Genomic DNA, 72089 nt, shown 5'->3' with positions numbered 1-72089 from the left:
TGTGTGCGCTGGTTGAGTAGAGATTGCCCCCGAGGGTCAGGCCTGAGTCCCGTGCTTGCGCTGCTGGGAAGCCGTGGTTAGTTCCTCCGCTCCCAGTCCAAAGCCTGGCGCCAAGGTACCCGGCTGGAACGCCGCACTCCGGGCTCCAGAATCAGTCGCTGCCTCCCGGTGACTTCTCCTGTTAGCCGTGTTGCTGCACTGCCTGCGTGCACTGGCTGGGCTTCCCCCGAGGCCACTTCTGGGGGCTAGGGCTGTGTCCCATGTTTGCACCATCTCAGGATGCCCTGCTCAGCTCCCCTGCGCCCAGTCCAGTGCCTGGCGCCAAGGTTTTCTAACTGGGATGCTGGCTTCAGGCTCCGGAAACAGTCGCTGCTTCTCCGTGGTTGTTCGTTCTCTCGTTAGCCCCGACAGTGTGCAGCCTGCTTGCGCTGGCTGAGTCTCTACGGAGGTTACCCCAGGGGGCTAGGGGTTAGGGCTGTGTCCCGTGCCAGCCCCACCTCAGCAAGCCGCAATCAGCCGCGCCACTGGGCACCAGGGAACCGCAGGGGCTCAAGGCTGTGGGGTGGGTCACGGGTTCCAGAAGCGGTCGCTGGTTCAGGATGCAGCTTTTCGCTCACCTGTCACTCAGGTCAACTCTTTAGATCTGTGTTTGATGGTCAGGGTTCGTAGACTGTCATGTATATGATCGATTCACTTGTTTTCTGAGTCTTTGTTGCAAGAGGGATCCGAGGTAGCGTCTGCCTATGCAGCTATCTTGGCCCCCTCCCTGTGTCAGAGATCTTCATGGAAAGACATTCTCCGTTTGCCCGTTTTTAATTGGATTTTTTGTAGTTTCATGTAGATTTTAGAGATCAGATGCTGATCGGAAATGTCATAGCTAAAAACTTTTCCCTAGTCTGTAGGTAATCTTTTTACTCTTTTGGTGAAGTCTTTGGATGAGCATAGGTGTTTGATTTTTAGAAGCTCCCAGTTATCTAGTTTCTCTTCTGGTGTTTGTGCGTTGTTAGTCATGTTTTGTATACTGTTTATGCCATGTATTAGGGCTGCTAGTGTTTTTCATATTTTTTCTTCCATGATCTTTATTGTTTTAAATTTTTTATTTAGGTCTTTGATCCATTTTGAGTTTCTTTTTGTGCATGGTATGAGGTATTGGGTCTTGTTTCATTTTTTTTGCAGATGGATATCCAGTTTTGTCAGCAGCATTTGTTAAAGAGACTATCTTTTCCCCCATGTAATTGACTTTGGGCCTTTGTCAAATATCAGCTGCTCATATGTGGATGGACTTATGTCTGGATTCTCAATTCTGTTCCATTTGTCTGTGTGTCTGTTGTTCCAGTTACAGGTTTTTTTTGACTACTGGGGTGGCATAATAGGTTCTAAAATCAGGTAGAGTGAGGCCTCCCACTTTGTTCTTCTTTTCAGTAATGCTTTACTTATTGGGGCCACTTTCCCTTTCATATGAAGTTGGTGATTTGTTTCTCCATCTCATTAAAAATGTCATTGGAAATTGGATTGGAATTGTATCTATAAATCGCTTTGAGTGGAATAGATATTTTTACAATGTTAAGTCTTCCTATCCATGAGCAAGTTATGTTTTTCCACTTATGTAGGTCTCTTTTGGTTTCTTGCAGTAGTTGCTTATAGTTTTCTTTGTGTAGGTCTTTTATGTCTCTGGTTAGATTTATTCCCAAGTATTTTATCTTCTTAGGGGCTATTGTAACTGGCATTAATTTGGTGATTTCCTCTTCGATGTTCTCTCTGTTGGTGTAGGGGAATCCAAGTGATTTTTGTACGTTTATCTTGTAACCTGAGACTCTGCCGAACTCTTCTATTAGTTTCAGTAGTTTTCTGGAGGATTCCTTAGGGTTTTCTGTGTATAAGATCATGTCATCTGCAAACAGAGTTACCTTTACTTCTTCACCAATTTGGATGCCCTTTATTTCTTTATCTAGCCTAATTGCTCTGGCTAGGTCCTCCAGCACAATGTTGAATAAGAATGATGATAAAGGGAATCCTTGACTGGTTCCCATTCTCAAGGGGAATGCTTTCAGTCTCTTTCCATTTAGGATGGTATTGGCTGTTGGCTTTGTATACATGCCCTTTATTATGTTGAGGAATTTCCCTTCTGTTCCTATTTTGCTTAGAATTTTTTTTTTCAAATACACTGATTTATTTCAAAGTTTCTTAGAACAAGAAGAAATAGTTCTCAAAAAAAGTATTGAGATTCTTAGAACAGTTTTATGAAAACACAGTATTCATGACTTGCAACTTGATAACAAAATAGAAACCGTGTTCAAGACTGAAGCAAGCTTTTAGAACAAAATGAAGCAGAAAAACTACATATTTTCATTTGTCTGTGAGGCTCTGTAAAAAAATTAAGCTTACACAATATTACATAACATAACCTATTTCTTAAAATGTATACAACAATATTTGGATGTTGTTGTTAGGTGCCATCAAGTCAGTTCTGACTCATAGCAACCCTATGTATAACAGAATGAAACACCGCCTGGTCCTCCGACATCCTCGCAATTGTTCCAATGTTTGAGCCCGTTGTTGCAGCCACTACGTTAATCCATCTAGATGAGGGTCTTCTTCTTTTTAGCAGACCCTCTACTTTACCAAGCATGATGTCCTTCTCTAGTGTCTGGTGTCTCCTGATAAAATGTCCAAGGTACATAAGACAGTCTTGCCATTTTCACTTCTAAGGAGCATTCTGGCTGTACTTTTCCAAGACAGATTTGTTTGTTCTTTTGGCAGTCCATGGTATATTCAGTATTCTTCACCAACATGATACTTCAAAGGTATGAATTCTTCTTTGGTCTTCCTTATTTATTGTACAGTTTTCACACACACATGAGGCAATTGAAAATACCATGGCTTGGGTTGGGAGCATGTTAGTCCTCAAAGTGACATCTTAGCCTTTTAACACTTTGAAGAGATCTTTTGCAGCAAATTTGCCCACCGCAATACCTTGTTTTATTTCTTGACTGCTGCTTCCATAGGCATTGATTGTGGATTCAAATAAATTAAATTCTTGACAGTGTCAATATTTTCTCCATTTATCAAGATGTTGCTTATTGGTCCATTAGTGAGGATTTTTGTTTTCTTTGTGTTGCAGTGTAATCCATACTGAAGCCTGTAATCTTTGATCTTCATCAGTTCTTCAAGTCCTCTCTGCTTTCCACAAGCAAAGTTGAGTCATCTGCATATTGCAGGTTCTTAAAGAGTCTCCAATCCAAATGTCATGTTCTTCTTTATATAGTTCAGTTTCTCAAATTATTTGCTCAGCATACAGATTGAATAAGTATGGTGAAAGGATGCAGCCATGATGCACACCTTTTCTTATTTTAAACCATGCAGTACCCCCTTGTTCTATTTGAACATCTGCCTCTTGGTCTATGTACAGTTTCCTCATGAGAACAATTCAGTGTTCAGGAATTCCCATTCTTCACAGTGTTATCCATAATTTGTTACGATTCACAGAGTTGAATGCCTCTGCATAGTCAATAAAACACAGGTAAACATCTTTCTGATATTCTTTGCTTTTAGCCAGAATCTATCTGATGTCAGCAATGATATCCCTCGTTCCACATCCTCTCCTCAATCTGGCTTCAATTTCTGGCAGTTCCCAGTCGATGTATGGCTGCAACCATTTTTGGATTATCTTCACCAAAATTTTACTTCATGTGATATTAATGATATTATTTGATAATTTCCACATTCTGTTGGATCATCTTTCTTTGACATTGGCACAAATATGGATCTCTTCCAGTCCATTGGCCAAGTAGCTGTCTTCCAAATTTCTTGGCATATTTCTGGGACGGCTCCTGGGAACCTGGAGAGACAGTGAGCCCAAGTGGATCTGCTAGCACCAGGAGACTGAATCCACGACGTCTCAGGGGCTGCTGAAGATGATTGAAGATAACGTACCTTCAAATCTTACATATGTGACATCAAGAAATGTACTAGAGTGAAAAAGTGTACTCAAGGATTAGAAATGAGATTTGCACTGGACTAGTCATATGTGTGCTTGGCTTTCCCATCCTGTGCTGACATATATCCAACACACATGCTCTCTGTCGTGTGGCTCCACAGAAATTCCACTGCTCAACAGATACTCCACTAGAGTGCAGGAAAATAGTGTCATGCAGTGAAGCAAGTTCTCTTCGCCAGATGCTCTTTCTTCCACACACATCTGCTTTATACTTCAAAAATCTTCAGGTCCAGAGCAAGTCTAGCATACTCCCAATCGCTCAACAGGGCAAAGGCCCTCAAGTCTAACTGAATTTCCCTAGCAAGAGTAGTCGCAATGCAATTACATTCACATGTAAAGTTGAGACATTTCTAAAGTTATGGCTTCTCCTTATGCCCCAACTTTTTTTTTTTTAACTTTTATTGAGCTTCAAGTGAACGTTTACAAATCAAGTCAGACTGTCACATATAAGTTTATATACACCTTACTCCATACCCCCACTTGCTCTCCCCCTAAGGAGTCAGCCCTTCCAGTCTCTCCTTTCGTGACAATTTTGCCAGCTTCCAACTCCCTCTATCCTCCGATCCCCCTCCAGACAGGAGATGGAACACTCTCTCAAGTGTCCACCCGATACAAATAGCTCACTCTTCATCATATCTCTCTCCTACCCATTGTCCAGTCCCATCCATGTCTGATGAGTTGTCTTCGGGAATGGTTCCTGTCCTGGGCCAACAGAAGGTTTGGGGACCATGACTGCCAGGATTCCTCTAGTCTCAGTCAGACCATTAAGTATGGTCTTTTTGTGAGAATTTGGGGTCTGCATCCCACTGATCTCCTGCTCCCTCAGGGGTTCTCTGTTGTGCTCCCTCTCAGGGCACTCATCAGTTGTAGCCAGGCACCAACTAGTTCTTCTGGGCTCAGGATGATGTAAGTCTCTGGTTCATGTGGCCCTTTATGTCTCTTGGGCTCACAGTTATCGTGTGACCTTGGTGTTCTTCATTCTCCTTTGATCCAGATGGGTTGAGACCAATTGATGCATCTTAGATGGCTCCTTGTTAGCATTTAAGACCCCAGATGCCACATTTCAAAGTGGGATGCAGAATGTTTTCATAATAGATTTATTTTGCCAATTGACTTAGAGGTCCCCTTAAACCATGGTCCCCAAACCACCGCCCTTGCTCCGCTGACCTTTGAAAAAAAAAAAGCATTCAGTTTATCCTGGAAACTTCTTTGCTTTTGGTCCAGTCCAGTTGAGCTGACCTTCCGTGTATTGAGTATTGTCCTTCCCTTCACCTAAAGTAGTTCTTATCTACTAACTAATCAGTAAATAACCCTCTCCCACCCTCCCTCCCCCGGCCCCCCCCCGTAACCACAAAAGTATGTGTTCTTCTCAGTTTATACTATTTCTCAAGATCTTACAATAGTGGTCTTATACAATATTTGTCCTTTTGCCTCTGACTAATTTCGCTCAGCATAATGCCTTCCAGGTTCCTCCAAGTTATGAAATGTTTCACAGATGCGTCACTGTTCCATTGTGTGAATATACCATGATTTATTTAACCATTCATCCATTGATGGACACCTTGGTTGCTTCCAGCTTTTTGCTATTGTAAACAGAGCTGCAATAAACATCGGTGTGCATATATCTGTTTGTGTGAAGGCTCTTATTTCTCTAGGGTATATTCCGAGGAGTGGGATTTCTGGGTTGTATGGTAGTTCAATTTCTAACTGTTTAAGATAACACCAGAAAGATTTCCATAGTGGTTGTACCATTTTACATTCCCACCAGCAGTGTATAAGAATTCCAATCTCTCCGCAGCCTCTCCAACATTTATTATTTTGTGTTTTTTGGTTAATGCCAGCCTTGCTGGAGTGAGATGGAATCTCATCGTAGTTTTAATTTGCATTTCTCTAATGGCTAGTGATGGAGAGCATTTTCTCATGTATCTGTTAGCTGCCTGAATATCTTCTTTAGCGAAGTGCGTGTTCATATCCTTTGCCCACTTCTTGATTGGGTTGTTAGTTTTTTGTGGTTGAGTTTTGACAGAATCATATAGATTTTAGAGATCAGGCGCTGGTCGGAGATGTCATAGCTGAAAATTCTTTACCAGTCTGTAGGTGGTCTTTTTCCTCTTTTGGTGAAGTCTTTAGACGAGCATAGGTGTTTGATTTTTAGGAGCTCCCAGTTATCTGGTTTCTCTTCGTCCTTTTTGGTAATGTTTTGTATTCTGTTTATGCCTTGTATTAGGGCCCTAAGGTTGTCCCTATTTTTTTTTCCATGATGTTTATCGTTTTAGTCTTTATGTTTAGGTCTTTGATCCACTTGGAGTTAGTTTTTGTGCATGGTGTGAGGTATGGGTCCTGTTTCATTTTTTTGCAAATGGATATCCAGTTATGCCAGCACCATTTGTTAAAAAGACTGTCTTTTCCCCAATTGACTGACACTGGGCCTTTGTCAAATATCAGCTGCTCATATGTGGATGGATTTATATCTGGGTTCTTAATTCTGTTGTTGTACCAGTACCAGGCTGTTTTGACTACTGTGGCTGTATAATAGGTTCTGAAATCAGGTAGAGTGAGGCCTCCCACTTTCTTCTTCTTTTTCAGTAATGCTTTACTTCTCCAAGGCTTCTTTCCCTTCCATATGAAGTTGGTGATTTGTTTCTCCATCACATTAAAAAATAACATTGGAATTTGGATCAGAAGTGCATTGTATGTATAGATGGCTTTTGGTAGAATAGACATTTTTACTATGTTAAGTCTTCCTATCCATGAGCAAGGTATGTTTTTCCACTTAAGTAGGTCCTTTTTAGTTTCTTGTAGTAGTACTTTGTAGTTTTCTTTGTATAGGTCTTTTACATCTTTGGTAAGATTTATTCCTAAGTATTTTATCTTCTTGGGGGCTACTGTGAATGGTATTGATTTGGTGATTTCCTCTTCGATGTTCTTTTTGTTGATGTAGAGGAATCCAAGTGATTTTTGTATGTTTATCTTATAACCTGAGACTCTGCCAAACTCTTCTATTAGTTTCAGTAGTTTTCTGGAGGATTCCTTAGGGTTTTCTGTGTATAAGATCATGTCATCTGCAAATAGAGATAATTTTACTTCCTCCTTGCCAATCTGGAAGCCCTTTATTTCTTTGTCTAGCCTAATTGCTCTGGCTAGGACCTCTAGCACAATGTTGAATAAGAGCGGTGATAAAGGGCATCCTTGTCTGGTTCCCGTTCTCAAGGGAAATGCTTTCAGGCTCTCTCCATTCAGAATGATGTTGGCTGTTGGCTGTGTATAAAAAAAATAGATGCCCTTTATTATGTTGAGGAATTTTCCTTCAATTCCTATTTTGCTGAGAGTTTTTATCATGAATGGGTGTTGGACTTTGTCAAATGCCTTTTCTGCATCAATTGATGAGATCATGTGGTTTTTGTCTTTTGTTTTATTTATATGGTGGATTACATGAATGGTTTTTCTAATATTAAACCAGCCTTGCATACCTGGTATAAATCCCACTTGGTCATGATGGATTATTTTTTTGATATGTTCTTGAGTTCTATTGGCTAGAATTTTGTTGAGGATTTTTGCATCTATGTTCATGAGGGATATAGGTCTGTAATTTTCTTTTTTTGTGGTGTCTTTTTTTTTTTTTTTTTTTTACCTGGTTTTGGTATCAGGGAAATGGTGGCTTCATAGATTGAGTTAGGTAGTATTGCGTCATTTTCTATGCTTTGAAATACCTTTAGTAGCAGTGGTGTTAACTCTTCTCTGAAAGTTTGGTAGAACTCTGCAGTAAAGCCATCCGGGCCAGGGCTTTTTTTTGTTGGGAGTTTTTGGATTACCGTTTCAATCTCTTTTTTTGTTATGGGTCTATTTAGTTATTCTACTTCTGATTGTGTTAGTTTAGGTAGGTAGTGTTTTTCCAGGAATTCATCCATTTCTTCAAGGTTTGCAAATTTGTTAGAGTACAATTTTTCGTAATAATCTGATATGATTCTTTTAATTTCAGTTGGGTCTGTTGTGATGTGGCCCATCTCGTTTCTTATTTGGGTTATTTGTTTCCTTTCCTGTATTTCTTTAGTCAGTCTGGCCAATGGTTTATCAATTTTGTTAATTTTTTCTAAGAACCAGCTTTTGGCTTTGTTAATTCTTTCAATTGTTTTTCTGTTCTCTAATTCATTTAGTTCAGCTCTAATTTTTATTATTTGTTTTCTTCTGGTGCCTGATGGATTCTTTTGTTGCTCACTTTCTATTTGTTCAAGTTGTAGGGACAGTTCTCTGATTTTGGCTCTTCTTTTTGTATGTGTGCATTTATCGATATAAATTGGCCTCTGAGCACTGCTTTTGCTGTGTCCCAGAGGTTTTGATAGGAGGTATTTTTATTCTCATTGCATTCTATGAATTTCCTTACTCCCTCCTTAATGTCTTCTATAACCCAGTCTTTTTTCAGCAGGGTATTGTTCAGTTTCCAAGTATTTGATTTCTTTTCCCTAATTTTTCTGTTATTGATTACCACTTTTATGGCCTTATGGTCTGAGAAGATGCTTTGTAATATTTCGATGTTTTGGATTCTGCAAAGGTTTGTTTTATGACCTAATATGTGGTCTATTCTAGAGAATGTTCCATGTACGCTAGAAAAAAAGTATACTTTGCAGCAGTTGGGTGGAGAGTTCTGTATAAGTAAATGAGGTCAAGTTGGTTGATTGTAGTAATTAGGTCTTCCTTGTCTCTATTGAGCTTCTTACTGGATATCCTGTCCTTCTCCGAAAGTGGTGTGTTGAAGTCTCCTACTATAATTGTGGAGGTGTCTATCTCACTTTTCAGTTCTGTTAAAATTTGTTTTATGTATCTTGCAGCCCTGTCATTGGGTGCATAAATATTTAATATGGTTATATCTTCCTGGCCAATTGTCCCTTGTATCATTATGTAGTGTCCTTCTTTCTCCTTTGTGGTGGATTTAACTTTGAAGTCTATTTTGTCAGAAATTAGTATTGCTACTCCTGCTCTTTTTGCTTCTTGTTTGCTTGATATATTTTTTTCCATCCTTTGAGTTTTAGTTTGTTTGTGTCTCTAAGTCTAAGGTGTGTCTCTTGTAGGCAGCGTATAGACGGATCGTGTTTCTTTATCCACTCTGAGACTCTGTCTCTTTATTGGTGCAATTAATCCATTTACATTCAGCGTAATTATAGATAAGTATGTGTTTGTTTTTTTTTTATGTGTTTAGATTTGTCATTTTGTGCCTTTTTATGTGTGTTGTTGACAATTTCATTTTTCCACTTACTTTATTGTGCTGAGATGTTTTTCTTTGTAAATTGTGTGTTCCTCATTTTCATAGTATTTGACTTTATGTTTGCTGAGTCGTTAACGTTTTTCTTGGTTTTTATTTTGAGTTATGGAGTTGTTATATCTCTTTGTGGTTACCTTAATATTTACCCCTTTTTTTCTAAGTAAAAACCTAACTTGTTGTCCTATATCGCCTTGTCTCCCTCTCCATATGGCAGTTCTATCCCACCTGTATTTAGTCCCTCTTTTTGATTATTGTGATCTTTTACATAATGACCTCAATGATTCCCTGTTTTGAGCATTTTTTTTTTTTTAGTTAATCTTAATTTGTTTTTGTGATTTCCCTATTTGAGTTGATATCAGGATGTTCTGTTCTGTGACCTTTGTTGTGCTGGTATCTGATATTATTGGTTTTCTGACCAAACAATTTCCTTTAGTATTTCTTGTAGCTTTGGTTTGGTTTTTGCAAATTCTCTAAGTTTGTGTTTATCTGTAAATATCTTAATTTCGCCTTCATATTTCAGAAAGAGTTTTGCTGGATATATGATACTTGGCTGGCAGTTTTTCTCCTTCAGTGCTCTGTATATGTCATCCCATTACCTTCTTGCCTGCATGGTTTCTGCTGAGTAGTCTGAGCTTATTCTTATTGATTCTCCCTTGTTGGAGACCTTTCTTTTATCCCTGGCTGCTTTTAAAATTTTTTCTTTATCTTTGGTTTTGGCAAGTTTAATGATAATATGTCTTGGTGTTTTTCTTTTTGGATCAGTCTTAAATGGGGTTCGATGAGCATCTTGGATAGATATCCTTTCGTCTTTCATGATGTCGGGAAGTTTTCTGTCAGTAGATCTTCAACTATTCTTTCTGTGTTTTCCGTTGTCCCTCCGTGTTCTGGGACTCCAATCACATGCAAGTTATCCTTCTTGATAGAGTCCCACATGATTCTTAGGGTTTCTTCATTTTTTTTTAATTCTTTTATCTGATTTTTTTCAGCTATATTGGTGTTAATTCCCTGGTCCTCCAGATTTCCCACTCTGCATTTTAATTGCTCGAGTCTGCTCCTCTGACTTCCTGTTGCGTTGTCTAATTCTGCAATTTTATCCTTAATCTTTTGGATTTCTGAATGCTGTCTCTCTATGGATTCTTGCAACTTATTAATTTTTCCACTTTGTTCTTGAATAATCTTTTTGAGTTCTTCAACTGCTTTATCAGTGTGTTCATTGGCGTTTTCTGCAGATTCCCTTATTTCATTTCTGAGGTCATGCCTTATGTCTTGAAGCATTCTGTAAATTAGTTTTTTATATTCTGTATCTGATAATTCCAGGATTGTATCTTCATTTGGGAAAGATTTTGATTCTTTAGTTTGGGGGGTTGTAGAAGCAGTCATGGTCTGCTTCTTTATGTGGTTTGATATCAACTGCTGTCTCTTAGCCATCACTAAGATATTATAGTGATTTTTTTCTATATTAGCTCCCTGAGTCTTATCTTGTTTTGTTTTCTTTCAATATACATGGATGGGCTACGAGATTGTGCTGTCTTGATTGTTGTAGCCCTTGACTTACTTATGACCTATTACCAGCTGGTTTGGGCTGTTACCAGATATATATGCCTGAGTCCATTCACTATTCTTGAGTAGAATCTGATTTTGGGTCATCAAGCGTGTGATGCACACTGTCACCTATTCACCTTGAGAAGTAGTGGTGATAGTTGTGTGCACCAGAATCTAGTAGCAGCTGGGGTTCACATTCCAGGGGTGCAGGATGCTGAAGGGCTTCCCCCAAGTGTCAGTGAGGTAGGTGTGTCTCTATTCCTAAAGCACCTTGGTGGGTGGGCTCTGCAGCTGTACCTTAGGCCCCCAATGCAAGTACCTCTAGAGATGGGTAGGTGTCACCCTCCTTAGAACCCTAAGGCAGGAGGCTAGGTGGTCTTGGGTGAGCCTCAGCCCTCAGTTCCCTGTTGTGGGTCAGTGAGGGCCCTGTTGAATACGCAGAGATATCAGACCTGGGAAACTTGTCTTTCCAGTAAATCCGCTAAAACAAATGCAGTCAGATCCCTATCAGAAATGCCTTTGCATTATAATAGCTACCTTGTTCCCTGTAGGGATGAAAGCCCGAGACTGTGGATCACATATGCTTGGCTGGAGCTGGTTCTGTGTTTTTAGTCCAATTAGGGAAGGATTTTTGGTCCCTGGGTTTTTTGTGGTTGCTTCTCTCAGGCCAGAAGAATGGGTTAGGAAAAGACCAAAAAAGAAAAAAAAAGAAAAGAAAAACCACGAAGCAGTTCTCCCTCTGGCTCAGGAAATTCCAATGTTAATGAAGCTGCCTGAGAAGGGTAGGGGAGGGTTCAGAAAAACAGGAGAGAGTAGCACCCCAGAATATAGACAAAGGTACTTATCTTGCTTGGGATGACTGTTCTATCTGAGATTCCCGAGGGGCGCGTCGCCTGTGTGCGCTGGCTGTGTAGAGATTGCCCCCGAGGGTCAGGCCCACGTCCCCTGCTTGCGCTGTCTCAGAAGCCGGGGTCAGTTCCTCCACTGCCAGTCCAAAGCCCAGCGTCAAGGTTCCCCGGCTGGGACGCTGCACTCCAGGCTCCAAAAACAGTCGCTGCCTCCCGGTGACTTCTCCTCCTGCCAGCCGCGTCGCCGCGCCATCCCCGCGGATCGCCTCGGCCCCCCCAGGTCAGTTCAGGGGGCTGGGGCTGCGCCCTGTGTCTGCACCGTCACAGGATGTCGAGCTCAGCTCCCCTGCTCCCAGTCCAAAGCCCGGCGCCAAGGTTCCCCGGCTGGGACGCTGCACTCCCGGCACCAATACCAGTCGCTGCCTCCCGGTGACTTCTCCTCCTGCCAGCCGCGTCGCCGCGCCACCCGCGCATACTAGCTGGGCCCCCTCCCGAGTTCAGTTCAGGGGGGTAGGGCTGTACCCCGTGTTTGTGCCGTCACAGGATGCAGTGCTCAGCTCCCCTGCACCCAGTCCAAAGCCCCGCGCCAAGGTTCCTCGGCTGGGACCCTGGCTCCAGGCTCTGAAAACAGTCGCTGCTTCCCCGTAGTTGTTCCTTCTCGGTCTCTGTCACTCAGGTCAACTCTTTAAATCTGTGTTTGTTGGTCAGGGTTCGTAGATTGTTGTGTATGTGGTCGATTCACTTGTTTTTCCGAGTCTTTGTAGCAAGAGGGATCCGAGGTAGCGTCTACCTTGTCAGCCATCTTGGCCCCCCTCCTCTAGAATTTTTATTATGAATGGGTGTTGGACTTTGTCAAATGCCTTTTCTGGATCAATTGATAAGATCATGTGGTTCTTGTCTTTTGTTTTATTTATATGATGGATTACATTAATTGTTTTTCTAATGTTGATCCATCCCTGCATACCTGGTATGAATCCCACTTGGTCATGGTGAATTATTTTTTGATATGTTGTTGAATTCTGTTGGCTAGAATTTTGTTGAGGATTTTTCCGTCTAAGTCCATGAGGGATATAGGCTTGTAATTTTCTTTTTTGTGTGTGTGTGGTTTCTTTACCTGGTTTTGGTATCAGGGTTATGCTGGCTTCATAGAATGAGTTTGCGAGTATTCCATCCTTTTCTGTGCTCTGAAATATCTTTAGTAGCAGTGGTGTTAACTCCTCTCTAAAAGTTTGGTAGAATTCTTCGTGAAGCTGTCAGGGCCAGGGCTTCCCTTTGTTGGGAGATTTTTTTATTACTTTTTCAATCTCTTCTTTTGTTATGGGTTTATTTCACTGTTCTGTATCTATTTGTTTGTGTTTGTTTAGGTAGGTAATGTGTTTCTACAAATTTGTTCATTTCCTCTAGGTTTTCAAATTTATTTGAGTACAGTTTTTCATAGTATTCTGTTATGATTCTTTTAATTTCTGTTGAGTCTGTTGTGACATCACCCATCTGATTTCTTGTTTGGGCTTTTTCCTTCCTCTCGTGTTTCTCTTTTGTCAGTCTGGCCAATGGTTTATTGATTTTGTTAATCTTTTCAATAACCAGCTTTTGGTATTGTTAACTCTTTCAGTTGTTTTTCTGTTCTCCATTTCATTTAATTCTGCTCTAATTTTTACTATTTGCTTTCTTCTGGTGCCTGAGGGTTTCTTTTGTTGCTCTCTTTCTATTTGTTCAAGCTGTAGTGATAATTCTTGGATTTGGCCCTTTCTTATTTTTGTATGTGTGCATTTATTTATACATAAATTGACCTCTGAGCACTGCTTTAGCTGTGTCCCAAAGTTTCTGACAGGAAGTGTTTTCATTCTCATTGGATTCCTTATTCCATCCTTAATTTTGTTCTATAATCCATTTGTTTTTGAGCAAAGTGTTGTTCAGTTTCCATGTGTTTGATTTCTTTTCCCTGATTTTTCTGCTATTGACGACTAGTTTTATGACTTTCTGGCCACAGAAGATGCTTTGTAATATTTCAATGTTTTGGATTCTGTTATGTCTTGCTTTATGGCCTAATATGTGGTCTATTCTAGAGAATGTTCCATGTGTGTTGGAAAAGAAAGTATACTTGGATGCTGTTGGGTGGAGTGTTTTGTATATGTCTATGAGGTCATCAAGTTGGTTGATTGTGGCATTTAGATCTTCCATGTCTTTATTGAGCTTATTTCTGGTTATTCTATCCTTCACTGAAAGTCCTGTGTTGAAGTCTCCTACTATTATTGTGGAGTTGTCTGCCTTGCTTTTCAATGCTGTTAGAGTTTGTTTTATGTATATTGAAGCCCTGTCGTTGGGAGCATAAATATTTAATATGGTAATACCCTCCTGGTGTACTGTCCCTTTGTGGTAGATTTAAGTTTGAAGTCTGTTTTGTCAGAAGTTAGTATAGCCACTCCTGCTCTTTTTTGATTGTTGTTTGCTTGATATATTTTTTCCATCCTTTGAGCTTTAGTTTGTTTGTGCCTTTAAGTCTAAGGTGTGTCTCTTGTAGGCAGCATATAGACGGATCTTTTTTTTAATCCATTCTGCAACTCTCTATTAGTGCATGTAGTCCATTTACATTCAGCGTGATTATAGATAGGCATAGGTGCAGTGCTGTCATTTTGATGTCTTTTTTGTGTGTTGCTGACAGTTTCGTTTTTCCACTTAGTTTTTTGTGCTGAGTAGTTTTTCTTTGTAAATTGGGTGTTGCTCTTTTTCATTGTTGTTGATTTTGTTTTTGCTGAGTCTTTATGTTTTTCTTATATTTTATTTTGATGTGTAAGACTGTTCGTCTCCTTTGTGGTTACATTAATATTTACCCTTATTTTTGTAAATTTAAACCTAACTTGTATCTCCCTATATCACCCTGAGTTCCTCTACATATGGAAGATCTATAACTAGTTCATGTAGTCCCTCTTGATTGATTTAATGTTATCATATTTTACATAATGACATCACTGATTCTCTGAGCGCTTTTCTATCTTGATTTATTTTTGTGATTTCCCTATCTGGGTTGATATCTGGTTGCTCTGTCCTGTGTTCCAGTGTTGGGTTGATATCTGATATTATTGACTTTCTTACCAGAGAGTTCCCTTTAGTATTTTTTTTTTTTTTTGATCTGGTGTTTTGTAAATTCCCTAACTTTCTGTTTATCTGGAAATATCCCAATTTCACTTTCATATTTGAGAGACAGTTTTGCTGGATATATGACTCTTGGCTGGCAGTTTGTCTCCCTCAGTGCTTTATATATGTCATCCCATTGCCTTCTTGCCTGTGGTTTTTCTGCTGCATAGTCTGAGCTTATTCTTATTGATTCGCCTTTGTAGGTAACTTTTTGTGTATCCCTGGCCTCTCTTAAAATTTTCTCTTTAACTGTGGTTTTGGCAAGTTTGATTATAATATGTCTTGGTGACTTTCTTTTGGGATCTACCGTATATGGGGTTCGATGAGGATCTTGGATAGATATCCTTTCATCTTTCACGATGTCAGGAAAGTTTTCTGCCAGCAAATATTCAAGAATTCTCTCTGTATTTTCTGTTATCCCTCCCTGTTCTGGTAGTCCAATCACTCGTAGGTTATTCTTCTTGATAGAGTACCACATGATTCCTGGGTTTCTTCATTTTTTTTAATTCTTTTATCTGATTTTTCTTTGAGTATATTGTTGCCACATGTTTCATGTTTAATCTTGCTAATTCTGACTTCCATCTCCTCTCTTCTGTTCTGCTGACTTCCTACTGAGTTGTCTAATTCTGAAATTTTATTGTTAATCTTTTGAATTTCTGATTGCTGTCTCTGTATGGATCCTTGCAGCCTATTAAAGTTTTCATTCTGTTCTTGAATAATCTTCTTAACCTCCTCAACTGCTTTATCTTTGTGCTCCTTGGCTTGTTCTGCATTTTGCCTGTTCTCCTTCCTGAGGTCTTGCAGAGTTGTGTATATTAATCTTTTGTATTCTACGTCTGGTAATTCCAGGAATACGTCTTCATCCAGAAGAGTCCTTGATTCTTTGTTTTGGGAGTTTGTTGCAACAATCATGGTCTCCTTCTTATGTGATTTTATATTGACAGGTGTCTCCAAGCCATCTATAATTTATTGTATTAATTTATTTTATGTTTGCTCACTGTGTCCTAGCTTCTTGCTTTGTTTTGCTTTGGTATACCCAAATAGGCTACTAGAGTGAGCTCACTTGATTACTGGAGTCTTTGAAGCACTGTCCTGTTACCCGATGCCTAGAGCTGTTACCAGGTATATGAGTCTAGGAGTCCATTCACTATTCTTGAATATATTCAGCTGAGGTGTCCCAGTAGTCACTCACCAAGTGTGTGGTACAGGCTCTTATCTACGATCCTAGAGGAGCAGTGGTGATTGGTGTATGCACAGGTTTCTGGTAGCTCTAAGGGGTCATACTCTGAGGAAAGTAGGGGGCTGACAATCTTCCCCCGAATGTCTGTGAGGAAAGCACATTCCTGTTCTCTACGGAGCTCTGGTGGGTGGACTCTGCAGCCATACTCTAGGTATCCAGTGCTTCTAACTGTAAGGTCTGGAGGTCTGGTAGGCACTGCTTATTCTTGGAGCCCTGTCACAGGTGGCTAGGTGGCGTCCAGTCCTCAGGCCCCTGCTGTGTGCGGTGGGTAGGTGAGGGCCCTGTTTAATAGGCAGAGCAGTATCAAACATCAAAAACCCTGACACTCCACCGCACAGATGAAACAGTTACAGTCAGTCCTCAAACAGATTTGCCGTTGCAATATAACTGCCAGATCCTATCTGCTATAATGGGACCACATGGATCTATGCTGGGGTGAAGACAAAATCTATGGTCCACCTGTGCCTGGACTGGGGCCGCTTCTGCTCTGAGTTTCCAGATTAGGGGAGTCAGCAGAATATTTTTCCCCCTGTGGTTAATTTGTTCCTTCTCCAAGGCCAGGAGAATGGCTCAGAGAGAGCAGCAGGACCTATCTCAGGCCCAGGGAAATCAAATGTTAATGAAGCTGGCTGGGGCAGAGGGAGGAGGGATCAGATAGATAGGAGAGAGTTCTGTCAAAAGGAGGAGCTATTAGATCCATGTTGTAAATTAGAGAAAATCACTTATGTGCTGGGACCTCTGATTTATCTCAGATTCCAGAGGCATGTGCAGATGGTGTGCGCTGGCTCTGCAGTCGCACCAGGGGGTGGGGCTGTGGCACCTCGCTTGCCTTCTTTCACTGAAGCAGCCGTGTCCTAAATGCCACTGCCAGCCCTGTGGCAGTCACATGAGTGGGTCAGGGGTGCCCCACTTCACTTGCTTTCTGTTGCTGAAGTAGTGGTGTCCTGGAACACTACCACTAGCCTCGCCTCACTGCTTCTTCACTGTCTCTCCCTCCCCAGTCACTCAGTCCGATTTCTTAACTTTGCCTTTGACACTTAGGGTTTGTAGCTTGTCATGTATATAACTGATTCACTTGTTTTTTCGGGTCTTTGTTGTAAGAGGGACCACTGGAAGCGTCTGACTACTCTGCCATCTTGGCCCTGCCTCCTGTGTCTTTTGATTTCTTGTCTACTGCTTCCCTGGGTGTTGATCGTGGATCCAGGTAAAATGAGATCCTTGACAACTTCAGTCTTTCCTCTGTTTATTTGATGTTGCTTACTGGTCTAGTTGTAAGGATTTTTGTTTTCTTTATGTTGAGGTGTAATCCATACTGAAGGCTGTGGTCTTTCATCCTCATCAGTAGGTGCTTCAAGTCCTCTTCATATTCACCAAGAAAGGTTGTGTCATCTCCATAATGAAGGTTGTTAACCAGGCTTCCTCCAATCCTCATGGTCCGTTTTCTTCATATAGTCCAGCTTCTCGGATTATTTTGCTCAGCATATAGATTGAGTAGGTATGGTGAAAGGATACAATCCTGACGAACACCTTTCCTGACTTCAAACCATGCAGTATCCCCTTGTTCTATTCCAATGACTGCCTCTTGATCCATGTACACATTCCTCATGAGCACAATTGAGTGTGCCTGAATTTCTATTCTCTGCACTGTTATACGTTATTTGTTATGATCCACACAGTTGAACACCTTTGCACAGTCAATAAAACACAGGTAAACGTCTTTCTGATATTCTGCTTTTCTTCTGTAAGCTCTCATTTTTGGTCTCTACTTAGTTGTTTCATTTCACCTGGATATATAATTGTCATTTTTTAAATTTGGTTCTACCATAAAAATAGATTTGAATGAGTGAAAATAAATTTATAAAATGAGTACAGTTTATAAAATAAAACTTACATTCGAATTTGGACATTAACACAAAAATTTACATCTGAAAATTAAAAAACCGGTTGCTGTTGAATTGATTCTGACTCATAGTGACCCTACAGGGTAGAACTGCCCCCCTAGAGTTTCCAAGGCACAGCTGGTGGATTCAAACTGCCAACCTTTGGGTTTTTAGCCAAGCTCTTAACCAATGAGCCACCAGGGCTTGATTTGAAAATTTGTAATTAAAAAAAATTGATTTGGAGCATAATTTTTTTTCTTCAGTTCTGCGATAGTCAAAAGAAATAGTAGTTACAATACAGTGGGATATAATTTCATTTGTTTGCGGTACAGTGTTTGCTGGTCTCTACAAGTGTTTTTTGTCCTGAAATAATATTTAAGAACTTGTGCGTTCACTTTCCTTCCTTTGATGCTGCATCTTCACAGGTCACTAGAGCACTGCTGATACTCAAAGGAGACGAGAGTGATCGCAAAGACCATGATACAAATACGAGGGTGTGCTCAATCTGAAGACGTTTTCTCGTTAGCTTTGGGCAGGACCAGATACCTCACGAGTCAAGTGATTATAGCGCTGCCGGCACATTATGTGGCCGATGAGAGAGTGCTGAATGTGAGGTTATACTCGATCAGTCCCAAATGACAAAGAAAATATAATTGTTGTCATATACCAAATTTGCAAAATGGTATCAATTTAATTGAGTGTCCTGCCAGTCCCCTGAAGTGTGGCTTTTGATTTTTCTGGTGCCACTTTTGTTGATGCTCTAAGCACATGCCTACTGTGCTTACTGGGTAATCTGTCCCTGATTTCCAGCAGTGGAGAGGCTTGGGTGCACAATGCATGCCAGACTGTGTTAGTAGAGGCTTGCAGCATTGAAGGAAACTAGTCAGAACCAGAGTAGGGCTCGGGATACACCCATATCTCTAGCATGTTGAACAGTCACGAGAGGCAATTGCTGCTGCTTTCCTTCAGGACCCTTCTTCCAGCTCACAGCTCTAGAGGAGCAAGCATCTAGGGGGGCACCTCAGAACAAACAAGGCCTCCTCGAATCACCCCAAGACAGAAATTAGAGGCCACGAGAAAGAGTGTGGAATGGAATTGGAGCATCCTGTGCAGTCTTACAAATGAGCTGGACTGAGTCTCATGACATGCAAAAAGACAGAAAACCCATGAAATAGGACCAAGATACGATCGATGAACCTGCTGCCCAGTAAGAAAGGGAAATTTCACATAGTATATATTTAAAAGTGGTTATTGAAACAAACAAACAAAAAATCAGATTTTTCTGCTCATAATAAAAATGATACACTACAGTAAGGCAGTTAAATCCATAGACTAAGAAATGTGATATACTGTACTTTTATATTTGACATTTTAGATCTACAATTTTAGTCCTCAGAAAAAGTTTGCCTACTAATTCTGAAAATAGATATATATTAAATAGATATTAATACATACGTATGAAATTGGCTCATTAGTACTTTTTTAAAAAAAAATAAACCTTTTAATTAGAGGACCTTACGTTTAAGCCAGTGCTCATTTGGCATTCCAAAAATCCTAAGGCCCTTAAGAATTATGTTAAATCTACCCTGCCTGTGTTCTATAAGTGGAACAACAAAGCATAGATGACAGTACATCTGTTTATAACATGGTTTATTAAATATTTTAAGTCCATTGTTGAGAGCAACTGCTCAGAAAAAAAAGATTCCTTTCAAAATATTACTGCTCATTGACAATGCACCTGGTCACCCCAAAGCTCTGATGGTGATGTATAAGGAAATTAATGTTGTTTCCTTGCCTGCCAACACAACATCCATCCTGCAGCCTGAGGATGAAGGAGTAATTTTGAATTTCAAGTCGTCTTATTTAAGAAATACATTTTGTTAAGGCTTTTTTTTAAAGCTTCCATAGATAGTGATTCCTCCGATTGATCTCGGCAAAGTAAATTGAAAACCTTCTGGAAAGGATTCACTATTCTAAATGCCATTAAGACCATTTGTGATTCACGGGAGGAGGTCAGAGTACCAACATTAACAGGAGTTCAGAAGTTACTGATTCCAGCCCTCATGGATGACTTTGAGGGGCTCAGCACTTTGGTGGAGGAAGTAACTGCAGATGTGCTGGAATTAGCAAGAGAACTAGAATTAGATGTGGAGCCTAAAGACGTGACTGAATTGCTGCAATCTCATGATAAAATTTTAATGGCTGATGAGTTGCTTCTTATGGACGAGCAAGAAAATGGTTTCTTAGGATGCAATCTACTGGTGAAGATGCCGTGAACATTGTTGAAATAACAACAAAGGATTTAGAATATGACATAAACTTAGTTAATAAAGGAGAGTCAGGGCTTGAGAGGATTATCAACAATTTTAAAAGAAGTTTTATGTGTGTAAAATGCTAACAAACAGCATCGCATGCTACGGAGAAATCTTTCATGAAACCAAGAGTCAGTTGATGTAGCAAACTTCACTGTTGTCTTACTTTAAGAAATTGTCACAGCCATCCCAACCTTCAGCAATCACCACCCTAATCAGTCAGCATCCATCAGCATTAAGGCAAGACCCTTCATCAGCAAAAAAGATTATGACTTGCTGAAGGTTCAGATGATGGTTAGCATTTTTTTAGCAAGAAAGTATTTTTAATTAAGGTATGTCCATTGTTTTTTAGATGTAATGCCATTGCACACTTAATAGATCATAGTGTCAAAATATCTTTTATTTGCATTGGGAAACCAAAAAATACCACGTGACTTGCTTTTTTGTAGTGGTCTGGAACCAAATCGTCAATATCTCTGAGGCATGCCTGTAGTAAGAAAAGTAAACTATTATTATTTGTAATAGTTATTAGTTTTATGAACAGAATTACAAGATTTTTTGTTGACCTAAAAGTCTTTTTAAAAAAACTAACTTTTAATGTTTATATCCACAATAAAATAATTTTAAATTCATCGCAAGCAACTCTAAGAGTGTTTTCAGCACAGAAATTCTTTCTTTTCCCTACCAGACTTTGAAACCACTCCCTCACTTGATAAGCATATCTGTCAGTCAGTCAATCTGTCTCCTTTTTTTATATATATCTAGCTCTCTGTCATTTTTCTGTCTATATCTGGTTCCTTCCTTAGAAATTCTGATTCCTTGTGTATAACTTGTTATATGTTTTAATATCAATAGGGTCACTATGAGTCGGAATCAACTCGACAGCAAGGGGTATAGGGCATTAGGTATAATTACTTTATTTCTCAAGAAAAAAAATGGTACTGGGAAATGATAATCTAGATCTGAGTTTTCAAAGTAGGGGTGCAGTTTAGTGAACTCTTTCATTTGAAAAATCATGCCTATGAACCCTGTCCTCTGCTGCAGCTCCTTGCTGAAAAGGGGATATGCTATAAATTCTTGCACAGAAGAAAACATAGAAAAATGAAATTAGGCTCGAAAGAGTTGAAACAAACAAGCAAAAAAAAAAGTGTTGAAACCATTCCCTCATCCCTCACTTTCTCATTAAGCTTCCTGTCTCTCAAGTACCCTTTCTCTTTCACATTCTTCTTCACTTGTCTGCAGGCATGGGTTTTTTGAGCCTTCCTGTGGTAGGATATGCACAGTGTCTGGGATCCTATTAGCTCCTGGCAGGGACAGGGAATAGCAGGTTCACATCCTGTGTTTGTGATGAAACAAACAAGGACACCATGGCTGCCTCAATGGTCAGCTGTGTGTTTCACACTGACTCCTGGACATTCTCACTGGGTCTTTTGAAATTATCCCAAATCAGTTGTGTTAGGGGAGGAAGCACTGGCCCTGTGTGATTTTGAAAAAATTATTCTCCTCCAAGGAAGTCAGATTCCAAACTTTAAAATTTGATGTGGTTTTCTAAATGTCCTCTTTTAACCTATAGTGCTTTATTCAAATGAATAAACATATGGGTGTGTTTTGAGTGGGGTGAGGTCACAGAGGGGGCAAGAAGCAGAGCCCAGGCATTTTAGCCTTTCCCTGGTAGCTGTGTCCCACAGCTCCAGGTTGGTCCTCGCTAGAGGACCGTGCGGGTCCTAGGAACACTTGCAGCGGCCACTAGCCCAAATGAATCCTAACATCCTTAGCAATTTTTGCACTCGTTGGGTTTATGGGTCTATCTCCAAAATCTAATCCATCAACCGTAAGGAAGGTCAGTTGCTTCCTTGAACTTCCCTGTGTTCATTTGTAGTGCCACCCTTCACCCATATGCCATTCTTACAGGAGGGTCAGCCTCCTGTAATTCTCCAGTGGTGCCCAATGGGAAGGGCATGCTGTCTACTCTTCAGCAAAACCTGGACATTTCTCCATCCGCAGTCCCATACAGTCTGCCCATTTTCTCATCGCATTGTTCCCTTGTCAGCTCAGGCCCTCGTGGCCACAAATCTGGACAGTCTTAATGTCCTTCTTAGACATCTGTCTTTCTTCTCCTGAGTCCCACGCAAGGCTCCCAGATTAAGGCTTTTAGAACAGGATTTTCTGTATGCCACTTTGCTCCTCACAACCTTTCAACAGCCCCCAGTGCACGTGAAATGAAATTCTGTCGTCTTAGTCCAGCATTTTAGGCTCAGTATCCTCGAGTTAGACCTACCTTATAGCTGTGTCCACCGTGGCTCTGACCATCACACTTCCCCTGCAGCCAGAATGTTACGTGAATGCCTGCAAACAATTAGGATGGGAATAATAAGTAGGGGGGAAGGGAAAAGCAGATGTGACCACACAAGGCTTAGGCCACTATTTTCTCATCATGTATAAGAAACCATCACCCATACTCAAAAGAAATTATAACATTTATTAATTTAAATGCTGAAATCTGGAATGTACAAATTAGGAAATTTTTCTTCAATTTGATACAAGTTGTGGTATCAACACAGACAACCTATTCAAACTCAAATTCATATTGAGAAGCTGCTGTAATAAAATGAAGAATCAGAAAGACCACCAAGTCCATTCTTCCCAGCTCGGGGAGAATGAGAGGATTAAATGAGCAATGCAGATGCTATTTTCTTATGTGAAGGAAACTCAATTTCCAAACCAAGCATGTGCTGTATGATTGTATTTTATGAAAAAAGAAAAAGAGATGGCTGGGCCAAGACGGCGGGGTAGTAGATGCTTCCGGTGGGCCCTCTTACAACAAAGACCCAAGAAAAACAAGTGAATTGGTTATATATGACAATCTAGGAGCCCTGAACATCAAAGGCAAAATTGAGGAATCAGACTAAGTGGCAAGGGGAGGGAGAGATGGTTCAGAAGCAGGGAGGAATGGCCAGACCTGACCCTGCAGGAACTGGCACCCTGTAGGCTGGATCTACTGGCGTCAGCGCAGTAACACAAGTGTGACATTCAGGACGCATTTTCCACAGTGGGAGAGACTGAGCGGTGGAGAGTTCAGTCACGCCTCCAGAATCAGCAAAAAGTGATGCTTTCAGTAAAAGATAAGTACTTCTGTCTAATCCAACACGCAGACCAAAAAACACCCCTTTGGAATAAATTCTCTCCCATTTAACTGACCGTGCCTTGCTTTGCACCAAGTCCCAAACTGGCATCAGTGATAGAAGCTTTCTCTGGACAGAAAATAGGAACTGCTGCATTTCCTGAGCCATTTCCTGCCCTTGGAGAAGAAACAAATTAACAAATGGGGGAAAAAAAACAATCTGCGGGCTCCCTTAAGCTGGGAACTCAGGGCATAAACAGCTCCTTTGCCTAGGCACAGGCATAAGCAGCCCACAGAGTTTGAATGCCCTCACCCCTGCATAGTCTTGGGTGAGCCCATTTCAACAGCATAGGCCCTCATCAGCATGGTACAACAGGGTATATACCTGAAGTCTGACTTCAACTGTTTCAGCTATATGGCGTAGAGGCAGGTTTGTGACATTCCAGACTGCTCTGCCTGTTAAGCAGGGTCTTCATCTACCCACATCAGGGGCTTGAGGACTGGTGGTTTCCCCGTGCCACATAGCCATCCGCAATAGGGGTCCAAGGATAAGTGGTGCCTCCCAGTCCTTAAAACCAGCAGCATTGGGTGCCCATAATCTGATGGCAAAACCCACCAACCTAGGTGCTCTAGGGAACAAGGACATGCTTTCCTCACACACAGGGACAGTTCTCACCCCCTGTCTTGTTTAGTATGTGACTGCCTACTGCAGCCAAATACCTGTGCCTACAACAGTCGCCCCTGCTTGTCTAAGACTGTAGGTGAGAGCCAGCACCACACACTTTGTGACCGACTTCCTGGACACCTGAGCTGAACCCATACAAGAAAAGTAAACAGACTCCTGGGCTCCTAAACCTAGTAAGAGCTCTAATCATCTGGGGACAAGACGTTAGAGCTACAAGGGCACTAATAATCAAACTAGCTCACTTGAGCAGCCTATTTGGGCATATCAAAACAAAACAAGAAGCTAGGACACAGTAAGCAAACAAAATAAATAAATACAACTTATTGATGTTTGGAGACAACAGTCAATATCGGATCACATAAAGAGGCAGACCATGATGGTTTCAGCAAGCTCCCAAAGAATCAAGAGATCTCCCAGATGAAGACAACTTCCTGGAATTACCAGAGGTAGAATACAAAAGATTAATATACAGAGCTTTTCAAACGATCAGGAAGATGATCAGGCAAAACACAGGATAAGCCAAGGGACACACAGACATAACATTAGAGGAATGTAAGAAGATTAGAGAAGAGCAAAATGACAAATTTAATAGGCTGCAAGAACCCATAGAGAGACAGCAAACAGAACTTCAGAAGATCAACAATAAAATTTCAGAATTAGACTACTCAATAGAAAGTCATAGGAGTGGAATGGAGGAAATGGAAGTCAGGGTTAGTGAGGCTGAACATAAAGCACTTGAAACCAACATATTTGAGGAAAAATCAGATAAAAGAATTTTAAAAAAGAAACTCTAAAAATTATCTGGGACTCTATGAAAAGAAATAACCTATGAGTGATTGGAATACAAGAAGTGGGGGTGATAACAAAAAATACAAAGAGAATTGCTGAAGATTTGTTGGCGGAAAACTTGAGATGAGAAGATAGCTATCCATGATGCTCATTGAACCCCACACAAGGTAAATCCCAAAAGAAAGTCACCAAGACATATTATAACCAAACTTGCCAAAACCAAAGATAAAGAGAGAATTTTAAGAGCAGCTAGGGATAAATGAAAAGTCACCTACGAAGGAGAGTCAATAACACTAAGCTCAGACTACTCAGCAGAAACCACGCAGGCAAGAAGACAATGTGATGCCATATATATAAAGACTTGAAGGAAAAAAAAATTGCCAGCCAAAAATTGTATGTCCAGCAATTTGAAGGCAAAATTAGGGCATTTGAGAATTTGCAAAAACAAAACAAAAAATTACAATAAATAATAGAGTCCTCTGGTTAGGAAATCAATATCAGATAGCAAACCAAAATTAGAACACAGGGCAGAGCAACCAGATATCAATGCAATTAGGGAAATCACAAAAATAAAGCTAAAACACTCAAAGCAGGGAAAGAGAGATGACACTATGCAAAAGATGACAGCATTAAATCAAAAAAAGAGGGGCTAAAAAATATCATCATAGATCTTTCATATGGAGAGGAAATCAAGGTGATATAAAGAAAACTTAGAACTTAAACTTAGAAAAGTAGGGGTAAATATTAAGGCAACCTCAAAGAAAACTAACAATCCTACAACACATCAAAATAAAAATTTTAAAAAACCAAGAGAAACATAAAGACTCAGCAAATACAAAAGCAAGAACACTGAAAAAGAGGAAAAGACAATATATAAAGAAAAACAACTCAGCACAGAAAATTAAGTGGAAAAAGTCAACAACAGACACAAAAAACCACATCAATATGACAGCACTAAACTCATACCTATCAATAATTACCTTGAATGTAAATGGACTAAATGCACCAATCAAGAGACAAAGAATGACAGAATGGATTAAAAAAATCTGTCTATATGCAGCCTGCGAGAGACACACCTAATATTTAAAGACACAAACAAACTTAAACTCAAAGGATGGAAAAATGTATATCAAGCAAACATCAATCATAAAGAGCAATAGTGGTAATATTTATTTCAGACAAAGTAGACTAAAGTAAAATCCACCACACTATGTAACGATTAAAGGGTCAATATACGAGGAGGATATAACCATAATAAATATTTACACACCCAACAACAGGGTTCCAAAATACATAAAACCTACTCTAACGGCATTGAAAAGAGAAATAGCGCCACATTAATAGCAGGAGACCAACACACCACTTTTGGAGAAGGATGGAACATCCAGAAAGTAGCTCAGTACAGACATGGAAGATCTAAATGCCACAATCAACCAACTTGAGCTCCTAGACACATACGGAACACTCCACCCAACAGCAGCCAGGTACACTCTCTTTTCCAGCACGCATGGAACATTCTCCAGGATAGACCACATATTAGGTCATAAAACAAGCCTTAACAGAATCTAAAACATCGAAATATTGCAGGGCACGTTTTCTGACCTCAAAGCCACAAAAGTAGAAATCAATAACAGAAAAAGTAAGGGAAAAAAAATCAAACACATGAAACTGCACAACACCTTGCTCAGAAACTAATGGGTTATAGAAGAAGTTAAAGATGGAATAAAGAAATTCATAGAACAAATAAGAATGAAAACGCTTTCTACAAGAACCTTTGGTACACAGAAAAAGCAATGCTCAGAGGTCAATTTATAGCAATAGAAATACACATCCAAAAAGAAGAAAAGGACCAAAATCAAAGAATTATCTCTACAAGTTGAACAAATAGAAAGAGAACAGAAAAAGAAGACCTCAGGTACCAGAAGAAAGCAAGTAATAAAAACTAGAGAATTAGTAGATGAAATATAGAACAGAAAAACAATTGAAAGAGTTAAGAGACCAACAACTGGTTCTTTGAAAACACCAAAAAAATCAATAAACTACTGGCCAAGCTGACTGAAGAAAAACAGGAGAGGAAATAAATAACCCGAATAAGAAACGAGATGGGTGATATCACAACAGACCCAAATGAAATTAAAAGAGTTGTAATAGAATACTACAAAAAATTATACTGTTAACAAATTTGAAAACCTCGAGGAAATGGACAGATTTCTGGAAACACACTACCTACACAAACTAACACAAACAGAGATAGAACAACTAAATAAACCTATAACAAAAGAAGAGATTGAAAAGGTAACTAAAAAACTCCCAACAACAACAAGAAAAAAGTCCTGGCCCCAGTGGCTTCAGTGGAGAATTCTACCAAACTTTCAGAGAAGAGTTAATACCACTACTACTAAAGGTATTTCAGAGCAAAGGAAACCATGCAATACTCCCAAACTCATTCTATGAAGGCAGCATAACCTGATACCAAAACCAAGCGCAGACACTGCACACAAAAAAGAAAATTACCGACAAATAATCCCTCATGAACTGAGACGGAAAAATTCTCAACAAAATTCTAGCCAATAGAATTCAACAACATATCAAAAAAATATTTCGCCATGACCAAGTGGGACTTATACCAGGTATGCAGGGATGGTTCAACATTAGAAAAACAATCAATGTAATACATCACATAAATAAAACAAAAGAAAAAAACACATGATTTTATCAATTGATGCAGAAAAGGCATTTGACAAAGTCCAACAACATTCATGATAAAAACTCTCAGCAAAATACGAATAGAAGGGAAAATCCTCAACATAATAACAGGCATTTATACAAAGCTAACAGCCAACATCATCCTAAATGGTGAGTCTGAAAGCATTCCGCCTGAGAACAGGAACCAGACAAGGATGCCCTTTGTCACTCTTCTTATTCCACATCGTGCTGGAGGTCCGAGCCAGAGCAAATAGGCTAGAAAAAGAAAGAAAGGGATCCGAATTGGTAAGGAAGAAGTAAAAGTATCTCTATTTGCAAATTATATGATCTTATACACAGAAAACCTTAAAGAATCCACAAGAAAACTACTGGAACTAATAGAAGAGTTGAGCCGGAGTATCAGGGTACAAATAAACATACAAAAATCAGTTGGATTCCTCTACACCAACAAAAAGAACGTCAAAGAGGAAATCACCAAATCAATACCATTTACAATAGCCCCCAAGAAGACAAAATACTTAGGAATAAATCTATCGAGGGATGTACAAGACCTATACAAAGAGAAGTACAAGACACTACCACAAGAAAACAAAAGAAACCTACATAATTGGAAAAGCATACACCTCGCTCATGGGTAGCAATACTCAACAGTGTGAAAATGTCTATTCTACCCAAAGCAATCTATAGATACAATGTAATCCTGATCCAAATTCCAACGGCATTTTTTAATGAGATGGAGAAACAAATCACCAACTTCATATGGAAAGGGAAGGGTTCCCAGAGAAGTAAAGCATTATCGAAAATGAACAAAGTGGGAGGCCTCACACTAACTGATTTTAGAAATTATTATTCTGCTGTAGTAGTCAAAACAGCCGGGTACTGGTACAACGGATATATAGACCAGTGGAACAGAATTGAGAATCCAGACATAAAATCATCCACCTATGAGCAGCTGATATTTGACAAAGGCCCCAAGTCCGTTAAATGGGGAAAAGACAGTCTCTTTAACAAGTGGTGCTGGCATAACTAGATATCCATCTGCAGAAAAAAGAAACAAGACCCATACCTCACATCATGCACAAAAACTAACTCGAATGCATCAAAGACCTACATATAAAATCTAAAATGACACATATCATGGAAGAAAAAATAGGGACAATGCTAGGAAACCTAATACTTGAAGAGTATACAAAACATTTCTAACAATATACCAACACCAGAAGAGAATCTAGATAACTGGGGGAAAAAAAAAACCTAGATAACTGGGAGCTCCTAAAAATGGAGCCAAAGACTTTACCAAAAGAGTAAAAAGACAACCAACAGACTGGAAAAAATTTTTTGGCTAGGACTAAACCAAAAGCTAAGAAGTTTCCTGAATAAAACCAAACACTGTGACAGAGTTGCATGGTTGGGGGTGTGGGGACCATGGTTTCAGGGGACATCCAGGTCAACAGGCATAACAAAGTGTATTAAGAAAACGTTCTGCATCCCATTCTGGTGAGTGGTGTCTGGGGTCTTAAAAGCTAGCAAGTGGCCATATAAGATGCATCGATTGCTCTCAACCCACGTGGAGCAGAGGAGAATGAAGAACACCAAAGACACAAGGAAAATATAAGCCCAAGAGACAGAAAGGGCCACATAAACCAGAGAGTCCATCAGCCTGAAACTGGAAGAAGTAGATGGTGCCCAGCTACCACCAATGCTGCCCTGACAGGGAACACAGCAGAGAGTCCCTGATGGAGCAGGAGAAAAGTGGGATGCAGAACTCAAGTTCTGGAAAAAGACCAGACTTAATGGTCTGCCTGAGACTGCAGGGACCCCAGAGGTCATTGCCCCCAGAGTCTCTGTTAGCCCAAAACTAAAACCATTCCTGAAACCAACTCTTCAGACAAAGATTAGACATGACTAATTTTTTTTTTTTTTTATAGGACATAAAATGATGCTGCTGAGGAGTGCGGGTCTTAGCTAAAGTGGACACATAAGACTATGTGGGCAGCTCCTGTCTGACGGCAAGACGAGAAGGCAGAGAGGGATGGGAGCTGGTTGTATGGACAAGGGAAATACAGGTTGAAGAGGAGGAGCGTGTTGCCACATTGTAGGGAGAGCAACTAGGGTAACATAACAATGTGTGTATACTTTTTTGAATGAGAAACTGACTTGAAGTTGTAAATTCATTTAAACCACAATTAAAAACAAGAACAACACTGATAGTATAAAATATATACAAGAATACGTCCTATTACACTTTTTTTTTTATTCTTCTGAATGGACTGTAGTGTTACACTGAATAATTCCTTTGGTAACAAGAAAAAAGCAAATGAACAAGTCCTACTTTTATGTACCACTCATAAGAAATACAGAGAACAGAGGAAGGTGTAAAAGACCCCCACAGGGACACAGCAAAATCTAAAATGTGACTAACTACACAGGACAAATAAACCTGCTCCTTAAATAGAAAAATAAATTGGAGAGAGGAGAGGGAGGAAGAGATTTAAACAAAGAGAGATTTCAGAAACATATCAGCCACTTACACTGTGTGAAACTTACTTGCATCCTGATATTCACTGGAAAATTGTAAAGTTGTTCTCTGACTGGCGATTTAATGATATTAAGGAATTACTGCTCATGTTTTAGGTATGATAATGATGTTCTATGCATTAAGAGGCTTACTTTTCAGATATAGCCAGAGTATTTACAGATGCAACAGCAAGGCTTCCAGGATGTGCTCCACGGTAACATAGGAAGGAAGGAAGGAGGGAGGTGGGTGGGCTGGAGTCTAAGGAAACAGGGTCAGCCTGCCTTGCCGAATGCTGAATACACAGTAAATTTCTCAAAAGCATCATACAGGAATGACAACTCGTCTTTGATTTCAGCTAGTCCCTGGAAATCTCAGGGAGCGCACACTGGGGACAAGAGATTACAGATGAACAGCTACAACGGTAACCTATACCTCGGGGATTTCAGTGATTCCAAAAAAAAAACCCTCCAATTTTGCCCAAACTCGTAAATATGGTGTTAGAAAAATAACATGTAAAGGAAACTGACTACTTACCATCTTCACAAAGATTACAAAAGGAGTTTTCTTGACTGATGTCTTCTTGTCCATCCCAAAGATACCAGAAGATGTCTAGAAAATTCTGATCATAGGCAAAGGAATTTTCAAAACCCAACATGAAGTACAACCTAATCATATGTAAATTCAAGGAGGAATTCATTGCAAAACTTTACACTAATTTATTTTCTAAGTAATCTAAGATATTCAAGGTAATGCCTTGACAATATGTTCCTACAAAGCAATGAAAATAAAAAATCTCTACTGATAAACCAGAAATAAGGAATTTCAGATAAATTTCAATCACCATGCTTGAATGTGATCTAAGTCAAATCTAATTATAACAAGTTCCACTGTAGTAAAATGCCATATTAGATGGACAATACATGAACTCCTAATTGTTTAAAAATCATTTATAAAAAAAAAAAATTTCTAAATCTAAATAGGAAAAACCTGATTTCTGGAATTTCATCAGACTTCTCATAATGGAGAAATCTCTATAACAATCCTGATACGTACTTCTCAAGGATACCCACCCTTTATTTATATTGCTCTAATTTTTAAAAAATTCCTGGGATTTGTTATACTATTTCTAGGCAGTGGTCCTGGTAGCAGTGACTGGAAATACACAGAATTGATCTGCCCACCCTTTTTCTGAGCCCTTTTTCACACATTTGAGGATAAATACCATTCCTCCCCTTCCTTAAAAAAAAAAAAAAAAACTAGTGCCATCGAGTCGTTTCCGACTCTTGGCGACCACAAGTTCTTAAAATGTGAAAAATAATGTTAGCTAGGTTTTTTTTTTTTCAAATTACTATAGTCCCTCTAAAAATCACAAACATTTTTCTGTTATTTTTTTTCCTTTACTATCACATAGAATTAGTTTGGATTCAAATTCTTCTGGAAAGGGATATCCAATTATTATAAATTATATTCTTACAAATTAATATACAGAAATTGAGAATATACACTCAAGATGACATTTTATGATGATGTAATGCTCTTACCTTATTTTTAGTTGGTGAATTAACCTTTCTTTACACTCGGTAGAGTCACCTTCCGTTGGCTTTTGCATCCTCAAGGCTTCAACTGGAATTCTTTTATGACAGGTCTTTTAGGAAACTGCCTTTCTTGTAATGTGTCTGCATTGATGGGAATGCCTGGATCAGCTTCTGTCACAGCATGGTAATATCTGTGTATCTTCTGGGTATACCCAAGGAGTCTTCACAAGGCTCTTCTAACCTGCCAGATTTCCATCCACCTGGCCTCCTTAGATGTTTACTGATGCTGCTCAGAGGCTCTGGCTTCTCTCTGGGAGCACTACCAAGTTTCTTGTTGACTGCTGGCGATCTGATTGCATAATTTGTTGTGTAGTTTTTAAAAGGTTTAATATCGCTGTTGTCATTGGGGATGTTTTGACTTTAATGATGATCTCATCAGTTTCTTGCCTTTTGGGCTTACTAAGGAATCGGTTTTCTGCTTCACTGGTTCACCTGGTTATTGTAGTGAGTTCATACCATCTTTTATGCTGGCCAGGTCTGTCATGAGTTACAGGCTTATACTAATGCACTTCAGAGTCTTGGAAATATTGATGTTTTTCTTAACTGAAGTGTTTTTTTCTCTCTTTTTTTTGTACTTTTCTGATTCTCTAGGTGATCTGGAATCTCTGGGAATACTTTATTATGTCTCCATAGTCTTGGGAATATTCTTTTCTTTTCTCCTGACTCACGCGTGTTTTTCTCAGTTTTCATACTTTTTCTGAGATCTTGGAGCTCTAGGCTTACTATATGTGGTTTCAACCATCTCTTCACAGCTGCTAGGGTAGTATTAGATGGAATATGCTCAAAATTTGTTTACTGATGAGGCATGCTATCAAAAATTCTGTCTCTAGATTTTTGAGTTTCTTTAAAGATTAATTAATCCAAATGTGATTCTGATAGAAACCAAACTGGCATAGGATATACTGAACAGTAAAACAACTCTTCCAACTTAAAATCTGCCAGGAAAAAAAAATTTAAAGATTCTCTGCACTGATTTAAATCTCAACTTCCTCCAAATATTTTCACAGTGGAAGCCACAGGTAAAATAATGTAACATGAAAACTAAAGTCTGTGTACTTGCCATGGTACTAGTATGATACAATCTCCCATTGTACAGTCATATCGCAATGTCACGGATTGAAGTATGTCCTCTGAAAAATATGTGTATTAACTTGGTTAAGCCATGATTCCTAGTATTCTGTGTTTGTCCTCCATTTTGTGATTGTAATTTTATGTTAAAGAGGAGTAGGGTGGCATTGTAACACCCTTACCAGGTCATATCCCTGGTCCAATATAAAGGGAGTTACCCTGTGGTGTGGCCTGCACTACCTTTTAACTCTCAAGAAATAAAAGGAAAGGGAAGTAAGCAGAGATTTGGGGACCTTATACCACCAAGAAAGCAATGTCGGAAGCAGAGCGCATCCTTTGAACCCGAGGTTCCAGTGCTGAGATGCTCCCAGTCCGATGGAAGGCTGATGCATCCATCACAAGGACTTTCCCCCAGAGCTGACAGAGAACGCCTTCCCCTGAAGCTGGCACCCTGAACTAAGACTTCTAGCCTACTGGACTGTGAGAGAATAAACTTCTCTCTGTTAAACCGTCCACTTGTGGTATTTCTGTTACAGCAGCACTAGATGACTAAGACACATATTTAACTGAAAGTGGAATACAAGTGCCAACTATTGTTAATGACTCAACTATGAATGTTTTAAGGAAACCTTTTCACAAGACTTTGTTTCAAGAAACAGTTAAGCAGGGGTCAGAGCAAGATGCAGTATAAGCAGTCCATGCCTCAAATTCCCTACAACTACAATAAAACAAGAACATATTGGAACATTAAATACCCTCAGAATTCCAGACAACTGATGAAGGACTAGAGGACCAAAGGGAAGTCTGAATCAAGTAAAAGGTAACACGCTAACTGCCAGAGAGCAGGGTTCACAGAGTGTCTTCACCCCACGCTCCTCCCAGGCACAGCACGGCCAACTTGGGAGGGTGGAAGCCAGTACAGAGCACAGTGAGACTTGGAATTTTCAAACATTCAAGCACCATTTGGGGCCCCATAGACAGGCAAGCATAGGAAAGTGGTCCTAGGAAAGGGCACCTTGGCACACTGATACCTTGGTGCCCTGGCATTCCCGGAAGGGAACATCATGCAGCACAGAGTGAGACCAGGGCTCTACAGGCAGCCAGCCACCTGAGAGGGCACCGACAACAGTGAAGCTAGTGCACTCAGACCTAAGAAGGGACATGTCAAATCTGGGACCATGTGGTTCCTGGGAAGGAAGAGAGTGTGATATACAGCAAGACCTGGACTCTGTAGCTAGCCAGACAGCCATATGTATGGGTACCGGAGGCAGAGAAGACTACACACAAACCTAAAACTGGGTGCCTAAGGAAACTCTGTATCTCATTAAAGGGTTCCCTCCTATCCTGCCAGCATACAAGATGGAAAAAGCAAGCACAGTCCATGAAATACAAACAAAAAAACTACCTGGTTCACTCCCATTGAAGAGGGGAGGGGACACACGTCCCCAGAACTGTTGAGTCGGTGCTGGAAAACTTGATAGCAAGAGTGAGTTTGATATTTGGAGAAGAGCAAGGAAATAAGGAGAAAGCGGGAAAATTGTATGATTTAGAAAAAGAGAAGATTGAGTCTTGGAATTAATTCAATAATATACTCAAATGCCTCAAGTACAACAAAACACAAAAAAAGACATCCATGAACATGAGAGAAAATGTCTGAATTAAAAGAAAACCATAAAAAAGCAAAAATTAGTTTTATGTAGGCCAGGTTAGTGTGAAAAACAGAGGACCTTCAAACAATGTTAAATATCCTCACAGAAAGTAAAGAACACACAGGAAACAAACTAATGAAAATCAGGAAAAAACAAACAAACAAGAAACTCAAAAGAAGAATACAGAAATCATTTAAAAAAAAAAAAAACACTGGAATTGAAATAAATACTTGAAATGGAATATACAAGGGAAGGATTCAAATTATATTCAAGCAGACAGAAGACAGAATAAGTGGACTAGAAGACAGGGTAACTAAACATACCAAGCCTCAAGAGAAAGAAGAGAAAAAAAGCAACAAAAAGCGAACGAAGCCAAATGAATTGTGGGACTCAATTAAGGAAGCCAACATTAGGATTTTTGGATTTCCAGAATGATAGAAAGAGCTATAAAAATTTTCCAAGATATAATGGCAGAATATTTCCCAGACCTGAATGAGGAGTCAAGCCTGCAAATACACAAAGCCAGGTGAACTCCAAGAAGAAGGAATACAGAGAGGTCTACACAAAGATATATTTTTAATAAAATTTTTGAAAACCAAGGACAAGGAGAGAGTCCTGAAAGCAGCATAAGTAAAGTACAATATAACATATAATGGTCCTTGATAAGAATTAGTGTGGATTTCTCCTCAGAATCCCTGGAGGCCAGGAGGAAAATGACACCAAACTTGTTGCTATCTAGTTGATTCTCACAGGGATCCTATAGGCCACAGTAGAATTTCCAAGGAGTGGATGGTGGATCTGAACTGCTAACCTCTTGATTAGCAGCCGGTCTCTTAAGCACTGCACCATCAGGGCTCCAGGGGTAATGGAATGACATATTTAAAGTAGTGAAAGAAAAGACTTATCAACCAAGAATTCTTTACTCAGCAAAGCTATCATTCAAAATTAGAATGAAATCAAGACATTGCAAATAAAGTTGTGGGAATTCATAACCACCATACCTTCTCTGAAAAAAAAAAAAATTAACGGAGTTTTGAAGACAGAAGAAGAAGACTACACAGTTATTCTTCTGCATGTGGGAAAGTAGAAAAAAAAAGAAAAAAAGATCTCCAATAAAGGTGATAAAACCAAAAAACCAAACCCAGTGCCGTGAAGTTGATTCCGACTCAGCAACCCTATATAGTATAGGCAAATATAAGGACCAGTTGTGTGTATTCTCACGGGGTAAATTTAATAGGGTCTCTATGAATCAAAATTGACTTGACAGCACACAACAACAAACTTAGCAGTTAAGTTCCACAAGCAATACAACAACAAATGCATAAATAATAAGCACAGACTTATACTAACAAAGTATAATGATGTAGCCTGAATCGACTCAAAGGCACTGGGTTTTTTTTGGGGGGGGTGTCATAACAGCAGAAATGGGGAGGGAAGACTTTGTTACCTGAAAAATCTTCAGGAACTTTTAGATTTTCCACAGAAGCTGTCCCTGCTGTTGTCGTACAGGAAGTGTTTCCATAGCCTGTACTGAACACATTTGGAACCTGGTCCATTGGCACCTGTACATAAATAATAAACAAATAACAAAATTAACAAAACTCAGAACATAAAAGCACACATAATATTACGTTAAATAATAATATCATTGACGAGTAAAAGCCACTCATATTGTAACCTCATATCTGTGGAGTATGATTTCTTCTTTGTTTTTTCCTTATATCCTTATGTGTCTTTGAAAGTCCTGTTTTTCAACTTTAATGTGTGGTTTGCTAGTGCCTAGTTAACTAAGAATTTCAGTTTTTTTTAAATCATAAAGGAACACATGTTTTAGCCGTGCTACTTTTTTTTTTTTTTTACCTTGTATGTGAAGACCAAGGTAGAGATGGCTGTCATTCCCACTCATTAGAGGAAAAAGAAAGAAAACAATAGCAGCAAGCAGGTTCTAATAGAGGAATTTCAGGGAGGAAGATGGAAGGAGCCTCCTGATGAGCGAGGGGCAAGAATGCTCTGGTCCCGATCAGAAGAAATATCTCCCGTGGCTATTTGATCCCCTTTGGTCTACGGAAGGTGGGCTGCTCACTTCTAAGTCCCCCCAAAATGGGAGGAAACCACCCATCCCTCACCACTCCTTTTGGTGCAAAAATAAAGCAGAGACTTCATAGGCCCTAGATGAAGGTGAGCTATGGAGCCAGACCTTTATACACATCTAAAAACAAGAGAGGACAACATAACCTAGGTATAGATGATAAAAGGTTCTAAATAGCTGATGACATACAGTAGACGTGTTCGGTCATACAAGGTTCCTTTTCTTCACCTAACAATTAAAGACTTTAAAATAGTCTCAAAATTCTAAAGCAAAATGATACAAAAGTCCATATGGTTATGTTTTGGAGCCCTGGTGGCACAGTGAATAAGAGCTTAGCTGTTAACCAAAAGGTCAGCAGTTCAAATCCACCTTGGAAACCCTATGGTGCAGTTCTACTCTGCCCTATAGGGTCAGTATGAGTCAGAATCAACTCGATGGCAACGGGTTTTATGTTTTTTTTTTTTTTAAGATACACCCAAATTATCTTCAGTGGTCAATTTTTACTAGAATTGCAAGGCCACTTATGTGTCCCTGTATGAGTGGCTGTCAGGGGACCTAATGAAGCTTTGCTATTCAGTGGAAAGGCTCCATGGCCTATCTGTGCCTGGCCTGTATTACAACCATAGTTAACAACATAGATTTTTATTGTCCAGCGTCCAAATGGATGAGCTTTCCTTTAGACTTTTTTGTAATTTATTTATTTTGTCAAAAAATGACTTAATTGAAACCCTTCCTGTGTCAGGAGTTTGGAAAGACCCTGTACCAAGTATGTACACATGAAATATGAGTGAAAATACAGGAAAATTTACCTTAACGGTCTTCTTTAGAATAGACGGAAGCTGGGTCCCAAGAAATTTGTTTTTCTTAGGTGTTTCTCCTCTTCTCAGAGGCATGTTTGATGGCATTTGTTTATCAAATACTTCTGGTCTAAGGGTGCCACCAAAGGAGACCCTCTTTCTCTGTAAAGGTATTTGTTCTTTCTTCTTTTCTTCTTAAATAATAAAGGAAAAAAAAAAAGCATGGAAAATGCAATGAAAAAAACAAATCCATACTTGTTGGTAGATGATGTCCGGTCGATTTTAACTCACAGTGACACCATGTGAGAGAGTATAACTGCTCCATAGGGTTTTCTTGGCTGTAATCTTTATTTACAGAAGCAGATTGCCAGATCTTTGTCCACAGAGTCAAGGTGGGTTTGAATCACCAACCTTTTGGTTAGCAGACAAGTGCTTAACCGTTAGCACCACCAGGGCTCCTTTAAGCTATAACAATTACAATTATAAACTTATAATTTATACCAAATTACTATTAATTATTGGTAGCACAATATGGTGGATGTCATTAATGTCACTGAATTGTATGTACTTAGAAATGGTTAAAATGATGAGCTTTTTGTTACTTGTTTACACAATAAAAATTTTAAAATAAGTACCAAAACAATTTTTATCATGATTACTTACCAAAAAAATCATGTATATGGTACTAATTAAAACATTACAAAAATTATAAAATACTATTTATAACTATTCTATTTAAAATTTATTAAAACCTAAAATCAACAGCACAGCTTCACTCTTTAGTAATGTTGATGAAGGTAAAACTGCTTCAAGCGTTCACGAGGGATCTGAGGACAAACTACTAAGAGTTCAATCCCAACTGGACAGGACAATGATTTTGTGCAGAATACCAAAACATCCTAGCTAGACATAGCTTAATAAACTGATTAATCCAAAGCAGTGGTTTTCACCTTGGAGGAAGGAGGAGGATGAAGATGCCTGCTTTAGCAGTGACCTCAGAGAGATTTTGAAAAAGACATGTATTTGGGCCTCACCCCAATCCTCTCTAACCAAACCCAAAAAACCAAACCCTTTGCCATTGAGTCGATTCCAACTCGTAGCAATCCTGTCTATAGGACGGAGTAGAAAATGCCCCATATTGTTTCCAAGGCAGAAATCTTTATGTAAAGAAAGACTGCCGTATCTTTTTCCTGAGGAGCAGCTGATGGGTTCAAATGATTGATATTTTGATGAGTAGCCAACTCCTTTAACCACTGGGCAAGCAGGGCTCCTTCGGGCCTGAGAATTTATGACCTGTGAAAAGTCCTCCAGATGAATCTGACAGGCACCTCCCACAACTTCAGCCCCACCACATGATCCGTGTGAAGGACTGGTCAGCATAAATCCCTTGTCTAAGTGATGCTTCCCGTTTGTAGACTACTAGGAAAACTTTGACTGACATGTACTTGTCTATCTGATAGACAAACACATGTCTCCCATATACTAGCCCTCTGGGGAGCCAGAGGACTTTATACTGGGATCATTGCACCAGGATCACTGGAGATCTTTCCTTTCTAAAAGCTGTTGCTGTTGTTAGGTGCCAATCTAGAAAGTTTCGACTCATAGCAACCTTGTGTATTACAGTAGGAAACACTGTCGGGTACTGCTCCACACTCACATCCTCGTTTATGCTTGAGCCCATTGTTACTATCCCTGATAAATACAGCAGATGTCAAGGAGCTACCAAGCCTACTGTCAAAGTCATATCACTGCCACTTATTGTGTGACCTTGTCAGTGTCCCCATTTGTAACATGGAGATAAATGCATTACCTACCCCATGATAATTCCTATTGCACTAAGGATCAAAAAGTTTCAAGTCGTAAAGCATGTGGAAGAGTGCCTAGCACACAGTTACCACTGTGTAAGTCTTATCTCCTATTTTAATTGAAAGTATCCATGGTATACCATACTAATTCACTGTTTTACAAGAAACTGTTTGTAGGGTAGCCTGAGAATACAATGTAAAAAACATGAGAGCCACACATAAATTCAAAGATTCCCAAGGATTTCTTTTGACTTGATCCCTAGGATTAAACTCCCATGATAAGGTTGCTTTGTAGTTCATATCCCCTTTTAAAAGCAATTACTATATTTTTAAGAAAATAACACCCACGGTCTATATTTGTCTGCCAACCTCTCCCTACCCTGCAATGTATTTTCATAAGCACATTATGCTAATTTTTTTACAGCAACATGTGGAAAAAATGGCATATCAGGGCTTCTGAAAATACATCCCAAGGGGAGGGAGCCTTTGGCAAAGAAATATAGAAGGCAATTGTTATTTGCATAAAATATTGCAGTCTCCTTTCTGCTTTGGTGTAGATGAAAGAGAGCCCTGGTAGCCTAGTGGCTAAGAGCTCAGCTGCTAACCAAAAAGGTTCGAAGTTCGAATAGACAAGCAGCTCCTTGGAGACCCTATAGAACAGTTCTACACTGTCTTATAGGGTCTCTATGAGTCAGAATTGAATCGACGGCAAAGGGTCATAGGAGATGGAAAGGTGGCACAGTGGTTAAGTGCTTGGCTGCTAACTGAATGGTCAGTGGTTCAAACACCCCATCAGCTCCGTGGGAGAAAGATGTCGGAGTCTGCTTCTGTAAAAAATGTACAGCCTTGGAAACCCTATGGAGCAGTTCTCCTCTTTCTTATAGGGTTACTATGAGTGAGAATTGATTCAAGAGCAATGGTTGTTTTTTATTTTTATTTTTTTTTATCTCCCTGGATATTCATTCCCTCCTGTTTACTTCCCTAACCACCTGCACTTCCTCTGTGACACCTGGTTATAATTATCTAGGTCTTCACTAATAATCTATCACTGTAGACAAGAATCATGTACCCTTGATGCCTAGTAGAGTGTCTACCACGCAGCAAATCAGTACTGAATGAATTAAGGTATTTTATTAATTCACGTCTATTTTTTTTTATATATATAAGGTAAAAAAAAAAAAATCAGATGTGTAAAATCTTGGGAAAAATACATTTAAGGTAAAGTAAACTTACCAATGCCTGATGAAGAATCATAAGAGCTGCTAACGTCAGCTACACTGATAATAGGAGATCCCAAGCTCATTGCAGACTTCTGCAGAGAAGCACTGTTAACTTTTTGATCAATACTTATTAGTAATTTCCTTATGAAATCTTCTTGGTGCAGTGGAACTTTTGTATCAGTAGGACTGTTCTCTTCAGACAGTTCTGGAGAGTTTACAGGCACAAGTAAACTTCGTGGCTCCTGAGAATTGGCAAAATAAGAACAGCGATAAAAATTTCTTCCAAATACAGAAAGTTATAATTATGAAGATGTTCTTGCTTTTGATTATATTCTTTACCAAACTGCTCCTATTGACTTTTAGAAACTTCACTTGAGAAATAATACAAGCATTTATTAGCTGACTTTAAATATTCAATGGTGTAATGAAAAACAAACTTGAGGATTAAAATTATTTAAATAAAACCTCAAAGATTTTCATAACTTCCTTAAATATGTCTTCCAATATATGAAAGAAGCAAAGCTAAAATTAATCATCACCAACAGTAATTATCTGTTCACCCAGCATAGGCACAGAATTAGAACTTAATAATCAGGGTTATCAGTAACTGTCTATAGGACCCATAAGTTTAGGTCCATTTAGTGTGTGTATATATGAAAGTGCAGAAGTGAAACCAAAACCAAAACCAAAAAAAATCTCTCCCATCAATTACGACTCACAGCAGCAACCCTGTAGCTGACTGCAGGTCGTAATCTCTATGTAAGCAAACTGCCGCACCTTTCTCCCACGGAGCCTCTGGTGGTTTTGAACCACCAGCCTTTTGTTTAGCAGTCGAATGCCTTAACCACTGTGCAACCAGGGCTTCTTCCCAGAAGTGAATGCAAGAGTGAAAACTGGGTATCCCCAGGCACTGCAATCAGTGGAACATATGAGTCAGATTCCGGAACATTACCTGGCACACCCCATAAATAGTACCTTCAAATTTTTGCATATGTAAATTTTGAGGGGGGTTAGACGGAGCAACTAAAGGATATCCTAAAAAACATGTTAAAATCTAATGGGGTTTCAAAGGAGGAAAATTATATCATCTGAATTATTACAGAGGGCAATTCAAAAATCTACCACAGCAAATAATTTAATGTATTTCTTTATCCAATTTCAAATTTTTTGGCTTCTCAAACTTTCAATGTGAGTGAGCAGTATTTTATTTCCAATATGAAGAGGGCTAATAATTTTACAATACATATGAATTGCCAAAAATTTAAAAGGAGGCACTAGAAGCCCATTTTTATTATTATACTCAATTGCCAAATAATTACTCTGTCAATTTGCTATAATACTGTCTCAGTACTCACTTGTAATACTTATTTTATAGCACACCAGTAACAAAGAGTTCATCCACACCAGCTGGTGGCACTTCTACCCACAATTCAGCTAAATTTTGGGTTTGTTTCTGTTCTTGATTATCTAGTGCTGCTACAACAGAAATACGAAAAGTGGATGGCTTTAACAAACAGAAATTTATTCTCTCACAGTCTAGGAGGCTACAAGTCCATATTCAGGGTGCCAGCTCCAGGGGAAGGCTTTATCTCTGTTTGCTCTTAGACAAGGACCTTGTCATCAATCTTCCCAGGTCGAGGAGCTGGGACCCTGGGTCCAAAGGATGCACTACTCTCCTGGCTTTTGTTGCTTGGTGGTATGAGGACCTTCTGTCTCTCTGCTTGCTTCTCTCTTTTATATCTCAAAAGAGATTGGCTTAAGACACAACTTATCTTGTGGATTTTGTCCTGTTGCATTAACTTAACTGTTGATAATCCCAGCTCGGTAATATCATAACAAAAACTCGTTGCCGTCGAGTTGATTCTGACTCATAGTGACCCTGTAGGACAGAGTAGGGTTTCCAAGGAGTACCTGGTGAACTCGAACGGCTGACATTTTGCTAAACAGCCCAACTTTTAAACACTATGCCACAAGGGTTTCCAGTAACATCATAGACGTAGGATTTACAACACACAGGAAAATCACAGCAGATGTCAAAATGGTGAACAATCATATAATACTGGGAATCATGGCCTTGCCAAGCTGACACACATTTTTTTTAAAATAATTTTTATTGTGCTTTAAGTGAAAGTTTACAAATCAAGTCAGTCTCTCACACATAAACTTATATACACCTTACTACATACTCCCACTTACTCTCCCCCTAATGAGTCAGCTTACTCCCTCCTTCCAGTCTCTCCTTTCGTGAACTTTTTGCCGGTTTCTAACCCCCTCTACCCTCCCATCTCCCCACCACACAGGAGATGCCAACATAGACTCAAGTGCCCACCTGATGCAACTAGCTCACTCCTCATCAGCATCTCTCTCCAACCCATTGTCCAGTCCAATCCATGTCTGCTGAGTTGACTTCGGGAATGGTTCCTGTCCTGGCCCAACAGAAGGTTTGCGGACCATGACCGCCGAGATTCTTCTAGTCTTCGTCAGACCATTAAATCCGGTCTTTTTATACGAATTCGGGGTCTGCATCCCACTGTTCTACTGCTCCCTCAGGGGTTCTCTGTTGTGCTCCCTGTCAGGGCAGTCTGCGGTTGTGGCTGGGCACCATCTAGTCCTTCTGGTCTCAGGATGATGTAAGTCTCTAGTTCATGTGGCCCTTTCTGTCTCTTGGGCTCATAATTACCTTGTGACCTTAGCGTTCTTCATTCTCCTTTGATCCAGGTGGGTTGAGAGTCATTGCTGCATCTTAGATGGCCACTTGTTAGCGTTTAAGACCCCAGACGCCACACTTCAAACTGGGATGCAGAATGTTTTCTTAATAGAATTTATTTTGCCAATTGACTTGGAAGTCCCCTGAAGCCATAGTCCCCAAACCCCCACCCTTGCTCCGCTGACCTTCAAGAGCGCATTCAGTTTATTCAGGACACTTCTTTGCTTTTGGTCCAGTCCAGTTGCACTTACCTTCTCTGTATTGAGTGTTGTCCTTCCCTTCACCTAAAGTAGTTCTAATCTACTATCTAATCTGTAAATAACCCTCTCCCACCCTCCCTCCCTCCCCCCTCTCATAACCACAAAAGAATGTGTTCTTCTCAGTTTAAACTATTTCTCAAGATCTTGTAATACTGGTCTTATACAATATTTGTCCTTTTGCATCTGACTAATTTCACTCAGCATAATGCCTTCCAGGTTCCTCCATGTTATGAAATGTTTCACAGATCCGTCACCGTTCTTTATCGACGCCTAGTATTCCATTGTGTGAATATACCATGATTTATTTATCCATTGATCCACTGATGGACCCCTTGGTTGCTTCCAGCTTTTTGCTAAACAGTGCTGCAATAAACATGGGTGTGCATATATCTGTTTGTGTGAAGGCTCTTATTTCTCTAGGGTATATTCCGAGGAGTGGGATTTCTGGGTTGTATGGTAGTTCTATTTCTAACTTTTTAGGAAAACGCCAGATAGATTTCCAAAGTGGTTATACCATTTTACATTCCCACCAGCAGTGCATAAGAGTTCAATCTCTCCACAGCCTCTCCAACATTTATTATTTTGTGTTTTTTGGATTAATGCCAGCCTTGTTGGAGTGAGATGGAATCTCATCGTAGTTTTAATTTGCATTTCTCTAATGGCTAATAATTGAGAGCATTTTCTCATGTATCTATTAGCTGCCTGAATATCCTCTTTAGTGAAGTGCGTGTTCATATCCTTTGCCCAATTTTTAATTGGGTTGTTTGTCTTTTTGTGGTTGAGTTTTAACAGAATCATATAGATTTTAGAGATCAGGCGCTGGTCGGAGAGGTCACAGCTGAAAATTCTTTCCCAATCTGTAGGTGGTCTTTTTACTCTTTTGGTGAAGTCTTTAGATGAGCATAGGTGTTTGATTTTTAGGAGCTCCCAGTTATCTGGTTTCTCTTCGACATTTTTAGTAATGTTTTGTATTCTGTTTATGCCTTGTATTAGGGCTCCTAATGTTGTCCCTGTTTTTTCTTCCATGATCTTTATCGTTTTAGTCTTTATGTTTAGGTCTTTAATCCACTGGGAGTTAGTTTTTGTGCGTGGTGTGAGGTATGGGTCCTGTTTCATTCTTTTGCAAATGGATATCCAGTTATGCCAGCACCATTTGTTAAAAAGACTATTTTCTCCGCAATTAACTGACACTGGGCCTTTGTCAAATATCAGCTGCTCATATGTGGATGGATTTATTTCTGGGTTCTCAGTTCTGTTCCATTGGTCTATGTGCCTGTTGTTGTACCAGTACCAGGATGTTTTGACTACTGTGGCTGTATAATAGGTTCTGAAATCAGGTAGAGTGAGGCCTCCCACTTTCTTCTTCTTTTTCAGTAATGCTTTACTTATCCAGGGCTTCTTTCCCTTCCGTATGAAGTTGGTGATTTGTTTCTCCATCACTTTAAAAAATGTCATTGGAATTTGGATCGGAAGTGCATTGTATGTATAGATGGCTTTTGGTAGAATAGACATTTTTACTATGTTAAGTCTTCCTATCCATGAGCAAGGTATGTTTTTCCACTTATGTAGGTCCCTTTTAGTTTCTTGCACTAGTACTTTGTAGTTTTCTTTGTATAGGTCTTTTACATCTTTGGGAAGATTTATTCCTAAGTATTTTATCTTCTTGGGGGCTACTGTGAATGGTATTGATTTGGTGATTTCCTCTTCGATGTTCTTTTTGTTGATGTAGAGGAATCCAAGTGATTTTTGTATGTTTATCTTCTAACCTGAAACTCTGCCAAACTCTTCTATTAGTTTCAGTAGTTTTCTGGAGGATTCCTTAGGGTTTTCTGTGTATAAGATTATGTCATCTACAAATAGAGATAACTTTACTTCTTCCTTGCCAATCTGGATGCCTTTTATTTCTTTGTCTAGCCTAATTGCTCTGGCTAGGACCTCCAGCACAATGTTGAATAAGAGCGGTGATAAAGGGCATCCTTGTTTGGTTCCCGTTCTCAAGGGAAATGCTTTCAGGCTCTCTCCATTTAGAATGATGTTGGCTGTTAAAAAAAAAAAAAGGCTTTGTATAAATGCCCTTTATCATGTTGAGGAATTTTCCTTCAATTTCTATTTTGCTGAGAGTTTTTATCATGAATGGGTGTTGGACTTTGTCAAATGCCTTTTCTGCATCAATTGATGAGATCATGTGGTTTTTGTCTTTTGTTTCATTTATATGGTGGATTACATGAATGGTTTTTCTAATATTGAACCAACCGTGCATAAAAAAAAAAAACATACCTGGTATAAATCCCACTTGTTCGTGGTGGATTAATTTTTTTTTTTCAATAACTTTTATTAAGCTTCAAGTGAACGTTTACAAATCCAATCAGTCTGTCACATATAAGTTTACATACATCTCACTCCCTACTCCCACTTGCTCTCCCCCTCTTGAGTCAGCCCTTTCAGTCTCTCCTTTCTTGACAATTTTGCCAGCTTCCCTCTCTCTCTATCCTCCCATCCCCCCTCCAGACAAGAGTTGCCAACACAATCTCAAGTGTCCACCTGATATAATCAGCTCACTCTTCATCAGCGTCTCTCTCCCACCCGCTGACCAGTCCCTTTCATTTCTGATGAGTTGTCTTCGGGGATGGTTCCTGTCCTGTGTCAACTGAAGGTCTGGGGAGCATGGCCGCCGGGATTCCTCCAGTCTCAGTCAGACCATTAAGTTTGGTCTTTTTATGAGAATTTGGGGTCTACATCCCACTGATCTCCTGCTCCCTCAGGCGTCCTCTGCTGTGCTCCCTGTCAGGGCAGTCATCGATTGTGGCCGGGCACCAACTAGTTCTTCTGGTCTCAGGATGATGTAGGTCTCTGGTTCATGTGGCCCTTTCTGTCTCTTGGGCTCTTAGTTGTCGTGTGGCCTTGGTGTTCTTCATTTTCCTTTGCTCCAGGTGGGTTGAGACCAATTGCTGCATCTTAGATGGCCGCTTGTTAGCATTTAAGACCCCAGACGCCACATTTCAAAGTGGGATGCAGAATCATTTCATAATAGAATTATTTTGCCAATTGACTTAGAAGTCCCCGCAAACCATGTTCCCCAGACCCCCGCACTTGCTCCGCTGACCTTTGAAGCATTCATTTTATCCCGGAAACTTCTTTGCTTTTGGTCCAGTCCAATTGAGCTGACCTTCCATGTATTGAGTGTTGTCTTTCCCTTTACCTAAAGCAGTTCTTATCTACTGATTAATCAATAAAAAACCCTCTCCCACCCTCCCTCCCTCCCCCCCTCGTAACCACAAAAGTATGTGTTCTTCTCAGGTTTACTATTTCTCAAGATCTTATAATAGTGGTCTTATACAATATTTGTCCTTTTGCCTCTGACTAATTTCGCTCAGCATAATGCCTTCCAGGTTCCTCCATGTTATGAAATGTTTCAGAGATTCGTCACTGTTCTTTATCGATGCGTAGTATTCCATTGTGTGAATATACCACAATTTATTTACCCATCCATCCGTTGATGGACACCTTGGTTGCTTCCAGCTTTTTGCTATTGTAAACAGAGCTGCAATAAACATGGGTGTGCATGTATCTGTTTGTATGAAGGCTCTTGTATCTCTAGAGTATATTCCCAGAAGTGGGATTTCTGGGTTGTATGGTAGTTCTATTTCTAACTGTTTAAGATAACGCCAGATAGATTTCCAAAGTGGTTGTACCATTTTACATTCCCACCAGCAGTGTATGAGAGTTCCAATCTCTCCTCAGCCTCTCCAACATTTATTATTTTGTGTTTTTTGGATTAATGCCAGCCTTGCTGGTGTGAGATGGAATCTCATCGTAGTTTTAATTTGCATTTCTCTAATGGCTAATGATCGAGAGCATTTTCTCATGTATCTGTTGGCTGCCTGAATATCTTCTTTAGTGAAATGTGTGTTCATATCCTTTGCCCACTTCTTGATTGGGTTGTTTGTCTTTTTGTGGTTGAGTTTTGACAGAATCATGTAGATTTTAGAGATCAGGCGCTGGTCAGAGATGTCATAGCTGAAAATTCTTTCCCAGTCTGTAGGTGGTCTTTTTACTCTTTTGGAGAAGTCTTTAGATGAGCATAGGTGTTTGATTTTTAGGAGCTCCCAGTTATCGGGTTTCTCTTCATCATTTTTGATAATGTTTTGTATTCTGTTTATACCTTGTATTAGGGCTCCTAGGGTTGTCCCAATTTTTTCTTCCATGATCTTTATCGTTTTAGTCTTTATGTTTAGGTCTTTGATCCACTTGGAGTTAGTTTTTGTGCATGGTGTGAGGTATGGGTCCTGTTTCATTTTTTTGCAAATGGATATCCAGTTATGCCAGCACCATTTGTTAAAAAGGCTATCTTTTCCCCAGTTAATTGACACTGGTCCTTTGTCAAATATCAGCTGCTCATACGTGGATGGATCTATGTCTGGGTTCTCAATTCTGTTCCATTGGTCTATGTGTCTGTTGTTGTACCAATACCAGGCTGTTTTGACTACTGTGGCTGTATAATAGGTTCTGAAGTCAGGTAAGGTGAGGCCTCCCACTTTCTTCTTCTTTTTCAGTAGTGCTTTGCTTATCCGGGGCTTCTTTCCCTTCCATATGAAATAGGTGATTTGTTTCTCTATCCCCTTAAAATATGACATTGGAATTTGGATCGGAAGTGCGTTAAATGTATAGATGGCTTTTGGTAGAATAGACATTTTTACTATGTTAAGTCTTCCTATCCATGAGCAGGGTATGTTTTTCCACTTAAGTATGTCCTTTTGAATTTCTTGTAGTAGAGCTTTGTAGTTTTCTTTGTATAGGTCTTTTACATCCTTGGTAAGATTTATTCCTAAGTATCTTATCTTCTTGGGGGCTACTGTGAATGGTATTAATTTGGTGATTTCCTCTTCGGTGTTCTTTTTGTTGATGTAGAGGAATCCAAGTGATTTTTGTATGTTTATTTTATAAGCTGAGACTCTGCCAAACTCTTCTATTAGTTTCAGTAGTTTTCTGGAGGATTCCTTACGGTTTTCTGTGTATATAGTCATGTCATCTGCAAATAGTGATAACTTTACTTCTTCCTTGCCAATCCGGATACCTTTTATTTCTTTGGCCAGCCTAATTGCCCTGGCTAAGACTTCCAACACGATGTTGAATAAGAGCGGTGATAAAGGGCATCCTTGTCTGGTTCCTGTTCTCAAGGGAAATGCTTTCAGGTTCTCTCCATTTAGAGTGATATTGGCTGTTGGCTTTGCATAGATGCCCTTTATTATGTTGAGGAATTTTCCTTCAATTCCTATTTTGGTAAGAGTTTTTATCATGAATGGGTGTTGGACTTTGTCAAATGCCTTTTCTGCATCAATTGATAAGATCATGTGGTTTTTGTCTTTTGTTTTATTTACGTGATGGATTACATTAATGGTTTTTCTGATATTAAACCAGCCTTGCATACCTGGTATAAATCCCACTTGATCAGGGAGAATTATTTTTTTGATGTGTTGTTGGATTCTATTGGCTAGAATTTTGTTGAGGATTTTTGCATCAATGTTCATGAGGGATATAGGTCTATAATTTTCTTTATTTGTAATGTCTTTACCTGGTTTTGGTATCAGGGAGATGGTGGCTTCATAGAATGAGTTGGGTAGTATACCGTCATTTTCTATGCTTTGGAATACCTTTAGTAGTAGTGGTGTTAACTCTTCTCTGAAAGTTTGGTAGAACTCTGTAGTGAAGCCGTCCGGGCCAGGGCTTTTTTTTGTTGGGAGTTTTTTGATTACCGTTTCAATCTCTTTTGTTGTTATGGGTCTATTTAGTTGTTCTACTTCTGAATGTGTTAGTTTAGGTAGGTAGTGTTTTTCCAGGAATTCATCCATTTCTTCTAGGTTTTCAAATTTGTTAGAGTACATTTTTTCATAATAATCTGAAATGATTCTTTTAATTTCATTTGGTTCTGTTGTGATGTGGTCCTTTTCATTTCTTATTCGGGTTATTTGTTTCCTTTCCTGTATTTCTTTAGTCAGTCTAGCCAATGGTTTATCAATTTTGTTAATTTTTTCAAAGAACCAGCTTTTGGCTTTGTTAATTCTTTCAATTGTTTTTCTGTTCTCTAATTCATTTAGTTCAGCTCTAATTTTTATTATTTGTTTTCTTCTGGTGCCTGATGGATTCTTTTGTTGCTCAGTTTCTAGTTGTTCAAGTTGTAGGGACAGTTCTCTGCTTTTGGCTCTTTCTTCTTTTTGTATGTGTGCATTTATTGATATAAATTGGCCTCTGAGCACTGCTTTTGCTGTGTCCCAGAGGTTTTGATAGGAAGTATTTTCATTCTCGTTGCTTTCTATGAATTTCCTTATTTCCTCCTTGATGTCTTCTATAACCCAGTCTTTTTTCAGGAGGGTGTTGTTCATTTTCCAAGTATTTGATTTCTTTTCCCTAGTTTTTCTGTTATTGATCTCTAGTTTTATTGCCTTGTGGTCTGAGAAGATGCTTTGTAATATTTCGATGTTTTGGACTCTGCAAAGGTTTGTTTTATGACCTAATATGTGGTCTATTCTAGAGAATGTTCCATGTGCGCTAGAAAAAAAAGTATATTTTGCAGCAGTTGGGTGAAGAGTTCTGTATAAGTCAATGAGGTCAAGTTGGTTGATTGTTGTAATTAGATCTTCCGTGTCTCAGTTGAGCTTCTTACTGGATGTCCTGTCCTTCTCTGAAAGTGGTATGTTGAAGTCTCCTACCATAATTGTGTAGGTATCTATCTCGCTTTTCAATTCTGTTAAAATTTGATTTATGTATCTTGCAGCCCTGTCATTGGGTGCATAAATATTTAATATGGTTATGTCTTCCTGATCAATTGTCCCTTTAATCATTATGTAGTGTCCTTCTTTATCCTTTGTGGTGGATTTAAGTCTAAAGTCTATTTTGTCAGAAATTAATATTGCTACTCCTCTTCTTTTTTGCTTATTGTTTGCTTGATATACTTTTTTCCATCCTTTGAGTTTTAGTTTGTTTGTGTCTCTAAGTCTAAGGTGTGTCTCTTGTAGGCAGCATATAGATGGATCGTGTTTCTTTATCCAGTCTGTGACTCTCTGTCTCTTCATTGGTGCATTTAGTCCATTTACATTCAGGGTAATTATAGATAAATAAGTTTTTAGTGCTGTCATTTTGATGCCTTTTTATGTGTGTTGTTGATAATTTCATTTTTCCGCATACTTTTTTGTGCTGAGGCGTTTTTCTTGGTAAATTGTGAGATCCTCATTTTCATAGTGCTTGTTGACTTTATGTTAGTTGAGTCGTTACATTTTTCTTGGTTTTTATCTTGAGTTATAGAGTTGTTATACCTTTTTGTGGTTACCTTATTATTTACCCCTATTTTGCTAAGTAAAAACCTAACTTGTATTGTTCTACATCGCCTTGTATCACTCTCCATATGGCAGTTCAATGCCTCCTGTATTTAGTCCCTCTTTTTGATTATTGTGATCTTTTACCTATTGACTTCCATGATTCCCTGTTGTGTGTATTTTTTTTTTAATTAATCTTAATTTGTTTGTTTTTGTGATTTCCCTATTTGAGTTGATATCAGGACGTTCTGTTTTGTGACATTGTGTTGTGCTGATATCTGATATTATTGGTTCTCTGACCAAACAATATCCTTTAGTATTTCTTGTAGCTTTGGTTTGGTTTTTGCAAATTCTCTAAACTTGTGTTTGTCTGTAAATATCTTAATTTCGCCTTCATATTTCAGAGAGAGTTTTGCTGGATATATGACCCTTGGCTGGCAGTTTTTCTCCTTCAGTGTTCTGTATATGTCGTCCCATTCCCTTCTTGCCTGCATGGTTTCTGCTGAGTAGTCTGAACTTATTCTTATTGATTCTCCCTTGAAGGAAACCTTTCTTTTCTCCCTGGCTGCTTTTAAAATTTTCTGTTTATCTTTGGTTTTGGTGAGTTTGATGATAATATGTCTTGGTGTTTTTCTTTTTGGATCAATCTTAAATGGGGTTCGATGAGCATCTTGGATAGATATCCTTTTGTCTTTCATGATGTCAGGGAAGTTTTCTGTCAGGAGTTCTTCAAGTATTTTCTCTGTGTTTTCTGTCCCCCCTCCCTGTTCTGGGACTCCAATCACCCGCAGGTTATCCTTCTTGATAGAGTCCCACATAATTCTTAGGGTTTCTTCATTTTTTTAAATTCTTTTATCTGATTTTTTTTCAGCTATGTTGGTGTCGATTCCCGGGTCCTCCAGATATCCCAGTCTGCATTCTAATTGCTCGAGTCTGCTCCTCTGACTTCCTAGTGCGTTGTCTAATTCTGTAATTTTATTGTTAATCTTTTGGATTTCTACATGTTGTCTCTCTATGGATTCTTGCAACTTATTAATTTTTCCAGTATGTTCTTGAATAATCTTTTTGAGTTCTTCAACAGTTTTATCAGTGTGTTCCTTGGCTTTTTCTGCAGTTATCCTAATTTCATTTGTGATATCATTAAGCATTCTGTAAATTAGTTTTTTATATTCTGTATCTGATAATTCCAGATTGTATCTTCATTTGGGAAAGATTTTGATTCTTTTGTTTGGGGGGTTGGAGAAGCTGTCATGGTCTGCTTCTTTAAGTGGTTTGATATGGATTGTTGTCTCCGAGCCATCACTGGGAAACTAGTTTTTCCAGAAAATCTGCTAAAAAAAAATGCAGTCAGATCCCTATCAGAGTTCTCCCTCTGGTTCAGGCTATTCAGATGTTAATGAAGCCGCCTAGGGAGGGTGGGGGAGGGAACAGAGAGATAGGAGAGTAGCACCTCAGAATATAGCCAGAGTTGCTTGTCTTGCTTGGAGTGACTATTATATCTGAGATTCCCGCGGGGCGTGTCGCCTATATGTGCTGGCTGTGTGGAGATTGCCCCTGGGGGGTCTGGCCCGCTGGAGTCACGGTCAGATCCTCCGCTTCCAGCCCCACGCCCAGCGTCAAGGCTCCCCTACTGGGATGGTGCACTCTTGACTCCAAAATCAGTCATTGCCTCCCGGGGACTTCTCGTCCCTCCAGCCGCGTGGCCGTGCCGCCCCCGAGAACCAGTTGGGCCTTCTCGTGGCGTTAGTTTAGATGGGTGGAGCAGGTCCCCGTGCTTGTGCCGTGACCGAGTGTCCCGGCTGGGACGCTGTTCTCCCCACTCCAATACCAGTCGCTGCCTCCCAGGGACTTCTCCTACCAGCTGCGTCCCACGTCGCCCGCGCGACCTGGCTGGGTCCCTTCCCGGGGTTAGTTCAGGGGGGTGGAGCAACTCTCCGTGTTTATGCTGTACCTGCGTCCAGTCCAAATCCCTGTGGGACGGTTCCCCAGCTCGGACGCTGCTCTTTCTGCTCCAAGACCAGTCACTGCCTCCCGGGGACTTCTCCTACCGGCTGCGTCCCACGCCGCCCGTGGAAACGGCTGGTCCCCCTCCCTGGGTTAGTTCAGGGGGGTGGAGCAGCTCTCTGTGCGTGTGCCGTACCTGACTGGTACGCTGGCTCCAGGCTCTGGAAACAATCGCTGCTTCCCCGTATTAGTTCGTTCCCCGTCTCTAAATCTGTGTTTGTTGTTCAGGGTTCGTAGATTGTTATGTATGTGATCGATTCACTTGTTTTTCCGTGTCTTTGTTGTAAGAGGGATCCGAGGTAGCGTCTGCCTAGTCCGCCATCTTGGCTCCGCCCCGGTGGATTAATTTTTTGATATGTTGTTGAATTCTATTGACTAGAATTTTGTTAAGGATTTTTGCTTCTATGTTCATGAGGGATATAGGTCTGTAATTTTCTTTTTTGGGGGTATCTTTACCTGGTCTTAGTATCAGGGATATGCTGGCTTCATAGAATGAGTTAGGTAGTATTCCGTCCTTTTCTATGCTTTGAAATACATTTAGTAGTAGTGGTGTTAACTGTTCTCTGAAAGTTTGGTAGAACTCTGCAGTAAAGCCATCCGGGCCAGGGCTTTTTTTTGTTGGGAGTTTTTTGATTACCTTTTCAATCTTTTTTTTTATGGGTCTATTTTATATAGTTGTTCTACTTCTGATTGTGCTATTTTAGGTTGGTAGTATTTTTCTAGGATTTCATCCATTTCTTCTACGTTTTCAAATTTGTTAGAGTACAATTTTTCATAATAATCTGATATGATTCTTTTAATTTCAGTTTGGTCTGTTATGATATGGCCCATCTCATTTCTGATTCCGGTTATTTGTTTCCTTTCCTGTATTTCTTTAGTCAGTCTGGCCAATCGTTTATCAATTTTGTTAATTTTTTCAAAGAACCAGCTTTTGGCTTTATTAATTCTTTCAATTGTTTTTCTAATTCATTTAGTTCAGCTCTAATTTTTATTATTTGTTTTCTTCTGGTGCCTGATGGATTCTTTTGTTGCTCCCTTTCTATTTGTTCAAGTTGTAGGGACAGTTCTCTGGTTTGGCTTTTCATTATGTATGTGTGCATTTATCGATATAAATTGGCCTCTGATTACTGCTTTTGCTGACTGACACACATTTTTGAGGAACAGAGTTCAATTCATAATATTCCACCCATTAAAACCCATTGGCCCCCCAAAATTCATGTCCTTTCCACATGGAAAACACATTCACCGCATCATATCATAACAAAGGTCTTAAATCAAGTCCACATCCAAAATCCAAAATATTTCTCTTCGTCTGTGAAATCTAGTTTACTAGTTATCTGGTGCCAAAGTACAATTGTGGAACAGGCTCAAGCTAGGCATTTCCATTACACATGAGAGAAATTGGAGGTAAAGAAAGGATAACAGGCACCAAGCAAGTCAGCTGAATCCATTACATTAGCCTTGAAAATAATCTAGGCTTGAAAGTAATCCTCTGTTTTCTGATCCATTTAAACATTAGCCCTGCCCTCCAGACTCTGGTATTGGCCACACTCTCTGGGCTCTGGGCTTCAGCTCCACCTTCCAGGCCCAGTGGAAAGGCAACACCGCTCCCTTGCATGTGGGCAGCCCCATTCTCCTAGTCCATCTGAGTGATGACTCCACTCTTTGAGACCCTAGAAGTCATGTCTCTAAACTTTGAGACTGAGGCAGTTCTGCTTCCTGTGTTCCCCGTCTCTTCAGCTTCTGCTTACTGGTTCCTTGGCCTCTTTGCCCCTCTGGCTTCACTGCTTGCATGTGCCCTGTTTGGGCCAGTGTTTCAAAGCTCTTTAGCTCCACCGTTAAGTGCCTGGAGGCACCCCACTCCACCAGAAAACTTTTGCGAGGAGGCACACAGCTCTCTTGGTCCTTGGGCTGTCAAGCCTAGCTCCACCAATAAGTGCTCATAGGCACCCCAGTCCACCAGGAATCTTCCTGTGCAAAGGCACTCTGCTCTCTTGCTCCATGTGTCAGCTCCAGTGCCATCTTGTGCCGGTCTCCAGGTACTGCTAATGCCATTTCTCTGCTGCTGCTTCTGTGCTGTCTCCAGTGTAATGGCCCTCCTCACTTCCTTCTGGGTCCTCACATAATTTTCTTTGATGTCCATAATTTCACCAACAGTCTCTTCAAGGCAATCTAGGCTTTTAATTTTAGGCACTTTAAAACTCTTCCAGCCTCTCCCCATTCACTTTTCAAAACTGCTTCCACATTTTGGTATTTGTTAGAGCAGCACCCCACTTTCTTAGTATCAAATTCTGTCTTGGTTCTCTAGTAGTGTTATAACAGATATGCCTGCCGCAAGTGGATGGCTTTAACAAAGAGAAATTTATTCTCTCACAATCTAGGAGGCTAGAAATCTGAATTCAGTGTGTCAACTCCAGGGGAAGGCTTTCTGTCTGTTGGCCTTGGGGAAGGTCCTTGTCATCAATACAGAGATGCACTATTCTCCTTGTTCTTCTTTCTTGATGGTATACGGTCCCCCTGTATCTCTGCTCTCTTTAAAATCTCAAAAGAGATTGATTTAGGACATAATCTAATCTCGTAGATTGAGTCCTGCCCCATTAACATAACTAATGCTCATCAGAACTCATTAATATCATAGAGGTAGGATTTACAACACATAGGAAAATCACTTCACATGACTAGATGGCAGACAATCACACAATACTGGGAATGAAGGCCTAGACAATTTGACACACATTTCTGGGGGACACAGTTGAATATATAACAGTTTCCTTATACGTACAAATAAGGAAAGATGGTGGGCAGTGTTTGCTATTCCTCAAAAACTACCTTTGTCCCACAGAAGCTGATGAGCAGCAGTCTCATCATTAAGGTTATGCCTTAGGTAAGAAGCAATACTTATCAACAGTGGAGACCTTGCAATTAAAGTTCCTATTGCTGATATCCCCCAACGTGTCTGTCAGTTTGTTGTACTGTGGGGCCTGCATGGTGCTGTGATGCTGGAAGCTCTGCCATTGGTATTCAAATATGAGCAGGGTCAGTCATGGGAGACAGGTTTCAGCTGAGTTTCCAGACTAAGACAGACTAGGAAGAAGGACCCAGAAGTCTACTTCTGAAAAGATTTAGCCAGTGAAAAACTTATGAATAGCAGCAGAACGTTGCTTGATATAGTGCCAGAAGATGGGCCCCTCAGGTTGGATGTCACTCAAAAGACGACTGGGAAAGACCTGCCTCCTCACAGTAGAGTCGACCTTAATGACGTGGATGGAGTCAAGCTTTAGGGATCTTCATTTGCTGCTGGGGTATGACTCAAAATGAGGAGCAGTTGCAAACATCCATTAATAATTGGAACGTGGAATGTATGAAGTATGAATCTAGAAAAATTGGAAGCCATCAAAAATGAAAAGGAACACATAACCATCGATATCCTGGGCATTAGTGAGCTGAAATGGGCTAGTGTTGGCTATTTTGAATCCGAAGAACAACTGGTTTACTATGCCAGGAATGACAGCTTGAAGACGAATGGCATTGCATTCATCATCAAAAAAAAATTTCAAGATCTATGCTGAAGTACTATGCTGTCAGTCATAGGATAATATCCATACGCTTATAAGGAAGGCCAGTTAATATGACTATTATTCAAATTTACACACTAACCACTAAGGCCAAAGATGAAGAAATTGAAGATTTTCACCAACTTCTGCAGTCTGAAATTGATCCAACATGCAATCAGGATGCATTGATAATTATTGGAGATTGGAACGCAAAACTTGGAAACAAGGATCGGTAGTGGGTGATAGAAATAATGCATGGGATTGCGTGATAGAATTTTTCAAGAATGACTTCTTCATGGCAAGTACCTTTCTTCACCAACATAAAAGGTGGCTAAGAAAAAAAATTTTTTTTTTTTATACACGTGGACCCCCTCATATGGGATAGACAGGAATCAAATTGACTACATATGTGGGAAGAGACGATGTAAACGCTCAATATCATCAGACGGAAGAAGGCCAGGGGCCAAGTGTGAATCAGATTATCAATTGCTCATATGCAACTTCAAGTTGAAACTGAAGAAAATTAGAACAAGTCGATGAGAGCCAATGTACAAGCTTGAGTATATCTCACTTGAATTTAGAGACCGTCTCAAAAATAGATTTGACAAGTTGAACAGTAATGATCGAAGACCAGACGAGTTGTGGAATGACATCGAGGACATCATACATCAAGAAAGCAAGAGGTCATTAAAAAGACAGGAAAGAAAGAAAAGACCTAAATGAATGTCAGAAGAGACTCTGAAACTTGTTTTGGAACACCGAGTAGCTAAAGAGAAAGGAAGAAATGATGAAGTAAAAGACTTGAGAAGATTTCAAAGGGTGGCTCGAGAAGAAAACTAAAGTATTATGATGACATGTGCAAAGACCTGGAGATGGAAAACCAAACGGGCAGAACAACACACTCAGCATATCTCAAACTGAAAGAACTGAAGTCAAAATTCAGCCTTGAGTTGAAATATTAATGGATTCTATGGGGGAAAATATTAAACGATGTAGGAAGCATCAAAAGAAAATGGAGGGATTACAGAGTCACTATACCAAAAAGAATTGGTCGACATTAAACCATTCCAGAAGGTACCATATGAGCAGGAACCAGGAAGAAGTCCAAGCGGCACTGAAGGCACTGGCAGAAAACAAGGCTCTAGGAATTGATGGAATACCAACTGAGATATTTCAACAAATGGACACAGCACTGGAAGTGCTCACTCATCTATGCCAAGAAATTTGGAAGGTAGCTACCTGGCCAACCAACTGAAAGAGATCTATATTTATGCCTATTCCCAAGAAAGGTGATCCAACTGAATGTGGAAATTATCAAACACTATCATTAATATCACGCACAAGTAAATTTTTGCTGAAGATCATTCAAAAGTGGCTGCAGCAGTATATCGACAGGTAACTGCCAGAAATACAAGCTGGATTCAGAAGAGCACACAGAACCAGGGATATCACTGCTGATGTCAGATGGATCCTGGCTGAAAGCAGAGAATACCAGAAAGATGTTTACCTGTGTTTTATTGGCTATGCAAAGGCATTCAACTGTGTGGATTATAACAAATTATGGATAACATTGTGAAGAATGGAAATTCCAGAACACTTAATTGTGCTGATGCGGATCCTGTACATAGATCAAGAGGCAGTCGTTCGAACAGAACAAGGGAATACTTTGTGGTTTAAAGTCAGGAAAGGTGTGTGTCAGGGTTGTATGATTTCACCATACCTATTCAATCTGTAAAAAAAAAAAAATTTTTTTTTTTTTTATTCAATCTGTATGTTGAACAAATAATCCAAGAAGCTGGACCATATGAACAAGAATGGGGCATCAAGATTCGAGGAAGACTCATTAACAACCTGCATTATGCAGATGACACAAACTTGCTTGCTGAAAATGAATATGACTTAGAGCACTTATTGATGAAGATCAAAGACCACAGCCTTCAGTATGGATTACACCTCCACATAAAGAAAACAAAAATCCTCAAAACTGGACCAGTAAGCAACATCATGATAAACGGGGAAAAGACTGAATTTGTAAATAATTTCATTTTACTTGTGTTCACAATCAACACCCATGCAAGCAACAGTCAGGAAATCAAAAGACGCATTGCACTGGGCAAATCTGCTGCAAAAGATCTCTTTCAAGTGTAGAAAAGCAAAGATGTCACCTTGAAGACTAAGGTGCACCTGATCCAAGCCATGGCATTTCCAATCACCTCCTAAACATGTGAAAGCTGGACGATGAATAAGGAAAAAACATAAGAAAAATTGATGCCTTTGCATTGTGGTGTTGGAAAAGAATATTAAATATACCATGGACTGCCAAAAGAATGAACAAATCTGTCTTGGAAAAAGTACAACCAGAATGCTCCTTAGAAGCAAGGATGGCAAGACTACATCTCACATACTTTGGATGTGTTGTCAGAAGGGATCAGTCCCTGGAAATCATGCTTCCTGAAGTAGAGGGTCAGCGAAAAAGAGGAAGACTCTCAATGAGAAGGATTGACACATTGGCTGCAACAATGGGCTTAAGCATAACAACAATTGTTAGGATGGTGCAGGACTGGGCGATGTTTCCTTCTGTTGTATACAGCGTCGCAATGAGTCAGAACTGACTCAATGGCACCTAACAATAACAACATTGCTCATATCAGGTGCGCCTATGATATGTCTCCTAAGTCAGTTGATTCTTGCTGGGTCATATTAAACTAGCTGGGAAGCTTCCTAAAATGTGAAAAATAGAAATTACCAGGAATAATCCTAAACATACAAAATCAGAACATTGCAAGGATTGGCCCAGAATTGTGTTTTAATAAAATGCACCACTTAGAATACCTGTTCTCCAATGATACACTCAAGTAATGAAAGAGTGTCTCACTTGGGAAAGGATAGTATTACTCCTCCAGTTTCACAGGACATCTATCAATCAAAACTGGGAAGCATCTTAGACACTCAGAATTTTCATAATGTGATTGACTTCAGACACACAAAGATGGATGGGGGCAATGACTGGGAGACAAAAGGAGTCACAAAATAAGATAAAAAAAAAATTTCAGAAATTTGAGTCTTATGTTTTGAGGTTGTTCCACCCATAGGTTGCAAGCAATAATATCAGCGGATCCTCTAGGAGTCTTTTACACCAAAATTGTAAGGCTGACTCGTACTCTTATTCTGAATAATAAATATGTATTTATTACTCAAAATAAATATATAGATAAGGAGCCCTGGTAGTGCAGTGGTTAAGCACTGGGCTGGTGTCATGCATTGAATTACATCACCCCAAAAAGGTGTGTATCAATTTGGCTGGGGCATGATTCCCAGTATTGTGTGTTTGTCCTCCATTTTGTGACTGTAATTTTCTCTTCAAGAGGATTAGGTTGGGACTGTAACACCCTAACTAAGGTCACATCCCTGATTCAATGTAAAGGCAGTTTTCCTGGGGTGTGGCCTGTACCACCTTTATTTTACAAGAGATGAAAGGGAAGCAAGCAGAGAGTTAGGAATCTCATACCACCAAGAAAGCAGTGCCAGGAGAAGAGCTGGTCCTTTGGACGCGGGGTCCCTGCACAAAGAAGCTCTTAGTCTCGGGGAAGGAAGGATGATAAGGCCAACAGACAGAAAGCCTTCTCCTGGAACCCACACCCTGAATTTATACTTTTAGCCTACTTTACTGTGAGAAAATAAACTTCTCTTTGTTAAAGGTATCCACTTGTGGTATTTCTGTTAAAGCAGCACTAGATAACTAAGACAGCTAGTAACCAAAAGCTCGGCAGGTTGAACCTACCAGCTGCTGCTCGAGAGGAAGATGTAGCACTCTGCTTCTGTAAAGATTACTGCCTCGGAAAACCTATGAGGAGTTCTACTGTGTCTTATGGGATTGCTATGAGTCAGAATCGACACGATGGCAACAGGGTTTTTTTTTGTTTGTTTGTTTGGTTTTTTGGTCTTATAGTTTTAGATTATTTTAATATGCTTAAATTCAATTTGATTTTAATACCATAGTCATATTCTCATATTATAACCAATGAGCCAACTCCCTGTCACTGACTTAAAGCGAGAAATCTTTCCTTAAAGTACATATAAAGGATTTTATATCGTCATGCAAAGGAATCAAAGTCCAAACCTTGATGATCTTTTCCATCACCTCTTTACATTTTTGTTCCAGATATTCAGTTGTGTTGCTTCCTCCAGGAACATGTCCACATTCAAACCTGGAGTGCAAAGAATGACAGACTGAGCCTCAGATGAAAATGTTATGTCCTGTGGTTAAAATTTCCATATCTGGTTAGTGTCAAGGTCAAGGAACAAACTTAAGACTTTGTTCCAGATATTACCTTGTTGATGGAAGCAAATGTAGTTAGTGTGTTTACAATAAACACTTAGATCTACATTGCCTCATGTCTCTTTTGGAACACCCTTGTCAGAGGATGGGGACCCAGAGTAATCTCTTAACACTGATTAGACTGGGTATGATTCAACAATATCCTCGGCACCATCAGTGGGTGAATCTAGTAGAGATTAAGAGCAACTATAATCGTGTTACTTCTAGTTTGGAAGGTAAACTAGCAAGACTGGTGGCTACTGTAAAGGGGAAAAAAAGGATGTGGTCAAGGAGGTCAGCAGGAGGCAACTGATCCAGAATCCTAAGTCATGGAAAAGAGATGGGATTTTACTCTAAGTGAGATGGGAAGCAATTAGAGGTATAGGAATCATGTGACTTGCATTTAGAAGGATAATTCTGGTTGTGTGGGCAGAAGCAGAGAAACAATTCTAAGGAGCTTGGAGATGGAGATACCTGTTTGAGGGTAGAAATGTAGGAGATGAATGGTGGTCTATTTCCAGATATACTTTGAGGTAGAGCCTTTAGCACTTCGTGAAAAATGTTACATATGAGACAAGAAGAGAATGGCTTTATGGGTTTTAAATAAAAATTGAATTGCCCTTTTGCTGATATGGGGAACATTGCAGGAGACAGAAGATATCAGGACTTTGGTTTTTGACTACATATTTCACATGCCCCTTCGGCATCTTGATGTAACATTGGAGATGGCGGTTGAAGTTCAGAGTGCTGCTGAGAGACTGAGATCACATGAGAAAAGACTGTGAAAGAAAGCAGAAGAGATGCAAGAACTGAGCTTCGAAGCACTAAAAGAAGGAAACAGCTAGGGAATAGCCAGTAATGGGGGAATCACAGAGTGTGAGAGTCAAAGGAAGAGTTTCAAAAGAAAGAAGTAACCAATTGAGTTAGACGTAGTCAAGATGAGAATGTAAAATTAACTGCTGGACTGGGCAATGTGATGGTTATCTTAATAAACTATTTTATGGAGTTTTCCATAAAAGGAAATCATGACTTGGACACTCTCGGACTGAATATAGGCTCTAGGGAATGAGGGCTATAATCTGTCTGAACAACATTGGAACAGACCCAGTACATGGAAAAATCACTAGAGTTGTGTTTTTTCTCCTCCAAGAGTGAGGATCTCAGTAGGCAAAGAGAACCGATCTACAAATAAGGGGAAGGTTGTCTTAAGAAAGGCACCTAGATAATTCATTTTAAGAGGAAAGGCAGATATTCGACCACAGATACAGGTAGATTTGTAGATTAAGACAGTTGCACCCTATATATTTGGTGTGTCTGTAATGGAAAGTTTGGTAATTTAGACCAGCTTTGGGACTGTTTTGTCTCTGGAGGTATAAACAATAGACTAAAGAAACATTAGGATCCAGGTAGTGTAATATGGTGCAGTCTTTAAAATAACTAAGTTTATTATGCCCAAGGAAATGAAAGGTGAAGAATTTTGGCATTAACAAAGTAGCAACCATAGTAGGAGATTTCAACATTCCTTTGAGAGTAATTAATAAACATGAGGAAAAAGAGTAAAATAGAAGGTTTGAATGTAATGGACTTATGTGGATAGGACATTACACACAATAACTGTACAATACACATTCTTTTCAAACACACGATAACTGTACAATACAAATTCTTTTCAAACACATAGAACACATGAAATATATTATCTCATTTAGATGGAGTTTAATAAAGAGTGACAAACTGTGATATTTAGAGATGCATGCTTAGGTAGTAAAGGACCAAAAACTTTTATGACTTCGTAAACCATAATGGTGGTTTACTTGCCGAAGGGAAGAAGTAGAGATTAGAATACACAATGAAAGAAGCTTCTGGAACTCCTCTATTTCATGATGAGTGATGATCACTTGGGTGCTCACTTCATGAAAACTGAGCTATACAGTTTGTTTTGTGCCCTCTCCTATGCATGTATTTTACTATCAAGACACAAAAAGACTCATAGAGCTTCACATCCAGTCAGTCTTTTCAAATAAATAACAAGCTCCCTAAGGACCAGATTGCCCTTCTTTGGCATAGACCTGTGTGCTCAAATCCTTGAATTAAGATCACATTTAAGGCTCAATTTTCACACCTCCTAAATCCGTATGCCATAGATTAAGAAATTGTTGAGAATGACAATAAGAAACACTCTGACAATCATCAGCATTAAAGAAAGATCACAGTTGAACTTTGCAACTAGTTGATGATTAATCAGAATGTGCTGTTAATTGTAAACCCAATTAGTTTTACCTACCTGAAAGATCGATCGACAATTGTTATTATATCTCCGTTTTTTAGTACTACGGGATGATTAACATAGGCTCCATTTAACTGCGTAGGAATGCTATCACTTAAATTAATCAGGAGTGCCTACAAGTGGAAAAAGGAGAAACATGCAACTAATAAATAGGTAAAAGGTAAAAAAAAAAAAAAGTTAAAACAACTTAGAAAAAATACTTACCTCCTGCTGTCGCATCTCAATTTTACAATGTTGTTTTGACACCATGGGAAGCTGTATACGGATGTCACACTCTGTCCCCCTTAATTAAAAAGAAAAAAAAAGGAAAAGAAAAGGAAGACTTCTTTGGGCTGTTGCACCTTTGAAAAAAAAAAAAACTACCTCAGATTTTCAAAATAAAAAAGCACTTGACTAGTGTTGTTGATCCCAAAGTGTAATGACATTAAGCTATAACAAATTGGACAATGTAAATAAACTTCACCTTTGGCAATGTTTACAACTTTTATTTAAACAACTATTATAGGTATTTAAGACTTAGAGTAACTAAAAACTATGATAATAGAATATACTAGAATACAAACCTTAATCATTTGATTAAAACAGCCATGTTTATGACCCATAAATGAAGGAGTAATTTAATTCAGTTTGGAGAATGATCAATTTAATAAATTTTACTACTCTACCTGCTTTTTGATCTATAAACCATTGCATGTTTCAATATCTAATCATCCCCAAAATGCTTTTTTTCTTTACGCCTCAGTTTCTTCTCTAAAAAAGGTATTACTTTAGCATTAGCCTGATGGTGTTTGAAGGTCAATGTGAATCATTTGCCTGCACATAGCAAATGCTCATTATGTGTGAGCATTTTACTGAGGTTTTAATACTACACTGTTTGAGATGACAGATTCAGGAATCTCTTCATCATAAAAACATTAATTGGCATGCAGTAAAAAAGCATTATCTAGATTGAATTTATCTTTCGATAAAGGGCTAATATCAGTACAAAGCACCAGAAAGTAGTATTCCTAAGCCTATACATAAACTAACCCAGAGTTTATTAGCAATCAGTGTTCTTTGATTTTCTGGTGCTCCTGTTACCAATCTCTTGATTTATAAACTAAGTTGCAACAAACTACATGATCCCCTGTCTGTTCTCAGTATCTATCTCTGGAGTCAAAGAATATCCCTTCCTGCCCATTTCATATGACTCTACACTTATGAATTGCCTTTTAAATTTCAAATATTGTGGAAGTTTTGGTTAAGCATAACAGCTCAGCTAGATGTACCATAACATCCCCCTACAACAAAGACTTGAAAAACTAAGCAAAAGAGACACAAATAACTTTGGACTCTGGAACATGAAACGGAGGGCTGAACAATCAGATGGAATGACAGTCGGAAGGAGGGATAGAAACCAGTGGGAATGCAGAGAATCATGCATCCTATGTGACCTGCCTGCCGATTTGGCACAGGGTGGCCATTTTAGGATGGCAGCGTTCATCGTCCCCAGGTAAGAATCCCAGACAGACAACTTCCCAGAGTCAGAGACATTTACAAACTTGGAAGGAAACAAGGTAAGCAGGTAAGCAGAACTTGTCCTGGGGCCAACAAAGCCCAAGAGGCCAAAGCACAGGAGCGCCATAACTTTAACGTTAGGGAAATACAAGTAAGTGCTACTGGAGCAAACTGCAGTAGTCTGAATCATTGGAGCCCCAGGACGAGGAATAGGTAGGACAGGGAGAGCATATCTGCAGGGGGCAAAGGGAAACAACACGAGGGAGAAGGAGAGATCCAGTGTCCCTGGTGAGAGCAGAGAAAGGAGGGAACTAGGAACTCAGGCTGGTATTGCTGGTCAGCAGAGGTGCCCATCCATTTTTGCTGGAGATGCCCTTTGAATAGTAATCCACAGAGTAACAACTAGCAACACCCTCCCCAAATGACCTCCAGCCATTGCCCTTCTCTCCCTTTGAGCAATTTTCCCCCTGCCTGAGTCTCCATGTCTCTCCCACCAGCCTCCCCACCCCTGCTTGGCCCGGCCACATGGTCCTGGTGCCCTTTGCCCCCACCCCTTCCCATCTTCTTTTGCATACCCCACCGACCCACCCCCTATATGCTTCTACTAGATTGGTATACACCCCTGTTTGGCCTGCCCGCACAGGTCCTTGCCCCCATTCCTCTGCCCCTGCCCAGGGCTCATCCTGTTCTCAAGGAGACACACCATTCGTGCCAAAGTGGAGAGAACAAGTAATCCCTCAGGAGCTGTGAAGGGATCCTGACCACCTGACCCCTAGTGCCTCACATCAGGGAAGGGACCTGCTCTCGTACCTCCACGCTGTCCTCTAAGGGAAGACATACTTGCCTAACAACATAGCATCCCCAGCTGTGTGCAACACACCATACTCATAAGTGAGAGGAAAGCACACCCAGCCAAGGGATAGCACCAAAGCCATACATAGACTAGGAATACAAAGCAACAACAATTAAAACAATACAAATAAAAAGGAAGCAACTCAAGGGAAGAAGAAGCGGCCAAGCTCCAGATACATTAAACCAGTGAACAAAACAACAAAGTCAAATAAACATACGTATGATACATATCTATCTATGTACCTATCTATATATAATAAAACCTTTAATGCTTCAAGGACAGCAATCAATTGCAAATCACATGAGGAGACAGAAAAAGATGGCTCCAGCAAACACACAACAACCTAAGGTAAAGGTACACGACAGCATCACTCTGACACCAAGACGTATGAAGACATCACGGCAGTAAAATGAAATTAAACGGCGACCGCAGGGAATCTGAGATGCAAAGCTGAAACTGACAGCAACATCCAAACAAAAGGTGGAATGACTGGTGCAGTTATAGAACTGATGAGGAAGTTAAGGTAATTTCAAGGTAAAACAGGCTGTTGTAAGATGTTAAATGTAAACCTCACCAAAACGTAGGAGAAAAACACAAAAAGACATAGTCAATAAAAAATCAACAGTAACAAATGAAAGAAACAGAAAATCTTTACACAAAGAACTTGGCACAGAAAGTAAAAAAAAAAAAAGAAGGTAAAGAAACCAATAATACACAAAATAGTATAATAAAATGGCTACAGCAAATTCATCCCTATCGATAAGCATACTCAATGTAAATTGATTAAATGCACTAGTTAAGAAAGAGCATGGCAGAATGGATTTAAAAAAAAAAACTGACTCATCAATATGATGCCTAAAAGAGACATCCATTAGGGACAAAGGCATGAATAGGTTAAATCTGAAAGGATGGAAAAAAAATGCCAAGAAAATAGCAATCAAAAGAGAGAAGTGACAATATTAATACCTGACAAAATATACTTTAAGTCAAAATCTATTATAAAGGACAAGGAAGAGCACTATACAATGATACAAGGGTCAATTCACCAAGAAGACATAACAATTATCAAGATCTATGCACCCAACATCAGAGCCCCAAAATTTATAAAGCAAACTTTTACAGAACTAAATAGTTCTGCAGTAATAATAGGCAGTTGTAATATACCACTGTCGATGATAAATGGAACTTCTAAGAAGAAAATAAGATATATAAAACTTAAATAACAGTATTAACCAATTGGACCTAAATATATGGAACACACTACCCAACAGCATTATAATAAACATACTTCTTCAATGCACATGGAACAGTCTCCAAAGTATATAATATCTTAGGACACAAAGGAAAATTCAATAAATTAAAAAAAAAAAAAACTGAAATCATACAAAGCACCTTCTCTGACCATAATGGTATGAAGGTAGAAATCAAAACCAGGAAGAACAGAAAAAAATAAAATAAAACAAATATATGATGGAAACTAAATTACACACTACTAAAAAACTATTGAGTCACAGAAGAAGTCAAAAATAAAATAAAAAAATACTTTGAATCAGACGAAAATGAAAACACAACATACCAAAACCTTTGGAACATACCAAAAGCAGTGCTCAGAAGGAAACTCATAGCAATAAAGGCCTACATTATAAAAGAAGACCCCAAACCAGTAACTTAACCAGAACACTGGAAAAAATGGAAATGCAAGAACAAAAGAAGACCAAAGCTACCAAAAGAAAGAAAATAATAAAAGTCAGAGCAGAAATACTCAAAATAGAATACGGAAAAGCAAAGGAAGGAATCAACAGGACCAGAAGTTGGTTCTTTGAAAGGATCAATAACATTCATAAAGCTCTGGCTAGACTGATAAAGGAAGAAAAAAGACGCAAACAACCAAAGGGGAAAAAAAAAAGTGAAATGGAGACATTTCAGCAGATCTGAGATAAACAAGATACTATTAAAAAAAAAAAAATTGTACTCCAAGAAATTTGAAAACCTAGAAGAAATGGAAAAATTCCTGGAAACATACTATCTACCTAAACTAACACAAACAAAGAGAGAAAAGCTAAACAAATCCATAACAGAAGAGATTAAAGATCTCATGAAAGAACTCCCAATGAAAAACAGCCCAGGATCAGACGGCTTCACCAGGGAATTTTACCAAACATTCAGAGAAAAGTTGACACCAATTCTACTGAAGCACTTCAAAAACATAGAAGAGAAAGGAATACTCCCTAACTCATTCTATGAATCCACCATCACCCTGATACCAAAGCCAAGTGAAGACAACACAAAAAAACAAAATTACAGACCAATATCCCTCATGAATATCCAAAACCAAAAACCAAACCCACTACTGTTGAGTCGATTCCAACTCATAGCGACCCTACAGGACAGAGTAGAAGTGCCCCTTAGGGTTTCCGGGGCACACAGTGGCTGGTGTTTCAAACTGATGACTTTTTGGTTAGCCTCTGAGTGCTTGACCAGTGCACCACCAGAAAGGAAAACAAAAAAATGTTGTCATCAAGTTGATTCTGACTCATTGCGCCATTAGGGCTCCTTATATATATATATCTATATGCAGGTGTATATATGTATATTTAACTGTATGCATCCATATATATTCATATATACAAAAAAGCACATGGGGGCACAAACACGGAGACTTCTTAGACGTCACCAAACGCCTCTTTGGATTAGTTTAAGGAGTGTGAAGGCTTAGGACTATAGTTTCATGGGCCAACTCATCCAATTGTCATAATGTAGTACATAAAGTTTATGTTCAACAGCCTAGTTTGGTGTGTGGCATCTGGAGTCTTAAAAGCTTGAGAGTAGCAATCTACGATACAACTATTGGTCATTACATGTCTGGATTAAAAGAGAAGAAGGAAACCAAAGACTCAGAGAAGAAACTAGTCTACAGATCTAATAATCTATGCGAACCAGGGCCTCAAGTACCCTGATAGCCGTAGAACTAGATGTTGCCCGGCTACCAACCATTCTTATCAGGAATACAGTAGTTGGATCCTGATAAAATGAGAGCAAAATGTGAAACAGAACTCAGATTCTTAAAAAGCCCAGACTTACTAGACCAGTTGAGACTGCAGGATTCCATGAGACTGTCGCCCTGAGATGCTCTTTAAAACGTGAACCAAAACAATTCTGTGAGGTCAACTTTTAGCTAAATAACAGACTGGCTCATAAAATGATCACCATCACCTGTGAGCAGTGTGCTCCTTTACAGAACTCATCTATATGAGACCGAAAGTAAAGAGGAGAAAGTACGGAGACAGTGCAACTAGATTTCTGGGAACGGAACAGCCTGAGTGGAAATACTGAGAAAGGTGACACGGAGTGAAAAATGTAACCAATGTCACTGAAAAAGTTGTGTAGAGATTTTTAAATGGGATCCTAATTTTCTGTGTAAACTGTCACAGACTACACAAATATTATTAAAAGAAAAAAAAATAAAATCTTGTATAAAAATATAATCACTGATGTATATAACTAAAATTACTGCCATTCGAGTCTAAAGTGTGTTTTATTTTTCTTTTGAAGAGAAAGGGAACTATAGAAAGTGAACACCTACTTCAAGGCAAAGGAGAGACTTTGATTTTTAGGTATTGAAACATTCTGGCAAAAAATAGACTATCTGATTAGAACTGAGAATTTGATTGTCAGGAGATTTCAAGCTAGAATCACTGCATATCATTGTCGCTCAACCTTGCACTGTTGACATTTTAGGCCAGATAGTTCTTTGTTTGAGGTGCAGTCAGTGCATTGCAGGGTGTTCAGCCTCATCCCGGACCTATAGTAGTTGATGCTAGTGGGACATCCCACCTCTATTGTGACATCAAAAAATGTCTCCAGTCATTGGCAAATGTCAAAATTGTCTTTGTTTGAGAAGCACTGCTAGATGCTGATTGCAAACTCATTTCAACTCAACACTGGTGAGGGTGCTAAATACTGATCACCAGTGTCGGTCAGACACAACACCATAATGATGAATTAATTAAGATAGTCCTTGCCCTTGAGGAGCTCAGTCTAGTGGGAGAGACAAACCACAAGCGCTCAGCACTAGTGCTGTGGTTCTATGAAAGACAAGAGCAATGGTCATTAAAGGGTTCATCTGATTTGACATTTAAATTGAAATGTGAATAATAGAAAGGGGTCACTCATGTAGAAAACTTGGGCAGACACAGTGATGAAGTCCAAACGGTCTAGAAGCACCAGGATCCTGGTGTGTCTTCGGTGGCACTGCAAGGCCCTAATGGGAGTCAGGGGCCAGGCCAGGGAGGATTCTACAGGAAAGGTGACCTTATCATTTGTCCACACTGGAAAGTGTTAGAGAATGAAGGGGTGCTGGTAATAATTGTGGATGTTATGTGGGAACACCAGGCAAAACCAGGACTGTCCCAGATAAATGAAGAATCAAGGGTATACACTTAAAAGATACAAATAGTTTTTATTAGGCAACTTCCCTCTCAATCGCCATAACCCAGTGAAGTTAGTACCATAATCCCTTTTCATGGCTAGGGAACTGAGGATGTTAAGTAAATGAAGAAACTTATCCTAGTTGCCCAGCTGTTTGAACAAGGGATCTCACTTAGGTAGTCTGAACCCAGCCTCCCACACCCCCTTTCACTGTTAAGCTCTACTGCCACCAGAGTATTTTGGATCTTACTCGCTAATGGATGTGTCTGAGGAGTTTCATCAAGGACATAACAAACACCAAAATTGAAATAAATAAAAAAAACTCTGGCTGCAGTACAGAAAATGGACAACAGAAGCCAAAGGGGACCATAAGGAAAATCAGTAAGCAGGCTCCTGTGGGAGTCCTGGAAGCAAATAGAATGATGTGAGCAAGAGAGCTATAAACAATCACGGCCATTTCTCCCCTTGGTTTCCCAGAGTTATGTGCAATCTTTATGGTACCAGCTCTAAGACAACTACTTTTTTTTCCCACTTGAGGGAAGTAAAAATGTGAGACATCAAGTATAAACCAATGTAAAAGAAAGCAAAAACTGCAAATGTTTATGTAACTACCACTATTAACAGTACACACAAGCACAATGTTGGTGTGTGGAGATGCTGAGAGTGAAGAATTGCTATTCTCTAGGATTCTAAAGAAACAATAGAAATTTTGTTTCATAAATAAAAATATCCCCAAAATTTTAAAATCAAGTCACGTGTGACATAATCTAGCAATGGGAATTCCGTCAAGATAATCTGATCGTGAGCCTTGCGTTATTAGCACCACCAAAGCAGAAAGGCAATTAAATAGGAAGCCTTCTCAAAAACAAGCAGCAGGATTTTCCCTCGTGTTTTCATTTTTCCCAAAACAGCAGTCAAGAGTAGCCGCCTTACTTAGTTGCTCTATAGTGACCCTTCGTGGCCAATGGCAGATGATTTTACATGAAAACAGTAGCCTTTTCATGATTGCCTGAGCGCTTCAGAATTTGGGGGTCACCTACATCTTTCTTCATCTAAAGAGTCTATTAAAGGAACTTAAAAACTTGTGTTTGGTTTTAAAAAAGAACTACACAAAAATTATTTTCAAAATCCCATTTGGTCATAAACAGCTACGACAAGTTAACAACAACAACAAAAAAAAATGCATGGAGGAAATAACCCAGGGAATCTGAGGGAAAGAACGAGTTTCAGTCTGTTCACTTTTACGAGGCTGTTGCCACCTTTCTAAAGTGGACAACGTCCGCAGGCACAACAGCTCTTACCTTCCAAATAGGCAGGAATTTCGGCTCAAAGGAAAATGAGTACCATCCATCCCCGTTCGTCTGATGATGACCACACGTCCCAAGGGAGCCATTTTCTAAACTCTACGTATAGCACAATCCGGAAAGAATCCGCAGATGTTACAAAATGTTTTTGCTGAAGCAAACGGGAAGAACAACTCTTCCACTGCAACAACACGTCGCTGGATAAAACAAAAAGGGGGAAGAATGACTCTCAAAGCAAATGAACTACAAAGTGGCTTAGAGGACAATTTAGAGTCTCTTGGGCATTGAACCTATTCCTCTGCCTACAGCCCGCACCTTATGTAACTTACATGACTCCTATTTGAACTCCAGGCAGGACCCCAGGCTGCACCCCGAGGGCATCTCTCAGAACCAAACTCAGTCTACTCGGGCTCCAGAATCTTCCCAAGGCCCCTAAAGAAAGGCAGCCAGGACATTGTACATAAATTGGCCCTCCCCCCCCACCCCCCCGCAGAGTTCCCAATCTAGAACCCTAGGCAGTAAACGAGGGCCTCCAGGACCCAGGTCATGCTCTTGGAGATCCCACGGACAGAGCTGCAGCAGCTCACCGAGAAAGAGTCTTCAAGCTCTTCACTAGCTCTGTAACCTTCCACCAATCTCAAATCCACTACATGTGTCCACCACCCACCACTGCCAATCACCTACAGAGCCTGCCAGCTGCCTGACCCCAGTCCTCAATGCTGTCAGGTGCCAACTCACAAAGGGTCCAGGTGACACAAATGACTGACACCACAAATGGTCAGGCCAGCTGCCAGCTCCCACTGAGCTGACTGCCCAGAGGGGAAGGGAGGAGTTGGAGGGGGACAGAAGGGATCATCAGAGGAGAGGCTGGAGGGGATGATTAGCACACTTCACCAGGAAGAACATCTTATTGTTGTCTTCATAAAATCAAACACCCATTATCTTCCAATCAATGCTGACTCATGGCAACCCCATGCATCAGAGGAAAGCATAAAGAGGGCAAAAATGGAACAAAATATCACCACAAAGATAACCTCTCTTGCCTTACTTTAAGGGCCAAACACATAGAACATGATTTGATCTCACTCATTGCTAGGTTTAAAATGTTTCAGGTAATAACCTTTCTCCACTCTGTCCATTTCCCCAAAGATAACCAATTATTTCTCACACTTTCTTGTGTATTTCCCCAGGCATGCAAGTATGATTCTCTTTGACCAAACTACACACACACACACACACACACACACACACACACACAAAGATTATAATATACACACTCAAAAAGATTATAATATACACATTATTCTATACTGC

The 72089-nt window shown here is 39.6% G+C and overlaps 1 protein-coding gene across 1 annotated transcript; it reads right to left on the bottom strand.

Annotated features, from left to right (window-relative positions):
• Positions 1 to 32480: 32480 nt before the first annotated feature.
• LOC126071548 (proliferation marker protein Ki-67-like) lies at positions 32481 to 70864 on the bottom strand. The gene is made up of 9 exons (XM_049875729.1): positions 70773 to 70864; positions 62898 to 62976; positions 62691 to 62806; positions 60163 to 60296; positions 41206 to 41276; positions 40267 to 40495; positions 37241 to 37422; positions 35790 to 35904; positions 32481 to 32560 (listed from the first exon to the last, which is right to left on the bottom strand). The coding sequence occupies exons 1-9, from the start codon at positions 70862 to 70864 to the stop codon at positions 32481 to 32483; spliced, it is 1098 nt and encodes a 365-aa protein (XP_049731686.1).
• Between the last annotated feature and the right edge of the window lie 1225 nt (positions 70865 to 72089).

Source organism: Elephas maximus, chromosome 3 (genome assembly GCF_024166365.1).
Source record: "Elephas maximus indicus isolate mEleMax1 chromosome 3, mEleMax1 primary haplotype, whole genome shotgun sequence".
Taxonomy (NCBI): domain Eukaryota; kingdom Metazoa; phylum Chordata; class Mammalia; order Proboscidea; family Elephantidae; genus Elephas; species Elephas maximus.
The sequence above is the reverse complement of the archived record's forward strand: the minus strand, read 5'-3'. Positions and strand labels throughout refer to the sequence as shown.

Coding starts and splice junctions, on each gene's coding strand:
- LOC126071548 (XM_049875729.1), bottom strand. CDS start 70,864: ATGGCTCCCTTGGGACGTGTGGTCATCATCAGACGAACGGGGATGGAT. Junction 62,807..62,897: donor TTGAGATGCGACAGCAGGAG/GTAAGTATTTTT, acceptor TTCCACTTGTAG/GCACTCCTGATTAATTTAAG. Junction 60,297..62,690: donor ATTGTCGATCGATCTTTCAG/GTAGGTAAAACT, acceptor TTTGCACTCCAG/GTTTGAATGTGGACATGTTC.